Source organism: Gorilla gorilla, chromosome 14 (assembly GCF_029281585.2).
Source record: "Gorilla gorilla gorilla isolate KB3781 chromosome 14, NHGRI_mGorGor1-v2.1_pri, whole genome shotgun sequence".
In the NCBI taxonomy this organism is placed as follows: Eukaryota; Metazoa; Chordata; class Mammalia; order Primates; family Hominidae; genus Gorilla; species Gorilla gorilla.
The window spans coordinates 29,521,432-29,593,520 of record NC_073238.2 but is presented as its reverse complement, the minus strand read 5'-3'; the positions used below and the strand labels follow the sequence as shown (position 1 = coordinate 29,593,520).

The following is a 72,089-nucleotide window of genomic DNA, read 5'->3' as shown; positions in this document are numbered from 1 at the left end:
CCAGACCCAGATGGCTTCACTGGTGATTTCTATCAAATATTTAAAGAAAAGTTAATACAAATCCCTCACAAACTCTTTCAAAAAAAGAAGAGGAAGGAACCGTGAGGCCAGTATTACCCTGATACAAAAGCTAGAAAAAGATATCACAAGAAAACTTCAGACTAATATCCCTTGTGACTATAGAAACAAAAGTCCTCCACAAGCTACCAGCAAACCGGTTGGGTGTGATGACTCACACCTGTAATCCCAGCACTTTGGGAGGCCGAGGCAGGTGGATCACTTGTGGCCAGGAGTTGGAGACCAGCCTGGCCAACATAGCAAAACCCTATCTCTACTATTAATAAAAATACAAAAATTAGCTGGGTGTGGTGGCACACACCTGTAATCCCAGCTACCCTGGTGGCTAAGGCACAAGAATTGCCTGAACCCAGGAGGCGGAGGTTTCAGTGAACTGAGATCATGCCCCTGCACTCCAGTATGGAAGAGAGAGCAAGATTCTGTCTCAAAACAACAACAACAAAAAGATACCAGCAAAACAAATCAAGAAACGTATACAAAGGATTATACACCATGACCAAGTGGGATTTATCCCAGGAATACAAGGTTGGTTTAATATTTGAAAATCAATTGATGAAACACACAAAATTGAGAGAATAAAGAATAAAAATTACATGATCATCTCAATAGATGCGGAAAAAACAAGACAAACTTCAACACCCTTTTATGATTATAAAATTCAATAAACTAGGAATAGAAGGAAACTTCCTCAACCTGATAAACATACCTATGAAAAATCTGTAGCTAGGCCAGGCAGGGTGGCTCATGCTTATAATCCTGGCACTTTGGGAGGTTGAAGTGGGTGGCTTGCTTGAGCCCAGGAGTTTAAGACCAGCCTGGGCAACATGGTGAAAGCCCGTCTCTACAAAAAATACAAAAACTAGCTAGGCGTGGTGGTTCACACCTGTAGTCCCAGCTACTTGGGAGGCTGAAGTAGGAGGATTGCTTGAGCACAGGAGATTGAGGCTGCAGTGAGCCATGATTGAGCTACTGCACTCCAGCCAGGGTGACAGAGGGAGACACTGTCTTAAAAAAAAAAAAAAACTACAGCTAATATTGTATTTCATGCTATTAAATTAATAGACTGAGAGCTTTCCCTCTAAGATCAGGAAACAGACAAGATGTCCACTCTTACCACTTCTAGTCCATATTCTACTGGGAGTTTTAGCCCAGGCAATTAGGCAAGAAAAAGAAATAAAAGCCATCCACAAATAGAGATGTAAAACTGTCTCTATTTGCAGATGACATGAGATTGTATGCAGAAAATTCTTAGGAAACTCCAAGGGGCCTCAAATAGTGAAAACAAAATTTAAAACAAAGTAGCAGTACTTACATTTCCCAATATCAAAACTTACTACAAAGCTGCAGTAATCTAAACAGTGTGGTACTGGCATAAGGCTAGATAAACAGACCTATGGAAAAGAATTAAGAATCCAGAAATAAACCCAAACATTTATGGTCAACTGATACATACATTTTTTACATCCATGAAACACACTGGATGTCAATTTGATATTTGACAATGTTACCAAGACCATTCGATGGGGCAAATGATAATCTTTTCTAAAAAAATGATGTTGGAGGCCGGGTGCAGTGGCTCACACCTGTAATCCCAGCGTGCTGGGAGGCCGAGGTGGGTGGATCGCAAGGTCAGGAGATCGAGACCATCCTGGCTAACATGGTGAAACCCCGTCTCTACTAAAAATACAAAAAATTAGCCAGGCATGGTGGTGGGCACCTGTAGTCCCAGCTACTCGGGAGGCTGAGGCAGGAGAATGGTGTGAACCCGGGAGATGGAGGTTAGTGAGCTGAGATTGCACCACTGCACTCCAGCCTGGGTGATAGAGCAAGACTCCATCTCAAAAAAAAAAAAAATTGGTGCTGGGACAACTGGATAACCACACGCACAGGAATGAAATTGGACCACTATCTCACTCTGTCTACAAAAATTAACTCAAAATAGATCATAGACTCTAAAATAAAATCTAAAACTCTTAGAAAAAAACATAAGGTAAATCTTCATGGCCTTGAATGTGACAATGGATTCTTAGATTTGGTACCAAAAGCATGAACAATGGAAGAAAAAACAGAAAAATTTAAAACTTCTGTATGTCACGAGACATCATCAAGAATGTGAGAAAAGACCAGGCCAGTGGCTTACACCTGTAATCCCAGCACTTTGGGAGGCTGAGGTAGGCGGATCCCTTGAGCCCGGGAGTTCGAGACCAGCCTGGCCAACATGGTGAAACCCCATCTCTACTAAAAATACAAAAATTAGCCGGGTGTGGTGGCAGGTCCTGTAATCCCAGCACTTTTGGACGCCGAGTTCAAGACCACCCTGGGAAATATAACAGGACCTCCTGTCTACCAAAAAATTTTTTTTCTCTTTTTTTTTTTTTTTTTTTTTTTTAGAGATGGAGTCTCACCCTGTTGCCTAGGCTGGAGTGCAGTGGCACAATCTCAGTTCCTTGCAACCTTCACTTCCTGGGCTAGAGTGATTCTCCTGCCCCAGCCTCCCGAGTAGCTGGATTACAGGTGCCCACCACCACGCCTTGCTAATTTTTGTACTTTTAGTAGAGATGGGGTTTCACCATGTTGGCCAGGCTGGTCTCAATCTCCTGACCTCAAGTGGTCTGCCCACCTCAGCCTCCCAAAGTGCTAGGATTATAGGCATGAGCCACCATGCACAGGCACAAAAAAAATTTTAATTAGTGAGGTATGGTGGTGTATGCCTGTAGTCCCAGCTACTTGGGAGGCTGAGGTGTGAGGATCTTCTAGCTGCAACACCAAAAGCACAAGCTATAAAAGAAAAAAATTGATAGATTGGACTTCATAAAAATTAGAAACTGTGTGTGTCAAAGGATACTATTAGGAAAGTGAAAAGACAACCAATCATTGGATGGAAGAAAAAAAGTGTGTGTGTGTGTGTGTGTGTGTGTGTGTGTGTGTGTGTGTGTGTGTGTTTTCCTGAGCCAGGAACTCACTCTGTGGCTCCAGTTGGAATGCAGTGATATGATCATGGCTCACTGTAACCTCGACCTCCTGGGCTCAAGTGATCCTCCTGAGCTGGGATTATAGGCATGCACCACCACACCTGGTGGGAGAAAACATTTGCAAATCATACATTTGACAAGGGACTCATCTAGAATATATAAAGAACAACAAAAATTCAACAATAAAAAGACAACCCAATTTAAATAAAAATAAGAAAGGATCTGAAGACATTTATCAAAAGAAGATATGCCAATAGCTATTATATACATGAAAATATTTTTTTTTTTTTTGAGATGGAGTCTTGCTCTGTCACCCAGGCTGGAGTGCAGTGGTGCGATCTCGGTTCACTGCAAGCTCCACCTCCCGGGTTCATGCCATTCTCCTGCCTCAGCCTCCCGAGTAGCTGGGACTACAGGCACCTGCCACCATGCCCGGCTAATTTTTTTGTATTTTTGGTAGAGATGGGGTTTCATCGTTAGCCAGGATGGTCTTGATCTCCTGACCTCGTGATCCACCCACCTCAGCCTCCCAAAGTGCTGGGATTACAGGCATAAGCCACCGCTCCTGGCCAAGATTTTCAACATCAGTAGTCATCAGGGGAATACAAATCAAAACCATGAGCTACCTCTTCATACACATTAGGGTTGCTGCAGTAAAAAGACAGACAATAACAAGTGTTGACAAGAATGTGGAGAAATTAGAACGCTTATTACATGGCTGGTGGGGCAGCCACTTTGGAAAACAGTTTGGCAGTTCCTCAAAATGTTAAACCTAGAGTTATTGTAAAACCCAGCAATTCTATTCCTGAGGATATACTCAAGAGAGCTGAAACGTATGTCAACACACACAAAAAACTTGTACAAATGTTCATGTACTGACAACCTAAATATCCATCAACCGATGAATGGATAAGTAAAATATGATATATCCATACAAGAAAAAATTATTCAGTCTGGGCATGGTGACTCATGCCTGTAATCCCAGCACTTTGGAAGGCCAAAGTGGGTGGATCACTTGAGGTCAAAAGTTCAAGACCAGCCTGACCAACATGGTGAAACCCCTTCTCCACTAAAAATACAAAACTTAGCTGGGCATGCTGGCACACACTTGTAGTCCCAGCTACTTGGGAGGGTGAGATAGGAGACTCGCTTGAGCCTGGGAGGCAGAGGTTGCAGTGAGCCGAGATCACACCATTGCACTCCAGCCTAGGCAACAGAGAGAGACTCTTGTCTCAAAAAAAATAAAATAAAATAAGAAAAAAAAAATTGAAATACTGAGGTAGGAGGTGAGACTCGACTCCAGAGTCAGCTCTTGGACACTGCACCAAATTGAGAACTAGCTAAAACAAAGATGGAGTGGAAGCAGTTTTCCATAAGACATGCCTACCAGTGCAGCATTTCAGTTTATCATTGCCATGGCAACAGCCAGAAATTACCACCCCTTTCCATGGCAAAGACCCAATGACCCAAAAGTTACCAAAATTTTCCTACAAATTTCTGCATAATCTACCCCTTAATCTGCATACAATTAAAAGTGGGTATGAGTGCAGACCCGCCTCTGAGCTGCTACTCTGAGCACACGGCCTGTGGGGTAGCCCCGCTCCACAAGGAACAGCACCTCTGCTGCTGTGCACTGTCGCTTCAATAAAAGCTCTGTCTAACACCACCGGCTCACCCTTGAATTATTTCCCAGACAAAACCAAGAATCCTCCTCTGCTAAACCCCAATTTGGGGGCTTGCCTGCCCTGCATCAGTACTGATACATGCTACAACATAGATGAATTTTGGAAACATGTAGAAAGAAGATTGTCACAAAAGATGACATGTTGTATAATTCCATTTGTGGGAAGGGTCTGCAATGGGAAATCCATACAGATAGAAAGTAAATTACTAATTCCCTAGGGCTGTGGGTCGGGGTGAGGAGGTAGGTGGCAGAGAGGAGGGTGCAGGAATGGGGAATGACTGTCAAGTGGTCAGGGTTCGGGGAGTTGAAATAATCTAGATTGTGGTGATGGTCGCAAATATCTGTGAATATGCTAAACATCACTGAACTGTAGACTTTAAAAGGGTGCATTTTGTGGTATGTGAAATAAATCTCAATAAAGCCGTAACAGGCCAAGCATGGTGACTCACGTCTATAATCCCAGTACTTTGGAAGGTGGAAGTGGGAGGATCACTTGAGCCCAGAAGTTTGAGACCAGCCTGGGCAATATACTCAGACCTTGGCTGTACAAAAAACTAAAATTGACCAGGAATGGTTGCACATACCTGTAGTCCTAGCTACTCTGGAGGCTGAAGTGGGAGGTCTGCTTGAATCCAGGAGGTCGAGGCTGCAGTGAGCTGAGATAGTACCACTGCATTCTAACCCTGGTGACAGAACAAGACCCTGTCTTGAAAAAATAAATAAATAAATAAATAAATAATAAATACATAATTTTAAAAAGCCATAACAGGTCGGTCGTGGTAGCTCATGCCTGTAATCCCAGCACTTTGGGAGTCTGAGGTGGGCAGATCACTTGAGGTCAGAAGTTCAAGACCAGCCTGGCCCACATGGTGAAACCTCGTCTCTACTAAAAATACAAAAATTAGCTGGGCGTGGTGGTACATGTCTCTAGTGCCAGCTACTCAGGAGGCTAAGGCGGGAAAATCGCTTGAATCCAGGAGGCGGAGGTTGCAGTGAGCTGAGATTGTGCCACTGCACTCCAGCCTGGGCAACAGAGTGAGACTCTGTAAAAAAAAAAAAAAAAAGAAAAAGAAAAAAGAAAAAAAAAGCAGCCATACAAACAATAACAAACTATACTCTAAACTTGCTCTAGGCCAGGCTTGCTGGCTCACACCTGTAATCCTAACACTCTGCGAGACCAAGGCAGGAGGATCACTTGAGTCTAGGAGTTCAAAATAAGCCTTGGTAACTCTGCCTCTGCAAAAATTGAAAAATTAGCCAGGGGTTGTGACTTGCACCTGTAGTCCCAGCTACTCAAGAGGCTGAGGCCACAGGATCACTTGTGCCCAGGAGTTTGAGGTTGCAGTGAGTTATGATGGCGCCACTGCACTCCAGTGTGGGTGACAGAGCAAGACCTTGTCTCAAACAAATAAAGTAGGATAAATAAAATACAGTAAAACTTGCTCTGCCTATCCAGTGGGTTTTTTTTTTTTTGAGATGGAGTTTCGCTTTTGTTGCCCAGACTGGAGTGCAGTGGCACGATCTCAGCTCACTGCAACCTCCGCCTTCCAGTTTCAAGCGATTCTCCTGCCTCAGCCTCCCATGTAGCTGGTACTACAGGCATGCACCACCACACCCAGCTAATTTTTTGTATTTGTAGTAGAGACAGGGTTTCACCATGTTGGCCAGGATGGTCTCGATCTCTTGACTTCGTGATCCGCCTGCCTTGGCCTCCCGAAGTGCTGGGATTGCAGGCATGAGCCACTGCGCCCGGCCTCCAGTGGGGTTTGATATATTTCATAGGAAACATTTCTTTTTTTCAGACAGTCTTGCTCTGTCACCCAGGCTGGAGTGCAGTGGTGCCATCTCGGCTCACTGCAACCTCCGCCTCCCGGGTTCAAGCAATTCTCCTGCCTCAGCTTCCTGAGTAGCTGGGATTACAGACGACTGCCACCACACCCGGCTAATTTTTGTATTATTAGTAGAGACGGGGTTTCACCATGTTGGTCAGGCTGGTCTCGAACCCCTGACCTCGTGATCCACCCGCCTCGGCCTCCCAAAGTGCTGGGATTACAGGCGTGAGCCACTGCGCCCGGCAGGAAACATTTCTTTGGGAAAACTCCAAATCTATGAGGGCTTAGGTGAAAGGAATAGAGACTTTTTTCCTGCCCTTCTAGTATGGACATGGAGAGGCAGCATGATTGTCACCCTGAACTAAAGCACAGGCTGAGATTTTGAGTGAAGATTTCTGGAACGATGACAAAGGGGAGGGGATGGAGGGATCCCCCTGCCAGGTGTGCCATTATGAGTGGTATCAGCCAGTCAGCACCAGTGAGCTTCAAGGAAGCCTGTTCTCAATTAAGGGGCACAGATGCCACTAGCCCCAGGTCCCCATCCTGTGGATGGTGCTCTGTCACTCTGAGCTCAGGGACCACCTAACCCACTCAATGATCAAACAGTCAGAAAATGCCCAGGGGGGCCCAGAGAGGATGTGCAGACAGTGAAGGAGAGAAGCCGAGGGCTTCCCCGACCACTACACGTCAAGTAGCACCTGCCTCCTCTCCATCAGGAACCTGAGCTCTGAAGGCAGTCAGATCGCGCTCAAATCTTGGCCAGAGTCAGCCTTCCCCACTGATAGCACAGAGGTAATAATATCTATTGTCTGGGTTATTAGAAGATTAATGGACTCTTCATAAATGGTAGCAATTAGTATTATAAAACATTAATAAAGCATGGCTATTGGGAGGGATAAGTTCCAGTTTTTCTTTTTTTTTTTTTTGAGACGGAGTCTCTGTCACCCAGGCTGGAGTGCAGTGGCACGATCTCGGCTCACTGCAAGCTCCGCCTCCCGGGTTCACACGGTTCTCCTGCCTCAGCCTCTCAAGTAGCTGGGACTACAGGCGCCCGCCACCACGCCCAGCTAATCTTTTTGTATTTTCAGTAGAGACAGGGTTTCACTGTGTTAGCCAGGATGGTCTCGATCTCCTGACCTCGTGATCCACCCGCCTCTGCCTCCCAAAGTGCTGGGATTACAGGCGTGAGCCACCCTGCCAGGCCTACTTTTCATTTTTGACACAGGGCTGGGGACTAGCTTTCTGTAAGTCTCAAGGGTTGCTGGGCTTTGGTGGGTGGGTGACTCATGGAGGGGCATTCCCTGCAGACAGTAGGCAGTATTGTATTTGAGACAGGGTGTCCCTCAGTCACCCACACTGGAGTGCAGTGATGCCATCGTAGCTCACTGAAACTTCGAACTCCTGGCCTCAAGCAATCCTCCCACCTCAGCCTTCCCAGTAGCTGGAACTGCAGGTGCATGCCACTCTGATTAACTTCTTTTTTTTTTTTTTTGAGACAGAGTCTCATTCTTGTCACCCAGGCTGCAGTGCAATGCCATGATCTTGGCTCACTGCAACCTCTGCCTCCCGGGTTCAAGTGATTCTCCTGCCTCAGCCTCCCCAGTAGCTGAGATTACAGATGCCTGCCACCATGCCCAGCTAATTTTTGTATTTTTAGTAGAGACCGGGTTTCACCATGTTGGCCAGGCTGGTCTCGAACTCCTGACCTTGTGATCTGCCCACCTCGGCCTCCCTAAGTGCTGGGATTACAGGCGTGAGCCACCACGCCCAGCCCACTCTGAGATGACTTCTGAAACAACATGTCCGTTCATGACACTTTCTTACTTTAAACCCTCCTATTGTTTTCCATGGCACCTTCCTTACCACAGCCCATAAGGCCTCACATGAGGGGTCTTCTGCCCACCACGCTGCACTTTCCCCTCCTCACTCTTCTTGGATTTCCTTCATTTTCCAGAACCCACTGGTTACGTCCCACCCAGGGCCTTGTGCCTGGGACCTTCAGCCACCAGCGCCCCCAAAGCCCACTCCTCACCCACCCACAAGGCCTCCTCTCAAATGTGACCAAGCCTGCTGCTCCCTGCCACGCCTGTCACTGGCCTCTTTCCTGTGTGCTCCCAGCACCTGCCTTGGTTGAGCTCGGGTGTCTGTGTTCTGTCTGCTGGCTGTCCTGGAAGCTCCCCTGCCAGACAGAGCCCCAGCCCCAAGGAGTGGACGAGCAGCGCCTCACAGGGAGTGCATCCTGGATAGGCACCTGGCGGGCGAATGAGTGCCGGCCTCCTTCCAGGTGTGCAGCGGATGGTTCCATTTGTTACTTGATCTTGAACTGTCATGAGTGCAGTGATTCTGGGAGAGGGGTTTTTTTGGCTCCTCTCCCAGTTTTTGGGGAATAGGATGGCAGAGAGAAGGCAAGATCTGCTGACATTCTAAAAAGGACATAGGGATGGGCTACGGGCAGGCTGGGGACTGGCTTTCTGTGAGTCTCAAGGGTTGCTGGGCTTTGGCGGGTGGGTGACTCATGGAGGGGCATTCCCTGCAGACAATAGGCAGGTTGCTGCCCTCTGTCTCCAAAGAGGTCTTTAGGAGAAGAAAGCACAACTGGGGCCCCTGTGATGACTGGAAGATTGTGGCTCCAGGACACAGTCACTACCTTCAGGGATGGAAGTGAAGTGATGCTGAGGGGGGAGAAGAGATTCGGTAACATGCCAGCCCTCAGTCACGCAGAACAGCTGGAAGGCAGCCTCGGGGACTCTTAGAACATGCTGGAACAGTGGCACAGCCTTCAGAATTCCAGGAAAGCCTGTAAAACCCAATCAGGACCCGTGGCATACACCATGGTGTTCTGTGTAGCAGGTGCTGCTTTGCTGTGGCTATTTGTGCATATGTAGTACATACCTAAAGCATAGAGGTGTCAAATGCATTTTGTATTGTTACCAATTTACGGGTTTGAAAGCTGCTGCATGTAGAAAAGATGGGTGTGGCCGGGCTTGGTGGTTCACGCCTGTAATCCCAGCACTTGGAAGGCCGAGGTGGGCAGACCACTTGAGCTCAGGAGTTCGAGACCAGCCTGGGCAACGTGGCGAAACCTCATCTCTACAAAAAATACAAAAAATGTAGCCAGGTGTGGTGGCAGGCACCTGTAGTCCCAGCTACTTGGGAGGATGAGATGGGACGATTACCTGAGCCCAGGGAAGTTGAGGCTATAGTGAGCTGTAATCATGCACTCCAGCCTGGGTGACTGAGGGAGACCCCATCTAAAAAAAAAGAAAAAAACGAAAAGAAAGAAAAGATGGGTGGACCCCCACCAAGGGTCATCTCACTCAAAGGGCAGGAGGCTGAGACCCAATTCAGGGGACTGCTGGAGGTCATCAGCCCTGCTTGGTTTTAGGGCTTTGGTGTCAGGCAGAGCTGGATTTAAACTTACTGGTTTGTCTACAACCTACCAATTGTATGACTCTGGGTAAGATGCCCAACATCTCTGAGCTTTGTCACTTGCCTGAGTAGGTAGTGCTGGTAGCTACCTCACCGATGGTTGTGAGGGTTAGGCAGGACACCTCCTGGAATGCCAAGCTGAGAACTGTTTTTTTTTGTTTTGTTTTGTTTTTTTGAGACAGGGTCTCGCTCTGTCACCCAGGCTGGAGCACAGTGGTGCAATCTCGGCTCACTGTAACCTCCACCTCCTGGGTTCAAGCGATTCTCATGCCTCAGCCACCCGAGTAGCTGGGATTACTGGTGTTACACAACCTCACCTGGCTAATCCCAGGGACCCTGTTCTATCCTCCCCCTCATGCTCTGCCAGCTGAAGGCCAGTGGCTGCCAGGGATTCCCCACCTGCCACCCCACCCATCCCAGCACCTTCCAGATCCTCCAGAGTGAAGCAGAGAAATAATGAGACATCAGCCTATAGGAAGGAGATCCAGGAGAGGAAAAAGAAACAAGTTTTATTAAAGCCCCAAACACTTGGCTAGAAAAACTGAAAAGGAAAGAGAGCAGGGAGGTGGGGAGAAGAAAAAAGGACATTAAAAAAGAGAGACAGAGAAAACACAGCAACACTTTTCCATTTAGAAATTGTCAAGTTACACCGACAGAGGTCACAGAATATCCACAGAAGCCATCACCGCTACACCAACATGGGCCCTACAGGGTGGATGGGGCAGGTTGTGGAGCCGGGGCTCACCCCGGGGGGGCCCCTGGGGACCCACTCAGAGCCTCAGGCCTGAGGCTCCTGGGGAAACAGCATATTGTGGAAGGGGCAGGAAATCCCCCATGCGAGTAACACAGCACAGTGGGCGGGGGCTGAGAGGACCAGGTACATGGGTCCCCCGAGACGTCTTAGTTTTCTCTTGGTCAAGCACACACTGATGGACAGAGCAGCGAGGCGCATGCAGCTGGGGGCACTGATGTGCTGCAGGCTGTGAGAGGGCCAGTGGGGACAGGGGCTCAGGAAGGGATCTGGAGCCAGTGGTGCAGGGATGATGGAACACACGCACACAGAGGCACACCCACACACCTGGGTCTGCACCAGCACACACGTGCACACACACACTCGGAGACACAGATTACATGCACCTCCATGTATGCATCTCTGTCCACATGTACGTGGCCCACACACAAGTCTCTGGCGCTCGGCATGTCTGCACACACATTACACATGTTCTCACACACAAAGCTCCTCTCACGCTAACATGCAGGTAGGCACGTGCCAATGCCCAAACAGGTTACATGCACCTATGTGCCCACGCCTTCTCCCACACATGTGCTCGGCCATGCCTGTGGGTGCAGGCCCCATGCGTCTGCACACACAGTGCATGGGCTTGTGCCAGCACACACACAGGCTGCACGCAATTCCACACGGATGCCTCCCAGCCCATAAATGTGCAGGAACCAAAGGGAAAGAAAGATGCAAATCCCACTGGGCTTCACCCGAGCGGGTGGGGCGGGGCACGTGGCTCCCTCCTTCTGCCCCTTCGTGGATGGACACTGCCCCCCCACCTCCCCCACAAAGGGACATTCAACTCAGGACAATGACGGTGGGGCACACATTCCTGTCACAGGGCTGAGGGTGGGAGCTGGGGGCAAGCAAAGTAGCAAGCAGAGAGTAATGGAGTGGAGGGAGGAGGGGGCACCACTCCCCCCCTCCCCTCCCAAGTCAGGGGGTCTCTGTACTGCCGAATCAAACCAGATCATTTCACTGGGACCACAGAAGCCAGGCCGACGTGCCCGTCCCCCAGCCCCCCTCCCCCACCAAAACAGCGGCCAGGGAGAGTGCCGTGGTTTTCTTTTTTTTTCTTTTTTAAATATTTATATATATTTATATTACGTATATTATATATATAATATGTAAATATATTTTTAAAACAATATAAAATGTTAAGACACTTCACTTAAATGTAAAGAGTTGCCTGCAATTAAAAATAATTGCATCACTTATGAGGTCCATTTTTTTTTCTATTTTCCAGGTGTTTTTTTTTTTTTTTTTCCAGGAGGGATTTTTTTTTCCTCTTTTGTTATTTTTCAAAAAGGCTTGCTCGCCTTGGTACAAAAATGATCCAAAGCTAGAAAACAAGGATGAACCAACAAAGGCAAAAACAAAGAAATGAAGAAACAACCCGTTTCCCCTCCCCCCAAACCTTCAACAGCTCCCAGCTCTCCCCACGTGCGGACCTTCCCCAGCCAGGCCCCAGGGGCTGGGGGGCTCTGCCTTCTGCCTTCTGCGCAGCTCCTCCTTTCTGTGCTTGCTGTGGGGGACTGATTCTAGTCCCCCTCCCCTGTGCTTGCTTCACTTTGTGCTCCAAGTGGGAATCCTGCTGCAGGGGACCCCGCTCCTCCTCCTCCTCTTCTCCTATCCTCTCCCTACTGGCTCCCCACTGTGCCCTCTGCGGGGCCAGGAGTGAGAACCAAAATTGGCCTCTCTCTGCCTCCTCAGGACCCGGCCAAAAGCCAGGTGGCACTGTCAACTGCCTCTGCAGGGCAGGCAGGGCGTCCACAGGCCAGGGGCGCTGGCTGGATGGTCAGGCCTCGGGGACCTTCAGACATCTCACCAGGGTCACCAGAGCCCCATTGAAAAACTACGTCTCCTCCTTTCCTGGGAAAACCCTCAAATCACCAGGAGGATGACTGAAGGTCAAGTCACCCCACCTGCGGGTCCCAGGTGTCTTCAGTGTGTTCGTTAATTTTTTTATTTTCAGATGTTACGTTTATCTTTCTTATTTCTGTGATTTTATTCTAGTAGATATAGCTGAATGCACATTAATAATTATTGTAACAATCACATTCTCATTTTGTATTTGAATTTTCATATTTATTTTATTAAGATTTTAATTTTAATATAAAATATTTTTCTACAATTGTCTATTTTCCATTTTTGTGACATAAAATTAGCATATACAAAATGCACAGATTTTCCAGGTACAGTTAGACGGTTTCAGGCAAATGTGCACATACTTGTCTACAGCAGCTAAGTGAGGGTGAGGAACAGGTCCATCTCCCCACAAAGTGTCCTCTTAGTGCTTCCAGTTAGTTCTCACATAAGGATTTTTTAATTTCAACTTTGTAATTTAGATACAGAGGGTTCATGTGTGGATTTGTTACATGGGATTATTGGGTGATGTTGAGGTCTGGAGTAAAGATTTCATCACCCCCTCCCTCCACTGTCTAGCAGTCCACAGTGTCTGTTTCTCCCATATTTATCCATGTGTGCTCAATGCTGAGGTCCCACTTAGGAGAATATATGGTGTTCAGTTTTCTTTTCCTGAATTAATTTGTTTAGGATTAAGAACTCCAGCTCCATTTGTTTTGCTGCAAAGGACATGATTTCATTCTTTTTCATGGCTGTGTAGTATTATACATTTTACATATACCACATTTTATATATCCACTCTACCATTGTTGTGCATCTGGGCTGATCTTTGTCTTTGCCACTGTGAATAACACGGCAATAAACATACACACGCATGTGTCTCTTTGGTAGAATTATTTGTTTACCTTGTAGTGTATACCCTGCAGTAGGATAGCTGGTTCATATAATATCTCTGTTTTAAGTTCTTTGAGAAATCTCCAGTCTGCTTTCCAAAGTGGGTGGACTAATTTATATTCCCATTAACAGTGTGTAAGTGTTTTCTTTCCACCACAGCCCCATCAGTATCCATTGGTTTTTGACTTTTTAGTGATAAAAATTTGAGTGGTGTGAGGCTGCACACCTACAACCATATGATCTTTGATAAGGCTGACAAAAAAACAAGAAATGAGAAAGGAATTCCCTGCTCCATAAATGGTACTGGGACAACTAGCTAGCCATATGACAAAGATTCAAACTGGATGTCTGCTTTCAACATATATAAAAATTAATCCAAATTTGATAAAAGATTTAAATGTAAGACATCCAACTACAAAAATCCTTGAAGACAACATGAAAATACTCTTCTCGACACCAGCTTTGACACATACTTTTTGGCTAAGTATCCAAAAGCAATTGCAACAAAAAAATAGATAAGGAGAGACTAATTTGCTAAAGAGTTACTATGCAGCAAACCAACCAGCTAACCAAACAAACAAACAAACAAACAAAACTATCAGCATAGTAAGCAGACAACCTACAGAATGTGGGAAGTTATTCACAAACGTTGCATCCAACAATGCCCTAATATCCAGAATTGTATTAGTTGGTTTTCATGCTGCTAATAAAGACGTACCCGATATTAGGCAATGTATCAAAAAAGAAGAAGAAGAAGAGGTTTGATCCACAGTTCCACAAGGCTGGAGAGGCCTCGCAGTCATGGTGGAATGTGAAAGGCACGTCTCATATGGCAGCAGACAAGAAAAGAGAACTTGTGCAGGAAAATCCCCCTTTATAAAACTATCAGATATTATGAGACATTCACTCTCAAGAGAATAGCATGGGAAAGACCCGCCCCCATGATTTAATTATCTCACAGGGGGTTTATTCCACAACATTAGGAAATTATTGAAGTTCCAGTTAAGATGAGAATTGGGTGGGGACACAGTCAAATCATATCATCCTGTCCCTGGCTCCTCCTAAATCTCACGTACTCACATTTCAAAATGGATCATGCCTTCCCAACAGTCCCAAATCCTTAACTTACTTCAGCATTAACTGAAATGTCCACATTCCAAGGCCTCATCTGAGACAAGGCAAGTCCCTTCTGCCTATGAGCCTGTAAAATCAAAAGTAAGTTAGTTACTTCCTAGACACAATGGGAGTACAGGTATTGGGTAAAGCAATTCCAAATGGCAGAAACTGGCCAAAGCAAAGGGGCTAAAGGCCCTGTACAAGTCCAAAATCCAGTGGGACAGTCAAATCTTAAAACTCAAAAAAGATCTATTTTGACTCCATGTCTCACATCCAGGTCATGCCAATGTAAGTGTTGCGTTCCCATGGTCTTGGGCAGCTATGTGCCTCTGGATTTGCAGGGTACAGTCTTTCACCCAGCTGCTTTCACTGGCTTGCTCTGAGTGTCCATGGCTTTTCTAGGTGCATGGAGCAAGCTGTTGGTAGATCTACTATTCTGGGGTCTGAATAACTGCGGCCTTCTAATCATAGCTTCACTAGGCAATGCACCAGTGGGGACTCTGTGTGAAAGCACACATCTCACATTTTCTTCCCTCACTGCCCCTAACAGAGGTTCCCATGTGGGCCCCTCCCTGCAGCCACCTTCTGTCTGGACATCCAGGCATTTACATACATCCTCCGAAATCTGGGCAGAGGTGATTTAACGTCAATTCTTGACTTCTGTGCACCTGCAGGCTCAACACCAAATGGAAGATGCTAAGGCTTGGGGCTTTCACCCCCTGAAGCCACAGCCTGAGTTGTATGTACCTTGGCCCCTTTTAATCATGGCTGGAGCAGCTCCGATGCAAGGACCCAAGTCCCTAGACTGCACACAGCAGAGGGACCCTGAGCCCAGCCCATGAAACCATTTTTTCCTCCTAGGTCTCTGGCTTACAATGGGAGAACCTTCCACAAAGGTCTCTGACATGCCCTGGAACATTTTCTGCATTGTCTTGGTGACCAACATTTGGGTCTTCGTTACTTATGTAGTTGTATGTGGCTGGCTTGTATTTATCCTAAGAAAATGGGATTTTATTTTCTATTGCATTGTTGGGCTGCAAATTTTCTGAACTTTTATGTTCTACCTCCTTTTTAAAACTGAATGTGTTTAACAGCACCCAAGTCACACCTTGAATACTTTGTTGCTTAGAATTTTTTACTGCCAGATACCTGGTATCATCTCTCTCAAGCTCAAAGTTCCACAAGTCTCTAAGGCAGAGGCAAAATGCCACCAGTATCTTTGCTAAAGCCTAACTAGAGTCAACTTTGCTCCAGTTCCCAACAAGTTCCTCGTCTCCATCTGAGGCCACCTCAGCCTGGATTTTATTGTTCACATCATTATCAGCATTTTGGCCAAAGCCATTCAACAAATCTCTAGAGAGTTTCAAACTTTCACACTTTTTTTCTGTCTTCTTCTGAGCCCTCCAAACTGTTTCATCCTCAGCGTGTTTTCCAGTTCCAAATTCACTTTTATGTTTCTGAGTATCTTATCAGTATCACTTCACTCAACTGATACTAATTTACTGTATTAGTTGTTTTTCATGCTGCTGATAAAGACATACCTGAGACTAGGCATTTACAAGAGAAAGAGGTTTAATAGACTCACACTTCCACGTTGCTGGGGAGGCCTCAAAATCATGGTAGAATGTGAAAGGCACATATCACATGGTGGCATACAAGAGAAGAGAGGCATGCAGGGAAACTCCCCTTTATCAAATCACCAGATCTCATGAGACTAACTCACTATCATGAGAATAGCATGGGAAAGACCCCCCCCACCATGATTCAATTATCTCCCATGGGGCCCCTCCCACAACACATGGTAATTATGGGAGCAACAATTCATGATAAGATTTGTGTGGGGACACAATCAAACCATATCAAGAATGTACAGGAAACTTAAACAAATCAAGAATCAAAAGATAAATAACCCCATTAATAAATGGGCAAATAACAAGAACAGACACTTCTGAAAAGAAGACTTACAGGTGGCCAGCAATATTTTAAAAGATTCTCATCATCACTAACCATCAGAAAAATGCAAATAGAAAAATGTTCTAATTTTTGTCACTACAGATTAATTTTTTCTGTTTTGAACTTATTTTTGCTATTTTTTAGGTTTATTTATGTAATTTCATGTCTCAAGGTTTTGTCATCATATATATACATATGTACATACTAATACACACATGAATATTTCATATCTGAATCAATCCATAACATCAGTAAATGACAGTTTATTAAGTAAATAAATCAGTTTATTATGTGAAATAATGACAATATGTATATTTGTTTTCCTGTTGATGAAATTTAAATTTGTTTCCAACATAAATATTATAAACAAACTGTTATAACTATTTTTGTACAAGTTTTTCTGTTTATATTCTCACATATTGATAAAATACGTAGAAATATAAGTATGCATTTTTTATTATAAGACTGAGTTACATTTTCAGCTTTATGGAGCTAAAGTTGACAAATAAAAGTGTACGTATTTAAGGTACACCAGTTGATGTATTGATATACATGGGAAAATGCTGGATGATAGATAAGTAAACAATGCTAAACAGCACTAATTATCAGGGAGAGGCAAATTAAAACTGCAATGATATTTCTTAAACCAGTCAGAATGGCTACTATTAAAGAGCCAAAAATAACAGGTATTGGTGAGGACTGAAGGCAAAACGAACGCTCGGACACTTGTGGTGAGGATGTAGATTAGCACAGCCTCTACGGAAAACAGTATGGAGATTTTTCAAAGAAGTAAAAGTAGAACTACTTTGATTCAATAACCACAAATAACTACCTGAAGGAAAAATAAATCATTATATCAGAATGATAAGCAGACTTTTGTTTTCCTGTGGAACTATTCATAATAGCACAGTCATCAAACTTAGGAATTAACCTATGCCTAACAACAGATAATTTTATAAAGAAAATGTTACATATATATACATTTAAATGCTATCCAGCCATATTAAGGAATGCAATCATATCTTTTGCAGCCACATGGATGGAATTCATCATTATTTTAAGTATAATAATTGAGAAACAGAACATCGCACACCACATGTTCTCACTTATAAATGAGAGCTAACTCTTATGTGCACAGGGACATAGAGAAAGGAATGATGGACACTGGAGACTCAGAAAGATGGGAGAGCAGAAGGTGGGAGAATGGTGAGAAATTACTTAATGAGTACAATGTACATTATTTGGATCATGGATACATTAAAGCCAAGACTACTATGCAATATATATATGTAACAAAATTGCAGTCACTCCCCACAAATTTATACATATAAAATAAAAACAAATACAGTTAAAATATGATTAACAGTTGATCAACAATACTGAAAATTAAAATTTGTGATCAATAAATGAAAATAATGTTAGTTGAACTTCAAATTTTAAAACATTTTCTACTCAAGTGACTATCAAGAAAATTAAGGACAAGCTGCAAAAGAGAAAATATTTGCAAGTCATATATCTACCAATGTAATTATAATATGAACCGGCAAACCTCGAAGATGTACAGATGACACATCAGCATATGAATGTGATTTTCCACTAGAGAACTGCAAATCAAGACCAAAAGGAGACACTACCATAGACTTTCTAGAAAGACAAAAAATAAAGAAGAAATACTGACAATATCAGCGTCGGTGAAGAAGTCAGGCACCCTAGAGACTAATATACTGCTAGTGGGAATGCAAAATGAAACAGTTTCTGGGAAAATCGTTTACAGTTTCCTATAAAATTAAACATGTCCTTAATCCATGACCTACAACTCTCACTCCTAAGTATGTCCTACAAAGGATTAAAATCATATGTTCACACACATGTATTCAGATGTTTAACACTGTGTGTGTGTGTGGTGTGTATATGTTAGAAACTTAAAACAACATGAACATCTTTGAAAATTTGACATAAAGCATTACAGGTGAACTCCAGACTTTCTTCTGAGTGACAGAAGGCCTGCCTGAAAGATCCCCAGAGACACAGTCGTGGATTTCACTGGCACCCTCGCATGTCACTGGTTTGGGCTGGGCTCTCTCTGTCTCTTCCCTGACCAGGACCAGATGTTGAGCTCCACTACTTGCAGTTCGAAGTTTATATTTTCAACAATGCCCTGAGGTCTAAGTTGCTCTACAGATGGAACCAAACAAACATGGGCGCCTTTGAACAAACAGTGCCTGACATTTGTACTGATCCCAGGAGAACTCTTCCCAGCTCTCTTTCTTCTTGGTTCTCTCCTGCAGGCCAGCAGCCCTGCAGTTTAGCCTGGATCTCCCATGCATCCACCCATCTCCTTCCAAGTGCATTTTACCACAGCCTCCACTGTTTTTGAAGCAACTCTTGGGCTTTCTAATTCTCCACACTCTGTTGTAAATGAAGTCAGGTCCTTCAAGACCAGATTCGGGACTCTATTTTATGACCAAATTTCAGCCTCACCCCCGCTCCTGAGACAGAGCTCCAAGATAAGATTCTGCAGGTGGAGATTAGGAGTGTTTTTCTTCTTCAATGTAGGAGCTGAGCGCTCAGTGCAGGGTTGGGGAGAAACTTTCCACTTTATCAGCATGCAGCTCCTGCTGGGGTAGACCTTCTTCCATAGAAGCAGGGTTGGGAACCAGGGGGCCAATGTCTTCAGTGCTGCTGCACCCAGGGCAGAGCCTTCATCCATCAGTGAGGCTGTGTGGAAGAAGTGAGTCTCTGGTTCTCAGTAGCTCTTGTCCAGAACTGAGCCTCAGCAGCATGTTCTGTCAGCCCCAGTGTCCTGGCCCCTAGGGAGCAGCATCCTAAAATGGGAGCTAGCATATTTGAGAATAACAACACCTACACATTCAGAAGCTCTTTGGTTTTCTTTCCAGCTAATATATTTTCCTCTTTTTTGTGTAGCAACCTGTACACATGCATATTGATGCATAGAGACCTATGACACTTTTTTCTCGATAAGTAAAAAATTGTTGGTCACTGTGATCTTTTCTCCAAGTTCACCATTTCCCTGAAGGTGAGCACAGGTCCTTCTGCATGTGTTCAAACAAAAGGCCCAGAGACTACCTGGTAAGTGAGGTGCTCACCTGGTTCTAGATGTTTGGTCTGTCTCCTCCCCTCTGTTGCCCCACACAAGGTCAGCCCACTCTTTCCAGGTCCGAAGAAGAGAGCACAGGTTTGTCCTGATTATATGACTCCCCCAGCTTCTGATGACTGTCCTGTTGCCAGCGTCCATGGAGGCAGATTATTTATTATGTAATTCACTAAATGAATATCAAATAACAAAGTTGCAATGCCCCACACCCAAAGGTATGTTCATGCAATTCAGTGGAGGAGAGGGCCTTTCAGAGATAGAAGGATCGAGCTAGATTGGTCAATATATGAATGAGGACACTAGACTTGCTTGTCGTTGTCCTGCCCCGTGTCACAGGTGTGATCTGTCAGGGCAGGAGCAGAGTTCCTTGTGTGCTCAGATGAGAGGGGTCACGGAGGTTCTCTCTGGTTCCCAGGAAAGGTAATTGCAGTAATCTTGGTGATGAGACTATTCTCCAGTGCTGACCTATTATAGAGTTTGCATATGAAATTGTCACTGCAATGTTCAAGTCACAGAGTTGAACATTCCGTTTCAAAGAGCAGGTTTGAAACACTGATTTTGTAGTCTCTGGAACTGGATATTTGGAGCGTTTTGTGGCCTATGGTGAAAAAGGTTATATCTTCCCATAAAAACTAGACAGAACCATTCTCAGAAACCAGTTTGTGATGTGTGTACTCAACTAACACAGTTGAACCTTTCTTTTGATAGAGCAGTTTTGAAACACTCTTTTTGTAGAATCTGCAAGTGGATATTTGGATAGCTTTGAGGGTTTCGTTGGAAATGTAAATATATTCATATGAAATGTAGACAGAAGCATTCTCAGAAACATCTATGAGATGTTTGCATTCAAGTCTCAGAGTGGAACATTCCCTTTCATAGAGCAGGTTTGAAATGCTCTTTTTGTAGTATCTGGAAGTGAACATCTGGATCGCTTTGAGGCCTATGGTGAAAAAGGAAATATCTTCCCATAAAAACTACACAGAAGCATTCTCATAAACTTGTTTGTGATATGTGTACTCAATTAAGAGAGTTGAACGTTTCTTTTGTTAGAGCAGTTTTGAAACACTCTTTTTGTAGAATCCGCATGTGGATATTTGGATAGCTTTGAGGATTTCGTTGGAAACGGGAACATCTTTATATAAAATCAAGACAGAAGCATTCTCAGAAACAGCTTTCGGATGTTAGCATTCAACTCAGAGTTGAACATTCCCTTTCATAGAGGAGGTTTGAAACACTCTTTTTGTAGAATCTGGAAGTGGACATTTTGATCGCTTTGAGGCCTATGGTGAAAAAGGAAATATCTTCGCATAAAAACTAGACAGAAGCATTCTCATAAACTTGTTTGTGATGTGTGAAGTCAACTAACAGAGGTGAAACTTTCTTTTGATACAGCAGTTTTGAAATACTCTTTTTGTAGAATCTGCAAGTGGATATTTGGATAGCTTTGAGGATTTCGTTGGAAACGGGAATATCTTCATATAAAATCTACAGAGAAGCATTCTCAGAAACAACTCTGTGATCTTTGCATTCAAGTCACAGAGTTGAACATTCCCTTTCATATAGCAGATTTGAAACAATGATTTCGTAGTATGTGGAACTAGACATTTGGAGGGCTTTGTGGCCTATGGTGAAAACGGAAATATCTTCCCATAAAAACTAGGCAGAAGCATTCTCAGAAACCAGTTTGTGATGTTTGTACTCAACTAACAGAGTTGAACATTTCTTTTGATAGGGAAGTTTTGAAACACTCTTTTTGTGGAATCTGGAAGTGCACATTTGGATCGCTTTGAGGCCTATGGTGAATAAGGGAATATCTTCGCATAAAAAATAGAAGTATTCTCATAAACTAGTTTGTGATGTGTGAACTCAACTAACAGAGGTGAAACTTTCTTTTGGGACAGCAGTTTTGAAACACTCTTTTTGAAGAATCTGCAAGTGGATATCTGGATAGCTTGGGGATTTCATTGGAAACGGGAATATCTTCATATAAAATCTAGACAGAAGCATTCTCAGAAACATCTCTGTGATGTTTGCATTCAAGTCACAGAGTTGAACATTCCCTTTCACAGAGCAGGTTTGAAACACTCTTTTTGTAGTATCTGGAAGTGCACATTTGGAGCGCATTGAGGTGTATGGTGAAAAAGGAAATATCTTCCCGTAAAAACGAGACAGAAGCATTCTCAGAAACTTGTTTAGGATGTGTGTACTCAACTAACAGAGTTGAAACTTTCCTTTGATAGAGGAGAACACTAAATTGAAGTTTAAAATAATTGTAACAATTGCATCTTATATATCAGGTGAGATTTCATAGTTTGGTTCAAGTAGTTTTCAAGTGACAAATTTTCAAGGTTTTTAGTTTTCAAGAGTTGTGCAACTTCATCAACCAGAAATCAAGCAAAAGGCTAGATAAGTAGCAGCAGGTGCGGGATTCTTGATATTGAAACTTTTAGGACTTTTCTCCTTAGGGATTCCAATGTTGTACATTTTATTTCCAGTATAACCCCTATGCATAGGATAAAGTAGTTTCACATGTTTAATTTTTCTAATTAGTTATTTGGGTCTCAAAATGTCCAGTTTATCAAAAAATCTTGTGCTGTGTACTGGGGACCATCTACTATAGCCTGATCATCGAATTTTTCAAGAACTTAGAGGGTTCCCTAAGTCCAAGGAAGACAATCAGTGTCTACAAGTCAGGAGGAGAAGGGGAAAGGGCATTCTAATCATTGCTTTGTTTTCATTGATTCTGTTGCTGCTTTCTTGCCATTGAAAGTACTCTTGCAGTCTGGTAATGATTATCCTTTGCCACCAGGATGCCCTTTCTATTGGAGATCCCTCAATCTTCATGTTGATCCATAAAAAGGCTTCAAAGTTACAACTATTTTTTTTAGTTCCCAGACTAACAAAAATAATCTAGCTTTTTGTCTTGACTACCAACCACTCTGGATTTTTTTTTTTTTTTTTTTTTGAGATGGAGTCTCGCCCTGTCGCCCAGGCTAGAGTGCAGTGGCGCGATCTTGGCTCACACAACCTCCACCTCCCAGGTTCAAGCAATTCTCCTATCTCAGCCTTCCAAGTATCTGGCACTATAGCCACACACCACCACGCCTGGCTAATTTTTGTATTTTCAGTAGAGATGGGGTTTCACCATGTTGGTCATGCTGCTCTTGAACTCCTGACCTCAGGTGATCCACCTGCCTTGGCCTCCCAAAGTGCTAGGATTACAGGCATGAGCCACCATGCCCGGCCCACTCTGGATTTAAGGACAGTTCTTCCTTCAATCAGCAGCCAAAGAGTCCTGATTCCTGATTCTAATTAAGAAGTTTAACTTGGTATTCTATTTCTGATGGAAGGATGGCTGAAAGAAGGGAGACTCAAACAACAGATGAAGGCAAAATACTCTGTACTGAATTTTCAATGTAATCTTAAATTCTATGTTTAATTGAGATGACCCAAATTCTTTTTTTTTTTTTTTGATACGGAGTCTTGCTCTGTTGTCCAGGCTAAAGTGCAGTGGCATGATCTCGGCTCACTGCAACCTCCGCCTCCCGGGTTCACACCATTCTCCTGCCTCAGCCTCCCAAGTAGCAGGGACTACAGGCGCCCGCTGCCACACTTGGCTAATTTTTTTGTATTTTTAGTGGAGACGGAGATGACCCAAATTCTTAACTGCCTCATAAATACTGTTAATATATTGAAAGTTTTGCCCTAGGCTTTTATTAAAGTCAACTATATAGAAAAAGTTTCTCCTATCTTGAAATGTATTATTAAAGACATCGTCCCCAATAATATTCCATATTCTCTGTTTAGGAAGCCCAATTGTTTTCAAATTCAAGAATTCAGAGAAATCTACTTGTTACAAAAGAGTAGAATGGATAATGGGCACCACATCCTGAAGTGTATTTTAATAAAAATTCATGTAAGATGGTTCAAAATTTCATTAACTACTTTATATAAAAAAAAATGCCTGGGAGAATTCTGTTTCTAGCAGAGTGGCAGACTGATGCCTTGAACAACCCTCTTATTACAAAACTGAATACTCCACATGAAAACAAATCTTTTCAAATGCACTGTTAAGCTGTGAAGAGAATAACGAAAGTTCTAAGAAACCAAAATCTAAATGAAAACACAAGTCCAGGCAGGCACTGAAAACCTAAAAAAAAAAAAAACTGAAGAGGCCAATTGTTGGCAAGCACGTGGAACAGCAGGAACTCTTTAAGCTGCTGCTGGTGGTGGAGGCCAAGCCACTGTGCTCCCAGAACACAACACAGAAGCCTCCACACTGAAGCAGAGCACAGGTGCCCTGGAGTCTCCACCCCACCCAGGGATCCTCCAGCAGAAGTGTGTGTGCCCCTGCATACCTGCAAGTCCCATATCCAGACCTAGTGTTCAGGGCCGTGGGATAACAGCCAAAAATAGGAAATCATTTTACTCATCAATGGAAAAATGGTGACACAGTCATATAATGGAACTCAACAATGACGATAAATCAATGTCTGCCATAGACAAGAACATGGATGTGTTCTGTAATATTGAACCAAAGAAGCCAGGCTAAATAGAATGTGCTGTATTTCATAGAAGTCAAAACCAGGCAGAACAAATCTACATCAGGAACTGGGAAAGTAGCTATTTTGTGGGTTGGGGCAGCAGTGCCTGGGAGAGGCCACAGGTCAAGGCTACCGCTTGGTCCAGGGCGTGGCAGCCTGGTGTGCTACAGTTCATCTAGATGCACACTTATGATTCGGGCACTCTTCTGTATGTACATTAACATTTCAATAAAAAGCTTATTAAAACATTAAAACTTTCAGAAAAATCCACATTGCTTCAGTAGAAATTAGCACATAAATGTTTAAAAAATACATGTATATGGTGGGGGAAAAAATAGTTCAAAAGAGTATCCAGTGAAAAGTTTAAGAGGGAGTGATGCCAGCAAGGGGCTGATCAATAGCCCCTTGCACTCATCCCCTGACAAAGACAGCCAAAGCAGCAAACAGCTATATTTTGATGAAAGTCACTAAAGGAGAGCCCCAGAGTGCATCAAGGAGTAGCAGAAATCCAGTAGAGCCCGGAAAACAGAACAGCCACATAAAGCAGGGAAGGAAACATCTGGCCCCCACCACCCATTCCCCCAGAGGGATCAGCCTGAAGCAGAGCGGATGTCTCCCTGCAGGGATAAGGAAGCAAGAGGGGCCCAGTAGCCCCAGCACTCCCCTCAGAGAAGGAACTGACATTGTGCCCCAACCCCATGGACCAGCTGCTGCTGCAACGTGCCCTCCAGGACCTGGACCACTTCGGGAGCATGTCCCACCCAGGGTGAGCACCCACCGCACCCTTCTTCCATCCTCAGGCTTTGTTGCTCTATATCACACCCACCTAGTGGCCCACCACCCCCGAGCCGCTGTTACACTGTCTTAGGCCATTTAGTGTGGCTGTAACAGAATACTTGAGACTCGGGCTAACTTATTTTATAAAAAAGGTTTATTTGGCTCACCCTGCTTGTGTCTGAAAAGTCCGAGATCGGGCAGCACAACTGGTGAGGGTCTTGTGCTGCTTCATCTCATGGGGAAAGTGGAAGGTGAAACAGGTGTATGCAAGGGGCTCACAGGGCAAAAGAGGAAACACGAGAGTCTAGGAAGCTGAACTCACTCTGATAACTATCCACTCCTGGTAACTAATCCAGTCCCATGAAAAGGCATTAATCTATTCATAAAGGATCTGCCCTGTGACCCAAATAACTCCCACTAGGCCCCACCTCCCACACCACCACATTTGGAATCAAATTTCAAATGGATGAAATTTCAAATGGCTGGTGGGAACAAATGATGTCCACATCACAGCATACACCCCACCTGCGGGGCCACGCTGCTGTGCCCCTCCCCTCCCAGCTGCCGTTGCGCCCTGCCCCTTGGAGCCTGAGCTGACTTGGTGCCCTGCTTTCCAGGGAGTCAGTGCCTTGGCCAGTCTGAGCAGTCACACCCCCCACTGCACGAGAGCTGAAGCACTGCCCTGCTTCACAGGGAATCAGTGACTTGGCTGAACTGAGCAGCCACACCTGCCAGGGATGAGCCAACATGGCACCCCTATATCCCAGGAAAACGGCATTAGCTGAACTGGGGTACCTTGCCCTTCAGGACAAACAACTGTAGAACCCTGCTTCCTTGGAACTGGACTAGCCCTGGAGAATGTGAGTTGCCCAGGCACCTGCCTCCCCAGGGAGAGAAGTAGTTGCTGCACTGGTCCCTGCCCCCGAGGGCCCAAGCCACAGTAGTGCTCCACCATTCTGGGGTCCTTGCTGATGCTGCACCTGGCCTTACAGAGACTGAGATGCTGCTGTGTCCCACCACTGCAGGGTCCAGAGTCACTATCATGTCACTCCCACGTCCAGAGTCACTCCCATCCCCCGGGAGTTTACTTCTTAAACTCTTCGCAAAAACAGAGTGAGAGGAAGTAATTCCAAACACATTTTACCAGGCCAGTATCACCTTAATACCTAAGCCAAACCAAAACACACACACACACACACACACACACACACACACACACACACCCCAAACAAACAAAAACTACAGGTCAACTTCTCCAATAAATTAAATACTGATGCAAACATCCTAAAAAAATTTTAGCAAATAGAATTCAACAACACATCAAAAACATTATACATCGTGCTTAAGTGGGATTTATCCCTGGCATGCAAGGCTGGCTTAAAATATGTAAATCAATCAATGTGATATATCACATTAACAAAATGAAAGATAAAACGACATGGTCACCTCAATTGATGCAGTAAAAGCATTTAACAAAGTTTAGCAATCTTTCTTGATAAAACCTCTTAATAGTTTATGTATAGAAAGAAAGTTCCTCAACATAATAAAGACCATTTATGAAAAACCCACAGTCTAATCATAGTTAGTGGGAACAACTAAAGCTTTTCCACTAAGATTGAGTACAAGATAGGGATGGCCAGCCTCATCACTTTTATTCAGTAGAGTACTTGCAAGAGCAATCAGATGAGAAAAAAAAGGCAACTAAATTAAAGAAGTAAAATTATCTCCATTTGCAGATGACAAGATCCTTTACGTAAAAAACTCCAAAGATTCCACAAAAAACTGTGAGAACTACTAAATCAATTCAGTTAAGCTGCAAGGTATAAACTCAACATATAAAAATCAGTTGCATTTCTATGTACAAATAACCTAGCTGATGAAGCAATCAAGAAAATAATCTCATTTACGATAGCATCAAAGAAAAACAAAAACTTAGGAATACATTTAACCAAGAAGGTGAGAGATGTGTACACTTGAAAACCATAAAACATTGATGAAAGAAATTTAGACATGAACAAATGAAAACACATCCTATGTTTATGGATCAGAAGAATTAATATTGTTAAAATGTTCACACTACCCAAAGCAAATATACAGATTTAACACAATCCTCATCAAAGTTCTGATGACATTCTTCACAGAACAGAATAAAACAATCCTGGCCAGGCACAGTGGCTCACGCCTGTAATTCCAGCACTTTGGGAGACCGCAGCGGGCGGATCACGAGGTCAGGAGTTGGAGACCAGCCCAGCCAACATAGTGAAACCCTGTCTCTACTAAAACTACAAAAATTGGCCGGGCATAGTGGCATGTGCCTGTAGTCCCAGCTACCTGGGAGGCTGAGGCAGAAGAATTGCTTGAATCCAGGAGGCAGAGGTTTTAGTGAGCTGAGATTATGCCACTGCACTCCAGCTTGGGTGACAGAGTGAGACTTCGCCTCAAAAAAAAAAAAAAAAAGAAAAGAAAAAACAATCCTGAAACTCATATGGAACCACAAAAAACCCCAAACAGCCAACAGATAACTGTGAAAGAAAAAGTTGGAGGCATCACACCTCTTGATTTAAAATTGTATTACAAAGCTATAGTAATCAAAACAGTATGGTGCTGGCATAAAAACAAAAAAATAGACCAATGGAACAGAACAGAGACCTTTGAAATAAATCCAAACATATACTGTCAACTAATTTTTGACAAGGGCAAACAAGACAACACAATGGTAAAAAAGATAGTTTCTTCAATAATACGATTTTCACATGCAAAAGAATAAAATTGGACCCTGATCATACACCATACACAAAAATCAACTCAAAACAGATACAAGACCAAAGACCCAAATAAGACCTGAAACCATAAAACTCCTAGAAGAAAACATAGGGGGAAAGCCTCTTGACATTGGCCTTAGCAATAATTTTTTGGATATCGCACCACAAGCCAGGCTACAAATGTAAACATAAACAAGGAGGACTGCATCAAACTAAAAAGCTTCTGCACAGCAAAGGAACAACCAACAAAATGAAAGGGGAACCTACAGACTGGAAGAAATATTTGCAAACCACATATCTGATAAAGTGTTAATATCCAAAAATCAGTAAAGAACTCTTACAACTTAATAGCAGAAAAACAACCCAGTTGAAAAATGGGCCAAATAGGAAATGACCAATAGGAAATGGGGAGATGTACATTAAAATAATACAAAGTAGCAGACATGTAGGATGAACAAGTTAGAGATCTAGTGTACATCATGAGGGCTATAGTTAATAAAAATATATTGTCTTTGGGATTTTTGTTAAATAAGTAGATTTTAGCTGTTCCTGTCACACAAACAAAAATCTAACTATGTGAGATGGTAGCTATGTTAATTTGCTTCACTATAGTAACCAGTTTACTATCTATATGTATCCTTTAAGATCATGTTGTCAACCTCAAATACATAAAATAAAATTTATTTTAAAAAAGAAAAGTTTGTCTTCAATCCAGAAAGAACCACTATTACCATTTTTTGGTGTTCCATTCCAAAATATCCCACAAATATACAATTGTTCAATCAAATTTAACATTAGACTTTATACCTGAACATTCAAAGTACGTAAGAAATTATAGAAAAGTGTCTGTGTGACTCCCTGTCTGTAGAGCACAGGCTTCATCTCCACTAACACACACACGACCAGTACCTTATACAGAGAGTCCTTGTTTGTCTTTAGTCTGACACCATGGGTGAGCCCGAGGTGGCCCGTGGTCCACAATCCTGACCAGGTGTCTTTCTCACCCACTGGTTTCAACAAAGATGTTACTGGGTTATAGAAGGCTGGGATGGAAACAGGATACCAAATTCGCATGAAGACAATATCTGAAAAGAGGTAATTTACTTTAACATTTTCAAAAGAAGATTCATATCCATATTGCGAAGAAACAAAGAACAAAACCTTCACTCCAAACTTCTCTACCTGGCTGCAAAGTATTTGAAGGGAAAGCTCGCTAAGGAAACTATTCTCATAGATCACAGAACTGTTACTGGGTGTGGCCAGGGGACTGCAGACACCAGGCGAATGGGCACACCGCATAAGACTGGGAGATCTAAGGCTGGAGCTGCTCAACTCTCTGGAGACCTGACTCCAGCCTCTCGTCACACTGGCTAGAAGTCAAGCATGAATGGTAACACCCTGCCCAGAACACTACTGAAGACACTCACCGCTCATCCGCAGCTTATCCTCAAAGCTAGCCTGGAAAGCTCCTTCTGGAGCTCAGAGTGCTCTCTTGATCTGCCCCCTTATCCCACTGACAGTTCGAATCACAGCATCTTCAAATTTGGCCACTTCCAAGGCAGAATTAAACATTCCCTACAGGTATAGCAAGATAAAAACACACACACACACAAAATCATATACTTTATGCTTTACTTCTTACTTCAAACATACATCCTTGATTAAAGAACAGAAACAACTCACTGAAGGGTGATAAAATAATCAAAATGTATTTGCCTCTGAAAGTGGAATTACTACCTCAAAAAGAATACAACTCTTTCATTTTCCCCAAAATAATCATGTGAGTTCATGGGCATGCTCATCACCGCTGTCTGTGTGGAAGAAAAGATCAAAGAGGGATTTACTGGACTGAATTGGCCTAGGAAGCCTTTGCTGGCACCTCTCAGACTGGACTGCAGCCCAGATCCTTTTACTCGGATGCATGCACTTAGAACATGAAAACATAAGATAAACGCCGGTGGTATTATTACCTTATATTGTAAGAACATTTTATGACTTCCTAATTCTGTGTTTTCAATAGAAACATCCCTACTAATGAAATTGTCAATAAATGCTGCTCAAACCACCCTCCCCAAATACTGTAAAACAGTACATCCATTTCTCTGTACCCTTGCCAAGTTATCTGCAAATGCTTTGTCGATTTTTCTACTGAGTTAGACAAACTTGTGATTTTTTTCCCTTTCTTAACACCAATTTAAAAAGTAGGAAACAAAAACCTAGTGGATAAAATGACATGTTTTCAATATGAGTTCTGTGGCAGTCTCACATGGAAGTCAGGAGGAACAGCCTCAATTCCTAAATAGCTGTTTACCACTGCTTTTTTGAGCATATTTAAGTAATACAGAATATAAAGGAGCAAACAAAATATGAAGTTTATAAAAGATTCCAAACACTTTTCTAAAAATATGAGGCCCACATTTTAGAGGTATTTCATTCCTTTTCTCAAACAATATGGACATTTATAAATATGAGAATATATAGATATACAGACCTTAATAAATGAAGTGTTCTTGAAAATTTCATATGGAAAAACAGTTAGCTTTAATTTCTTCACAATTTTTATGGATTTATCCAGATCAAGGACAACTCCTGTGGCAGCTATCCGAAAATCAGGCTAACAGGAGCCCCAAAATTTGAAAATAGGAATAATATTAGCAAGAGAAAAACTTCAATTCTATGTGACACAATAAATTACCAAAGTGAATTTTACTTACAATTAGCTAAGAAAAACAAGAGAGACCATCTGAACTTGCAACCCAGTGGTTTGACAAAAGCAATCCAAAACCTTAAAGTTGGTAAGCCAAACTAACAAGGGTGACTTCAGGCCAGGCACAGTGGCTCATACCTGTAATCCCAGCACTTTGGGAGGCCAAGGCAGGTGGATCACCTGAGGTCAGAAGTTTGAAACCAGTCTGGCCAACATGGCGAAATTCCGTCTCTACTAAAAATACAAAAATTAGCTCGGCATGATGGTGCACACCTGTAATCCCAGCTACTCGGGAGGCTGAGGCAGGAGAACCGCTTAAACCCAGGAGGCAGAGGTTGCAGCGAGCCAAGATCGTGCCACTGCACTCCAGCCTGGATGACAGAGTGCGACTCTGTCTCAAAAAAAAAAAAAAGAAAAAAAAAAGGCTACTTGAGTACTTTCCTGAGAGTGATTTCAGAGGAATGTAATTTTACTATAATGATTTATTTGGAACGAAATGGAAAAGAAAAATACAGTTGCAATGTTTAGGAAATTAAAATTTGGACTTCCAGGGAAGATTCCATCTGCTCATTATTCTGCTTTCTTCTCTGTTAAATGGGACCAGTAAACCCTGCCCTGCCTGACTGACTGGTCAAATGAAAATGGAGTGAACAGACTGCTACCCCAGCAGAGCTGCAGGGAGTCTTGTGTCTGGGTGGTCTCTGATGTCTCCTCATAACCTCATATAGTGCTTAGCACATGGTGAGCACTGCTTAAATAAATGCAAAAGATGCACAAAAATAGGAAATGTACCATTATAATTCTTCCACCTCCCCTCCTCTAATCCCACACCCTACTGAAAAGGATGTACGAAGATTAAAAGCAAAGGGAAATTTACTTTATAATAATAAAAATGAGTAATTTTCAACTTAAAGTCTCATGTACATAATAACCCACATTCAGGATATATTTCTCAAACCAATCTGTAAAAGAAATCGTCCAAGATAGTTACCATTATGCCACTGACAGACTGTATTGCCAAGAAACCAGTTCCCTGTGGAGTGATAGGGTCTTAAAGGAAAAGGAAAAAGAGAAATATAGCAAACCAGAAATTTTAGATTCTAGTTTAACATACTGGATATGGACATTTAGATTTGGATATAGATTTACATATATACTCCAAACCACCTCCCCGCTCCCAGAAAACAGAAACATCTTAGGAGTGGAATTTTATGAAAGGAAAAGCACAAAGCTAAAATAACGCAGCCTGTAAAGTTTAATCTCGGCAATAGGCAAGTTATTGTAATCATATTTTACCCCAAAAGGCTGCTCCACAATGCATGTGCTGTGGGGTATACTTTAGAAGCCTTTGTCTTCCATTGTGGTCTTCAATATAATAGAGCAGGATGGTCTGAAACCTCCTCCACCCTACAGAAAATATGATTGGATCTTGGGACTTGAGGATTTTCTTATACCAGCGATGTTTCTTCAGACGCATCTGAGGGGGATGAGAGGGTAAGATGATTGATGGAGGGGAAATCCACAGAGCCTCAGGCACCAAATATGCAGCAAAGGGACCCACCTGCACGTGTCCAACATTTCCCTCGCTGTTGCCCAAGCCACCCAGGATAATGGGGTAATGGGGGTCAAAGTTCTGCACAAATTCACAGGGAAGATTTTCAATCTCAATGCGGACGTACATCCCAGGTCAAAAACCATCATACTGAACTCTGGCTTCATCATCTTGATCTTCAAATTCTACGTGATTCAGCTGTACGTGACGGGGGGGGGGGAACCTGTATGCTGTTATTTGTAATAAACATAGGATTAACATGAACAAATAAGCAATTTCTAAGTAAAGGAACTGTGGACAGAATTATGTAGGCTTTATCCTATTAAAAATACTACACATTTGCCGGGTACAGTGGCTCATGCCTGTAATCCCAGCACTTTGGGAGGCTGAGGCGGGCAGATCACGTGAGGTCAGGAGTTTGAAACCAGCCTCGCCAACATGGTGAAACCCCGTCTCTACTAAAAATACCAAAATCAGCTGGGCGTGGTGGTGCGCGCCTGTAGTCCCAACTACTCAGGAGGCAGAGGTGAGAGAATCGCTTGAACCTGGGAGATGGAGGTTGCAGTGAGTCAAGATCCTGCCACTGCACTCCAGCCTGGGCAATAGAGCGAGATTCCATCTCAAAAAACAAAAAAACAAAAAAAACCCTACACATTTTACCTCTACAGTCTGTTCAGAATATGTCCCAACCATTTTCTTCTCTCCTGCTCCAAGGGACAGCAAATGTAGATAACTGTGGAGCCCTGCGTGCTCGAACATTGGAAACATCCCCAGTCCACACTTTCTTTCCTTCCTTTCCAAATAATTCTTTCACACTTTTCTCTTGTCTTCAAACACCCACCACCACCCTCACCTTCACTCAGCTGATGGCTGTTTCCTGATTCACTCCAAAACCAAAAGAACCTCTACGGTCAACCCTCTACCAGGGTTTCCTCCCATATCCAGCCTTATCAGAGCTCTGACCTGGCCCATAGAGGAGCTATGTGTGGCTATTTCAATGAAAATTAATTACAATTACATAATATTTAAAATGCAGTTCCTCAATCACACTAGTCACACTGGAAGTGGTCCATATCAACTTGCAGCCAGTGTTACAATATTGGGAAGCACAGATGTGCATCTCCATGATCACAGAAAGTTCTACGGGCAGCTCAGGCACAGATGATTTGTCCATGCCTCTACTCAGGGCCACACATCACTTGCTCACTAGACACCATCCACTCTTCCTGGACTTTATTCCAACAGCTCTTCCCTCTGTTCTCTCTCTTATCTCAAAACCTTTTGATTCCACTTCTTCCACCAAAAACTGCTTCATTTCTCTGCTTCTCTCTGCAGCAAAACCCCACAAAAGTTTTCCACAGTTGCAGCCTCCAGTTCCTCTGCTCCCATTCTCCTACATCCATGAAAATTGGTGCTTGCCAAGATCGCTGAAGGCCTCCAGGCTGAAGGACTCCTCCAGTGGTCAACTCTGCCTTTACTGTAGTTAACACTGCAGCGGGATCTGAACAGTGCTTCGCCTCTGTGTACAACTGGACTCCTGCGTGCCTGCATGCTCACACTGCTTCTCCCTCTCCCTCCTAGGCACTGCTCAGGCCTCACGGCCGCAATCGCCCCATCTCGCCCATGCCAGTCTTGCTCCTCCCAGTCACTCTGCACTCACTCCCCGGCCACCTCACAGAGTTAAGTGGCATCTACGTGCTGAGGGCTGTACATCTAAGTCCCTGGCCAGACCTGGCTCTCCAGACTTGACACTCCATTTGTCTGCATGATACCCAGCCGAACCAAACATCATCTTCCCAAAACTGCATCTGCAGACAGTTTCCTATTTAACCTGCAATAACCCATCCTTCCAGGAACTTCCAGTCGCCATCCTCATTTCCTCTCACACACCCCACATTCAGTCCACCAGGAAATCCTACTGACCCAGCTTCCAAATAAACTCTATCCGGGTTTGACTCTTTGTCTCATCTCCACTGCCAGCCCTCTGGTTTGTGCCACCGGACTGATCTCTACCAGACTGATGTCTTGGCAGAGTGATCTGATTACCTGAATGTCTCTCCTCTGCTCAAAACCCTCCAAGGACTCCCATTTCAGAGTGAAACATTCAGTCTTTTCCAATGGCCCACAAGGCTCTAGGTAATTTTAAATTGTAAATGGTGTGAAGCAAAAACTTCAGTTAGCCTAGTCATGCCTTTCAAAGGTCAACACAGACTAGCAACCACTGAGCTAATGCCTAATCAGGAAACAGTCCTTTGACTAGATGAAGATCTAGGATGAAACTCTGTTTCACAAATCATATACCTAATCTGTTCCAGCTTACACAGGCACTCCTGGCCTCACTAACAAGACGCAACTCGGATGCTCACCATCAACTGTACACACGTTTCTGTGTCTGTCTCCTTCAGAGTGACATCACCGCCTCCAGCAACCTGCTCAGCACCCCCAGGCAGGCGGGCCACACCATGTCCCTTTATCTCCGCATCTGACCTTATACTCCACATGTCCTTCTGAACTCTGACCAGGATGAGTTTTCAGAGCACTTCCCCTGGGAGCTCTGGTGTGTCCATAAGCCACACGGGCCACTGATCACCTGCCATTCAAATCAGGGTGCAGCAATCGGAATAGGCAGCATTGGCTTGCGCTGAAATGAACACACTGTCTCAGATCACTACATTGTAAAAGTCTCAAAAGTAGAGACCATGTCTCAGTCATTTCGGTTTCCTAATTCTTGTTACAAAATAGGTATGGATCTTTTTCTGGTGATCTTCTGACTGTAGAAACAATGAGCTCACTGCATGAATAAACACACTCACATGCATCTACCCAGGAGTCCAAATGAAAGGCACAGAAGCAGGATAGGAAGCAGGGACCGAAAGAAAGTCAGGGATTCCTGCACTATGTGATAGTCTTGACAAGGGGCTGAGAGGAACTGAGGTTTCTCACCTGTGCTTCTTTCTGCATTTCTCCTTTAAGATCATCAAAATATGTGCTTTCTCCTTCATCATATTCCGCATCAAACATCTCCTTCAATTTTCTCTTCTTATCCAAATGCTTTTTCTTGGCACTTTCTTCTTCGTCGGGGTCAATTTCTTCCTTGTTTCTCTATATCTTCATTCTTAAATTTCCAGAAGAAAAAATTTTGTGTATGTTTATGACGGTCTTTTCTTTAAACATTACATTTTTTAAAGTTTTATTTAAACAAAAATCTTAGCAAAAATCTGTTATCATTATCAATAAAACAAAACAAAACACAACATAACCTTTGTCTCTGAATAACATGGTACTGCTACAGGAAATTGTTACATCTGCATTACAATTAGCTGCTATTCCTTAAGCTGGCTGGGAACACAAGCTAGAATAAAAATAACAGACATGTCCCTCACCCAGATGCTCCCAGACCCTGTTCTAAAGAAATATTAGGGAGAACAGGGACTTCATTCTTTTAAATGACACTTAAATTTAAAAAGAGGAGAATGATGGCAATGGTTGAATGTAAGTCTGAGAAGCTAAGACTTCTGTGATTGAAAAATCACAGTGGTCTTGGCAAATGACTATGGCAAGAAACGGTAGTAACTGTCGTCCAAAACTTAAGTAAACAAGAAAGCTTCTCTTTGGTCCCCACATCCCCACCCTTTAGGAAGGAATCTATCCATCCAGTCTGCAATCTTCACACATCACAAGTAAGGTTTGCATTTCTCAATGTGGGCCTCTCTCAGAACACAATGACCAAGAACAGCCAGCTACGACAAAGTCATACCTGAGTGTCGGGGCCCGATTTTCCCTTGTGCACGTCCCGTTTCCAAGTCTTCAAAGTCACCGTAGAGCTCCTCTGGGAAAAGAACACCCAAAGGCTGCTCTGTGAGCCAGGCATGCATGTGCTGCTGGCCCCACCCATGACAGGCCCACAATGCGCTCCGCGTTCCAAGCCTCATTCTTACTGTTCCCGTCACTAGACACACAGGCAAAACTTTGCACTAGGGAATGCTTCATAAAACAGTTAGTATTTCATCATCTGATTAGGTAAACTAAATTGACCCAATCCACATTTCCGCACTTCATGTCAAAAATCCCAATCTCAATTTTTCCAGTATAGATAATGGACACTCTTTCGTCTTTTTTTTTTTTTTTTTTTTTTTGGAGACGGAGTCTCACTCTGTCACTCAAGCTGGAGTGCAGTGGCACGATCTCAGCTCACTGCAACCTCTGCCTCCCAGGTTCAAGCAATTCTACCGCCTCAGTCTCCCGAGTAGCTGGGATTATAGGCACCCGCCACCAGGCCTGGCTAATTTTTGTATTTTTAGTAGAGATGGGATTTCACCATATTGGCCAGGCTGGTCTCGAACTCCTGACCTCGTGATCTGCCCTCCTCAGCCTCCCAAAGTCCTGGGATTACAGGCATGAGACACTGCAACCGGCCAATGGACACTCTTTATGAAAGACACAGAGGTCTATCCGTGTCCCCCAAATGAATAATTCAAAGAGTGAATGGAAAAGTCCCACGCTGATAACCAGCACATGTGAAAAGGAGTCTCAATGTAAGTTCAACACAACACAATCGTGTAACACACCTAGGGGAAATTTTAGATCATATAAAACATAGCATTTAGATTAAGAGTAGAGCCCCAAACCACACCAAACCCATGGGAAGAGCTTATTCACTCATTCATTCCTTCATTTGTTTTTGGAGCTCTGGGTTCAATTATAGTTCCCACTCTTAAAAGAAATAGACAAGTAAGGCTGGGTGCAGTGGCTCACACCTGTAAACCCAGCACTTTGGGGGCCTGGGAGGCAGAGGTTGCAGTGAGCCATAATTGCGTCACTGAACTCCAGCCTGGGTGACAAAGTGAGACCCTGTCTCAAAAAAAGGAAAACAAAAGAAAGAGGCAAGTTAAAACTCATTTGGGAGAGCAATGTTTAGAAGGCTATTAAAACATTTTCACATAAGGGCCAAAGAACCAGGTAGATGTTATAAAAGATAGGAAGCTCCTATTTGTAATAAAAGCAAAAAAGGATAAAATAGGAATAAACCTAACAAGAAGTGCACCAGAACTTTATTTATTTAAAAAAGAAGAAAAGCTTTAATATGCTACCAAAGGACAAAAGGAATAGCATCACTACCAACACTCGTTAAGTGCTCTCCACACCAGGCACTGTGTTAAGTACTTTCCTTGCCTTAACCACATTCTTCAACCCAAGGAAGTAGATGTTGTAAGTATTATATACTAAATAATGGTATGTCCTCATTTGAAAAGGAAGACCCGACATCACAAATACGCCAATTCTCCCTTTAGCACAGTTACAACCCGAAACCACCACTAAGGATTTCTGGTCTACAGAAGATAACACATTATACCCTCCTAAGAAATGTAACCCAAACTCTAGAAATAATAGACAGGAGATGATCAATGGAGAATTCCGAAACGTGGACAGAAAAAGGCTGCCGAGGGACTCTAGGACTAGGGAATGCATAGTGGCCAGGTGTCTCCCTGGACCTCATCCAATAGGACGGTGACCCAGGCCCAGAGTTTCCCAACTCCCAATGTAGCAATAGAAGGCAACCCAGGCAGACTCAGTCCCCGCAGATCAAAGGAGATCTTCCCCACAACAAGAAAACCAGCTCCACACACCAAGACAACCACCATTCCCCACCCACCTAGCTGCAGCAGGTGGCCCAGCCTGGGGAAGCTCCCCTGTTCCCTCAGGTGGGCAACAGCAGGGACTGGTGGGAGAATCCCAGCGATACATATTAGCCAAACAGACCAAAATAACACCATGAAGGCTCTGAAATTAAATTTCCATTGGAATCACAGCCCACAAAGTAGACCAAGACCTACAGACTAAACCTAAACAGGAGGACTGCCTGCAAAAGTAAAAAAATTACATAGGCAGATGTTGGAACCACCTGACTCATCACTTATAACGGTCAGTATAAAAATGCTTCAACAAGCAACTACAAATCCTATGGCAACAATCAAAGAACTGAAAACATCAGCAAAGAAACTGAAGAAGAATCAAATGGAAATTACAGAAATATAAAACACAGTAACAGAAATTTTAAAAAAAAATCTAACTGGATGGGCTCTATTGAGTAAAAGTGGAGACGACAGAGGAGAGAATCAGAGAAGCTGAAACCTGATCAACAGAATTCACCCAGTCTAAACAATAGAGAGAAAATAACCTGAAAACAAATGAACAGAGCTGCACGGACCTGTGGGATGATAACAAAAGACCCCGCATTTATGTTGTCTGAGTCCCACAGGAGACCAGAGCTGTGAAAGCATGCAAATAACTAATTCCTGAGGCTTCCCACATTTGGTGAAAGATATAAACTTACAGATTCAAGAAGCTGAGCAAACCTCAAAGTATACCAAAAGAAAGCAACACTGATTAAACTTTCAAAACGAAAAACAAAGAGCAAAAATGGCAGAATGCCTGTAGGGACACGCCAACTCAAATGCCATGGAGGCCAGAAGGAAGTGGCACAACATTTTCAAGTGCTTAAAAAAACCAACCAAACAAAAAAACCAACCAAACAAAAAAAACTATTGGCTGCAAATTCTATATCCCATGAAACTACCCTTCAGAAATGAAGAAAGAAATAAAGACATTCTCAGAGGAAGAGAATATAGGAATTTGTCACTGATCAATTTAGAAATGCTAAAAAGTGGCTACAGAAATATGTTCTGTCATTTCCACAATACAAAAAATTAAAACACGAAATCAAAATAAAAAATGGCTACAGAAAGTTCTTATGCAGAAGGGATAAATATGGGACTATGGGAGGAGGGACAAAGGAAAGACCAGAAATGTGGATACATACACGAGACAATCCACAGTTCTTAAAATCACATTTGACGACTGAAACAAAAACTATACCACCACGTACTACTCAAGCCAGTGATTTATACAAGTGGAAAAGGTAAAGTGACATAAATGCAAGGCAGGTTTCCACACTTTGAAGTGGTAAATACTGGTACCAGTAGACTACTATATTACAATACACATATTGTAACATCCAGAGCAAACACTTTAAGACTATACAAAGAGATACACGCAACAACATTATACAGAAATAGATCAAGATGGAGGAAAAGAAAAAGGAAACAAAAAAGCAAATAATAAAAACATCAGACATAAGCAATTATGTAACAATAAGCACCTTAAATGTAAATGGTCTAAATAAACCAAAAGACAGATTGATGGAGAACCTATAATAAACACATGGTCCAACTAAATACTGTTCATAAGAAACTTCAAACTCACTTAAGGACCTAAGTAGGTTGAAAGTAAAAGAATGGAGAAAGATATCCTGTGAAATCATTAATTTTTTAAGGAAGCAGGAGTGAATATATTAATATCTCATGAAGTAGACTTCAAGCAAAATAATTTCCCAGAGCTGGAGAGGGTCTTCACTGAATTTTAAGATCTAAAATTTCCTATGCTGCCTTGACATCTTTGAGCCTCACAGGGCCCCAAAGGCCTAGCCGTGGGTTTTCCTGTTTCTACCAGACACCCCCTACCCCGCCACCCAACAGGAAAGGCTCCCCACCTGGCTAGTTCTTTCATCAGCCAGAACAGTTGCACCTCAGCCTAACAAGTTTCACTTCACCTGTCTGCCAGCCCATGAATTTATTCAAACAAGCCAATTGCACTCCCCCTCGGGAACCATCGGTCATTGTGTGCTCTTGTTACTACCAAGCCTGCCTGCTTCCTCAGCCCCCCAGCCCTCACTCCGCTACAGAGTGCGGTGCCCATCTGACCCTGTGTGGCATGCAGTGTCCTCCTCTGAGCTGTGGGTATATGTGACTAAAACACTGCTGTCAATCTCATCCATCCACGCCAGGTGTCGTGTTCAGCCATCTCCTACACTTTAGGGCAGGGACCCCTCCTTCACCAATGGGGTGAAAAGGAAGTGACCATAACAACTGCTTAATGACAAAAGGATTAACCCACCAAGAAGACATCTACTTCAACATCCTCCTCTTAGCAACTGTTAAAACTAGGCAGAGGCCGGGCACAGTGGCTCATGCCTGTAATCCCAGAACTCTGGGAGGCAAAGACAAAGGATAGCTTGAGGCCAGGAGTTCGAGCCTGGGCAACATAGCAAGGCCTCATCTCTCCGAAAAATTTTAAATTTAGCCAGGTGTGCCGGCACACACCTATAGCACCAGCTACTCAGGAGGTTAAGCCAGGGGAAGTACTTGACCCTAGGAAGTCAAGGCTGCAGTGAGTCATGTTCGTGCCACCACACTCCAGTGTAAGTGACAGAGTGAAACTAGGCAGAAAAGGAGCAAGGATTTACAAAAGATCTGAACAGTCAACCAGCAAAATTTGACATCCGTATAACACCCCACTCCCCAACAGCAAAACACACACATTTTTAAAGCCAATAGAAATCTACCAAGATGAAGTACACTTGGGGCAATAAAAGAAATCACAGCAAATCTTGCTGTGCGCCCCTCTGCGCCGGCGCCGTGCCCCTCTCTGCGCCTTCTTTTCTCACCATGGGGAAGCATTTGGGGGCCTCTTGAGGGACCCCCTAGATGCTTCTACTCAAGAGCCCCCAAAGCAGGGGAGCCGCCACAACTCTGTCTGCAGCCTCCCCTGTCGGTTCTCGCTACCCAGGGTTCAGTGGCCTGGGGGCTGATGGAGGTGGTCGCCTCTGCCAAGGCCCCTCCAGGCACCTCCCTGGCTCATCCAGCTCACCTTCCTCCCACGCTGGCTCACGCAAAGTGCTCTGGTCACCAGGAGCCCTTCCTGACCAGCCCCGGCCCCTACTTGGCCTTCGCCCACCTGGCCTCCCCTGGAGCCCTGACCTGGGTGCCGGGCCTGCTGGGTCCAGAGCCCACCCCGCCCTGAACAACTCCCAGTCTCAGCCACCCTCAGCTCTTACCCTTTCACAGCTGGGGAGTGGAGCCTGGGCCTGCGCCTCTCCGCGCCTGCGCCGCCGCTGTGCGCCTCTCCACCACTGTGCGCCTCTCCACCACTGTCCGCCTCACCACCGCTGTCCGCCTCTCCGCCGCGCCGCCGCCGTCCGCCTCTCCGCCGCGCCGCCGCAGTCCGCCTCTCCGCCGCGCCGCCGCCGACCGCCTCTCCGCCGCGCCGCCGCCGACCGGCTCTCCGCCACGCCGCCTATGACCGCCTCTCCGCCGCTGTCCGCCTCTCCGCCGCGCCGCCGCTGTCCGCCTCTCCGCCGCTGACCGGCTCTCCGCCGCGCCGCCGCTGTCCGCCTCTCCGCCGCGCCGCCGCTGTCCGCCTCTCCGCCGCGCCGCCGCTGACCGCCTCTCCGCCGCGCCGCCGCTGTCCGCCTCTCCGCCGCGCCGCCGCTGTCCGCCTCTCCGCCGCGCCGCCGCTGACCGCCTCTCCGCCGCGCCGCCTATGACCGCCTCTCCGCCGCTGTCCGCCTCTCCGCCGCTGACCGGCTCTCTGCCGCGCCGCCTCTGTCCGCCTCTCCGCCGCGCCGCGGCCGACCGCCTCTCCGCCGCGCCGCCGCCGACCGCCTCTCCGCCGCTGTCCGCCTCTCCGCCGCTGACCGGCTCTCCGCCGCGCCGCCTCTGTCCGCCTCTCCGCCGCGCCGCCGCCGACCGCCTCTCCGCCGCGCCGCCGCCGACCGCCTCTCCGCCGCGCCGCCGCCGACCGCCTCTCCGCCGCGCCGCCGCCGACCGCCTCTCCGCCGCGCCGCCGCCGACCGCCTCTCCGCCGCGCCGCCGCCGACCGCCTCTCCGCCGCGCCGCCGCCGACCGCCTCTCCGCCGCGCCGCCGCCGACCGCCTCTCCGCCGCGCCGCCGCCGACCGCCTCTCCGCCGCGCCGCCGCCGTCCGCCTCTCCGCCGCGCCGCCGCTGACCGGCTCTCCGCCACGCCGCCTATGACCGCCTCTCCGCCGCTGTCCGCCTCTCCGCCGCGCCGCCGCTGTCCGCCTCTCCGCCGCTGACCGGCTCTCCGCCGCGCCGCCGCTGTCCGCCTCTCCGCCGCGCCGCCGCTGACCGCCTCTCCGCCGCGCCGCCGCTGACCGCCTCTCCGCCGCGCCGCCGCTGTCCGCCTCTCCGCCGCTGACCGGCTCTCTGCCGCGCCGCCTCTGTCCGCCTCTCCGCCGCGCCACCGCTGACCGGCTCTGCGCCGCGCCGCCTATGACCGCTTCTCCGCCGCTGTCCGCCTCTCCGCCGCTGTCCGCCTCTCCGCCTCTCCGCCGCTGTCCGCCTCTCCGCCGCGCCGCCGCTGTCCGCCTCTCCGCCGCTGACCGGCTCTCCGCCGCGCCGCCTCTGTACGCCTCTCCGCCGCGCCACCGCTGACCGCCTCTCCGACGCGTCGCCGCTGTCCGCCTCTCCGCCGCGCCGCAGCTGACCGCCTCTCCGCCGCGCCGCCGCTGACCGCCTCTCCGCCGCTGTCCGCCTCTCCGCCGCGCCAACGCTGGCCGCCTCTCCGCCGCTGTCCGCCTCTCCGCCGCTGTCCGCCTCTCCGCCACGCTGGCACTGGCGCTGTGTGCCTTTGCAAGGACGGAGCTGCGTTCTCCTCGGCACAGACCCGGAGAGCATTGCGAGGGCGGAGTTGCGTTCTGCTCTGCACAGACCTTAGGGCACTGCCTCGCTTTGGGACAACTCGGGGCCGCATCGACGGTGAGTAAAATCCTTCCTGTTTGCAGCCATGTTTGTGGTTGGTGGCAGCGATGAACACTGCAGCCAGCCAGAGTGTAGAAAGGCATCGGGGTAAGTGCGCTATCCAGGCTGCACTGCTGGTGGCCTGGGACGGGTTGGGAGCCCTATCTCAGGCGTCACTGCCCGTCTTGGGTGGCTGGTTGGGTGTGCTATCTGGAGCTGTGCTGCCTGCACCGGGGGGGCGGTTTGGGGGCTCAAACCGGGGCTGCACTGCCTTTGGCGGGGAGCCGGTTGGGGGCACTATCCCAGACTGTATTGCTGGCAACAGTGAGGTGGGTTAAGTGTGCTATCTGGGGCTGCACTGTGCGCCTGTGGGGGGGGGGGGTGGCGGTTTTGAGTTGAGGGCGCTATGGGGTGCTGTAATGCCCCTGGTGTGGGGAGGCGGGGCAGTTAGGGTATGTTGGGTGTGCTATTGGGGGGGGCGACACTGCTGGTGGTAGGGGGCAGGGTGGGTTGGGGGCCATATCAGGGGCTGCACTGATTGCTTTAGCTAGGATTTCTGATACTATGTTAAACAACAGTGGTGACAGGGGGCATCCTTATCATGTTCCAGATCTTAGAGGAAAAGCTTTCCATTTTTCCCCATTCCATATGATTCTAGCTGTGGGTGTCTTTTCTGTAGCTTTTATTATGTTGCGGTATGTTTCTTCTGTGCCCGTTTCTTTGAGGATTTATAGCATGAAGGGATGTTGAATTTCATCAAATGCTTTTTCGGTTTCAGTTGACATGATCATACTGTTTTTGTCGTTTATTTGGTTGATATGATGTATCACATTGTATGTTGAGTGACTCTTGCATTCCAGGGATACATCCCACTTGATCATGATGAATTATCTTTTTAATGTATTACTGAATTTGATTCACTGGTATTTTGTTGAGGATTTTTGCATCAATATTAGAGATCCTGGCCTGTAGTTTTCTTCTTTGATGCTTTTATCTGATTTTCGTATCACAGTAATAATGGTCTCATAGAATAAGTTTGGAAGTATTCCCTCCTGTTTTTCAAAATAGTTTGAGCAGGATTCGTACTAGGTCTTTAAATTGTTTGGTGTGAAGCCATCAGCAGTGAAGACATCAGTTCCTGGGCTTTTCTTTATTGGGAGACTTTTTCTGATGGCTTCAATCTCATTACTTGTTACCAATCTGTTCTGGTCTTGGATGTTTTCATTGTTTAACCTAAGTAGGTTGTATGCATCTAGGAATTTGCCAATTTCTACTAGGCTTTCCAAATTATTGGCATACAATAGCCAGTTATGATCGTTTGAATTTCTGAAGTATTAGTTGTAATGTCTCCTTTTTTTAATCTGTTGATTTTATTTATTTGAATCTTGTCTCTTTTCTTAGGCTGGTTAAAAGTTTGTCAATTTTGTTTAGCTTTCCAGAAAACCAACTTTTCATTTAATCTTGTGTGTTTTTTCTTTCAATTTTGTTTGTGCTACGATCTTATTTATTTTCTTATTTTCGGTTTAATTTGTTCTTACTTTACTAGTTTTTTAAGATGTATTGTTTATTTGAAGTTTTTCTTTTGTTTGGATGGTAGGCACTTATAGCTGTAAATCTCTGCCTTTGTACTGCTTTCTGCGTAACAAGTTTTGGTATACTGTGATTTCATTACCCTTTGTTTCATGAAATTTTTGAATTTCTGTCTTAGTATCTTCATGGACCCGCTAGTCATTTATTCAGGAGGGTAGTGTTTAACTTCCATGTGATTGTATTGTTTCCAAAATTGCTTTTCTTATTGATACCTAGTTTTATTCCTTTGTAGTGAAAGAAGATGGCCACGGAGACAGACAGCAGCGTGGTCAGAGTGGTAGGAGCCGGCCATCAGCGAGAGCTGCTCCATGCCTGGCTGCTGGGAGCTAGAGCCTGCGGCCCACTGGCTTGCCTCACTGTAGTTGGTGGTGGCGGTGACAGAGAGTGCAGCATGACCAGAGCGGTAGGACAGGGGCTATCCAGGGCTGCACCTTTCGCAGTGTGGGGTGGGTTGGGGGCACTATCCAGGGTGTCATTGCCTGCATTAGGGGTACTGGTTGGTAGCACTGCACAGGGCTGCACTGCCCACGGCAGGGAGGGTGGGTTATGGGTGCTTTCTGGGGCTGCAATGCCCATGGAGGAGGACAGGTTAGGGCATATCGGGTATACGCTACTGGCGGCATTGGGGGACGGAGGTGAGGGGCGCTATTGAGGGCAGCACTAGCCGTGGAGCGGGAGCGAGTTCAGTGCTGTCAGGGGCTGCACTGCTGGTGGCAGTCAACAGAGTTGGCATCCAAGGAAGGAGTGGTTCTCCTCTCCCTGACTCCACACTCCAGAGGGTGAACCACTCTTGGTCATACTGGAGTGCGGCAGGGCACGCAGCGTTTGCATGGGAATCCTGAGCATGGCAGAGCCCCCACACCCACCGTGGTTCCTGGGCCTGTGCACTCTGGGTCTGTGCCTCAGAGGCTGCCAGGCACCCCTGGGGACACCATGGGGGACAGGGCCCTGTGTGTGGAGGCGTCCGGAACAGGAGTTGGCACCTGGGTGCGGAGGGCTGGCTGGGTCTGAATTTTTCTGCTTCTCCTGTTCCCCGAGGAGTGCAGCCCCGGTGGGCCCAATGGTTCCTGTGGAGTGGGGAGCTGGGTGCTGTGGTGTCTCCAGCACCCACCCCAGACCCCAGTTCCCGGCCAGCTTGGGCCAAAAGGAGAGGCTGGACTTTGGAGGGTGGGTGTGAGTGCCTTTGCTGAAACTGGCCCCTGCCACCCAGTGGCCAGCATGACGAGTTGAGGCTCTAACGTTTCCACTCCTCACAACTTCCTCTAGGCTTTTCTGGCTTTGCCCGCCCAGCTGCTCCGTGCCAGGAGGAGGAGGAGACACCTAGAGCCTGCAACACCACGGCTCACCTCGCTGCGGGTGGGTGGCAGTGACGCCAGAACGGTAGGAGAGCGGCCGCGTTAGGAGGGCAGGAGGCTGCAGGCAGGGTTGGGAGTCAGGCTTACAGCGATGGACGGGCTGCAGCAGTGGCCAGGTGGTAGGAGCCTTGTAGGGAGAGCTGGTGCATTGGCAATGGGCCTGGCTTTGCCCTGTGCCTGCCGTGGATCTGGCCCTGTACTGCCCTGCCTTGCCCTGTACCTGCCCTACTGTTACCTGGACTCTCGGCCCTGTCCTGCTCTGGTCCCATCCTGACCCTGTCTTGGCCCCGTGCTACCCTGTCCCTGCCCTGGTCTTGCCCTGGCACTGGCCCTGCCCCGAACCTGCACTGGCCTGACCTTGGCTCTGGCCCTGGCTCTGGCCCTGCCCCTTGTCCTGACCCTGGTCCTGTCATGGCACTGGCCCTGCCAGTGGTCATGGTCCTGCTCCTGTTCTGGCCCTGACCTGGCCTTGGAAATGTCCTGGCCCTGCTTTGGCCCATCCCTGCCCTGGCCCCACCATGGGCCTGCCTGTTCTGCCCTCTCCTGGCACTGACCTTGCCCTGTGGTCAATGCCCAGTGGTGCCATTGCCCTGCCTTACCCTGCGCTGGTTGTGCCTTGGCCCCGCTTGGTGCTGGCTGCTCCCTGGACCTGCCCTGGACCTGCCCTGACCCTGCCTTGGCTTTTGCCCTGCCCTCACTATGGCCTGGCCCTGGCCCTAGCCCTGGTCCTGCCATATCCCTGGCCCTGCCCTTATCCAGGCCCTGCCCCTGCGGCTGCCCTGGCCCTGGTCTGGAACCTGGTCCTGTCAAGGACCTGCCCTGACTCTGCCATGGCCTTGGCCCTGCTCTGCCTTGTTCCTGGCCCTGACCCAGACCCAGACCCTTTCCTGGCTCTGCACTGGCCTTTCCCTAGCCCTGAGCTGGCAGTGGTCTGCCCCTGGTCTTGCCATCACCCTGCCCTGCTGTGCTCTGGATGTGTCATCACCTTGCCCTGGCCCTACTCTGCCTTTGACCCTGCCCTGGCCTTACCTTGGCCCTCACCCTAGTCTTCGCTAGGCCCAGCACAGACCTGGCTCTGACCCTGGCCCTGGTCTTTGTCCTGCCATAGCCTTGGCCCTGAAGTGGACTTGGAGGTGTCCTGGCCCCGGTGTAACATGGCTCTGCATTGGTCTGTCTCTGCCCTGCCCCTACCATCGCCTTGCCCTGCTCTGCCCTGTCCCAGTACTGACCCGGCCACGCTATTTCCCTGCCCTACCCTGCCTTGGCTGTGCCCTGGCTCGGTTCTGGCCCTGGCCCCGGCCCTGCCCTGGACATGCTCTGACACTGCCTCAGCCTTGGCACTAGCCTGGCTCTTTCTTGGCATCAGCCCTGCTCTCTCTGTGGACCGGCTCTTGTCCTGTCCTGCACTGGCCATACCATGCCCTGCCCTGACTCAGCCCTGACGCAGCCTTGGCCTTGGCATTGCCCCTGGTCCTGCCATATTTCTTGCCCTGTCCCTACCCTAGCCTTGGCCCTGACCCTTACCTTGCTCTGGCCCTGCCCTTGCCCTAATGCAGCCCCTGGCCCTGTCATGGCCCTGCCCTGGACCTGTCCTGGCCCTGGCCCTTCCCTGCTTGAGACCTTGCCCTGGTTCTCCCGTGGCCCTGACCCTGAAATGCCTGGCCCTAGCCTTGCCTTGTACTTCTCTGGCCCTTGCCCTGACTCTGGTCCTGTCACTGACCTAGCCCCAGCCCTGTTGCTGGTCTTACCATAGCCCAGACCCTGCCTTGGCCCTGCCCTGTCACTGTCCTGGACCCTGGCTGTGCCAAGAACCTGCACTGTCCTTGCCGTTGTTTTGCTCCTGCCCCAAACCTGGTCCTGCCCAGGCCGTTTCTATGGCCCTGGCCCTGGCCCTGGCCCTGCCCAGGTCTTGGCACTGGCCTGGCCCTGCCCTGCCCTGTCCCTATGCTTTCCTGGCCCTGCCTTGCCTGCCCTGGCCCTGCCTTGGCCCTAGCCTGGCTTTGACTCTGCCCTGGCCCTACCTTGGCCTTCACCCTAGCCTTACCTGGGCACTGTGTTGGACCTGGCCATAGCACAGACCTGGTTGTGGCCCTGGCCCTGCCGTGGCTCTGGCCCAGACCCTAGCCCTGCCAGGTACCTGTCCTGGCCCAGCTCTGGGCCTGGCTTTGTCCCTAATTCTTAGATGACCCTGGCCCTGCCCCTGCCGTTGCCCTTGCCCTGGCACTGGCCTTGGACATGTCTGTGGTCCTAACCCTGGCCCTGCCCTGGAGCTGCCACTGTCTTGGCCCTACCCTGGCTCTGGCCCTGCCCCTGCCCCGGCCCTGGCCTTGCCCCGGCCCCAGCCATAGACCTGCCCTGGTTGGTCATGCCCTACCTTAACCCTGTGCTACCCTGGGCCTGCTCCACCCTGCCCTGGCCCTGCCCTCCCTTTAGCCCTGCCCTGACCCCACCTTGGCCCTCATACTGGCCCTAGCACAGACCTGGTCCTATCTGTGGCCTTGGCCTGGCATTGACCCCTGCTCCTGACCCTGGTCCTGCCATGTCCCTGGCCCTGCCAATGACCCTGGCAGCCCTTACCCTGGCCCTGTCTTGGCCCTGGCCCTGAACTGGCCCTGCCCTGACCCTGGCCCTGAAGTGGATTTGCAGGTGTCTTGTCCATGGTTTAACCTGGTCTTACCATGGCCCCTTCCCTCCCCTGGCTCTGTCGTGGTCTTGTGCTGACCCTGACCCAGACCTTGGCCCTGCCCCAGCCTTGTCCTAGACCTGGCCATGGCCCTGCATCTGCCCTGGACCGGCGCTGGCACTGGCATGGACCCTGGCCCTGGCCCTTTGCTACTTAAGGCCATACCCTGGCCCAGCCCTGGTCCTGACCCTGTCCTGGCCCTAATTTGGCCTGGCTGTACCCTGGCATGCTATTCTGGCCCAGCCCTGACCCTGTCCCTGTCCCTGTCCTGGTCCTAGCCCCGTTGCTGGTCCTGCCATGGCCCTTGTCCTGACATTGCCCTTTCTTGGTTCTGGCCCTGGCCCTGGCCCAGCCCTGCTCTGGCCCTGGTCTGAACCCTGGCCCTGCAATAGACCTGCCTTGGTCCTTCCCAGAGCCTGGCTCTGGCCCTACCTCTGCCCTGGCCATACCCTTGCCCTGGCCTGGACCCCGGTCCTGGTCCTTGTCCTGCCCCAGCCGTGGCCCTGGCCCTGCCCTGCCTGTGCCCTGTTCTATTCTGGGCTGGCCCTGCCATGGCCTGGTCTTGCCATTGCCCTGCCCTAGCCTGCCCTGCTTGTGCCCTAGATCTGCCTCGCTTGTGCCCTAGATCTGCCCCAGCCTTTGCCCCTGTCTTGGTTCTAGCCTTGACTCAGCCCTGGACCTTCCCTGACCTTGCCTCAGCCCTGGCACTACCCTGGCATTGCCTTGGCATTTGCCCTACTCTCTCTATGGTCTGGCTGTGGTCCTGCCCTGCTCTGCTCTTGTTCTGTCCTGGCACAGCCCTGGCCCTGGCCCTGGCCCTGCCGTATCACTGGCTCTGGTCCTGCCCTTATGCAGACCTGACCCTGCCACTGCCTTGGCTTTGGCCTGGACCTTGGCCATACAGTGACCATGCCATGACCCTTTCCTGGTCCTGGCCTGGAACCTGGCCCTGCCAAGGACTCGCCCTGGCTCTGTCATGGCCCTGGCCCTTTCCTGGATTTGGATGTGTCCTGTCCCTTATTTGCCCCGGCCCTTCCCTGGCTCTGCCATACCCCTTCTCTGGGGTAGGGCCAGGGTCAGGACCAGACCAGGGCAGGTTCAGGACCAGGGTAGGGCCATGGTAAGGCCTGAAGATGGGAAGGGCCAGGGCAGCGGCTGGACCAGGGAAGGGTCAGGGCCAGGGATGTAGTAGGACTAGGGGCAGAGCCGGCACTAGGGCTGAGCCAGGGCAGAGCAGGAGAGATTACTTTAGGCTATTATGTAAAATTTTTATTTTAGATTTTTAAGATAACTATAGTAGTAGTAATGTCTATACTATGTTGTTTGTAGTAGTAATAGTATTTGCAGTAATCACTAAATTTTAACTAATACTATCTTTGCTTCCAGTAGTGTTCTATGAGTATACTTTTATCAACATGTAAATATGTGAGGCATTGATTCTCATAATAATTCTATATGCTAGGTACTGAAAGCATCCCCATTTTCCAAATGTAGGAAACAGGCATAAATAAGGTAAATACTTGGCCAGATTACTCCTGTAATCCCAGCATTTTGGGAGGCCAAGGCAGGCAGATGGCTTGAGCTCAGGAGTTTGGAATCAGCCTGGGCAACATTGTGAAACCCCATCTCTACTAAAAATGCACGAAAAGAACTAATTTAAGTTTCTTGTAGGATTCTGGTTATAAAACACTGGTCAAACACACAGGGCATGGATAGGGCAGGGCCAGGGACAAGGTCAGGCCAGGAAGGGGCCAGGGCCAAGGCAGGGCCAGAGCTGGACTTGGAGGTGTCCTGGTCTGATTTGCCCTGCCCCAACATTGGCCCAGCCCTGCTCTGGCACGTCCTGTCATGCCCTGTCCCTGGCCTGAGCATTGGCCCTGGCCCTGTCCTGCTTCTGGCCCTGCCCCGGAGTTGACCAGGCACTGCCATGGCCCAGTCCTGCATTGCCCTGCCCTCCTCTGCCCTGGTGCTACCATGGCCCTGCTTGGGCCCTAGCTCTGCCTCGACTCTGGACCTGCCCTGACTCTGCTCAGCCCTGGATCTACCCTGACTCTGCCTTGGTGTTGCCCTCCCATCTCTATGGCCTGGCTCTGGCCATGTGTTGCACAGGCCATGCTCTGCCCTGCGTGCCCCAGCCTGGGCCCAGCCCTCATCCTACCATATTCCTGACCCCAGCCATACCCTTGTTCTGGCCATGACCCTGCCGTGGCCCTCTCCTGGCCCTTCCTTGGTCCTGCCCTGCCATTCCATGCCCTGGCCTTGCCCTCACCCTGCATTGGCCCTGCACTGGTCCTACCCTGCCCTGGCACTGCCTTGGCCGCAGCCCTGCCTTCTCCCTGGCCTTGCCTTTGCCCTGCCCTGGCCTGACCCCAGGCCTACTGAGTCCGTGAAATGGCCCTGGACCTGCCTTGCCATCCTCTGTCCTCGCCCTGTATTGTCCCCACCATGCTCTGGTCCAGCGCTTGCCCTAGCCCTGTTGCTAGTCCTGCCACTGCTATGGCCCTGCTCTGTTTTTGGCCATGCCCTGTGCTACCCTAGCCCTGCCCTGCCTTGGCCTTGGCCCTACCCTGGCCTTTTCTATCCTGGCCTTGCCCTTCCCTGATCTTGCCCTGCCTTGGCCTTGCCCTGCCCTGGCCTTCGCTTTGCCTTATCCTGGTCCTGGTTCTGCCCTGACCCTGGCCTTGCTCTGGATCCTCTATGGTTCTGCTTTCTCCTTGGCCCTGCCCTTGCTCTGGCCCTGTTCCCCTGGCCCAGCCTTGACCCTGACCCTGGCCCTGACAATCCCCAGGTCTGACACTGGCCATGCTTGGCCCTGGCCCCTCCTTTTGGCCCTGCCCTGGCCCTGCCTTAGCCCTGTGCTATCTTAGTCTTGCCCTGGCCCTGAACTCGCCCTGGCCCTACCCTCACTCTACACTGGCCCCGCCCTACCCTGGCCTTGCCCTGCCCTGGCCCTGCCTTTGGCCTACTCTGGCTCTGGTTCTGCCCTGGCCTTGCCCTTGCCCTGGACCCTCCCTGGCCATGTTTTGTCCATGGTCCTTCTCTGGCCTTGCCCTTGCCCTGTCCCCTTTCTGGTCCTGCCATGTTTCTGGCCCTGCCCTGTCCATGTCCTGGACCTGACTCTGGCCCTGGACCTCCCTGTCCCTGCCCTGCCATACCCTGGCCCATTCCTTGCTCTACACTGACCCTGCCCTGCCTTGGCCCTGTGCTACCCTAGCCCTGCCCTGGCCTTCTGCTGACCCTGATCCTGCCATGGCCCTGGCCCTGCCATGTCCCTGCCCTGGCCCTGGTTCTTCCCTGCTTCTGGCCCTGGCCTTGGTCCTCTCATGTCCCTGGCTGTGACCCTGCCCGTGGTTTTTCTCTGGCCATGACCCTGCCCCAGTTCTGTGCTATCTCTGGCCCTGTCTCAGTTCTGTCCTAGCCCTGGCCTTTCACAGTACTTTATGCTTAGTAAGGGCTCCATGGTGTCTGTGAGTTGAATGTTGTGTTCATAGTATCTGCCAAAACAGAAAGAAAAAAACAAAATATTTTGATAAGAAGTTAAAGCTTTGTATATAATATGCCTTGAATTGTAAGTGCCTGTTATTAGTTGTATTACTTACGGGTCATGGTTTTGTACACATAACTCCAAACCATTGATACTGTTAAAAGGATATATGAATATATGAAAGAATGTATAAACGTAAGAATGTATCAGTATCTAATGACCTTTCCAAATTAATTTTTAATTTTAGCTCTATTAGATTTTTCTCAGTGTAACAAATGTTTATTCCTATGTAATTAAGGGCATATTTCCTGTACAGAATATTCATATTACCTAATTGAAAATTATATGATACAAAAATATAATACTATTTTTAGGCCAGGCATGGTGGCTCACACCTGTAATCCCAACATTTTGAGAGGCCAAGTTTGGAGAATGATTTGAGTCCAGGAGTTGACCAGCCTGGGCAACATAGTGAGACCTTGTCTTTATTAAATAAATAAATAAATAGGTTGGGCACTGTGGCTCATATCTGTCATCCCAGCATTTTGGGTTGCCAGTGCAGGAGGATTGCTTGAGCCCAGGAGTTTGAGACCAGCCTGGGCAGAATAGCAAGACTCCATCTCTGCAAAATAATAAAATATTAACCAGGTGTGGTGGTGCGCACCTGGGGTCCCAGCTACCTGGGAGGCTAAGGTGGGAGGTTTGCTCAAGGCTGCAGTGAACTGTGAATGCACCACTGCATTCCAGCCTAGGCCACAGAACAGGACCTTGTCTATAAATAAAGAAATAAGTAAAAATATAAATAAAAATAAGTAAAAATAAATATAAGTAAATATAAATATAAATACATATAAATATAAAAATGCATACATGAAAAGAAACAATTTTTAAATTTAACATCACTGAGGGCATCCTATCCATTTCATTTCATGATTCCATTACATCATTTCACTTAGATGAAATAAGATGACTTGAGATGAGATGAAATGATGAGATGAAATGATGAAATGATGAGATGAAATGGTGAGTAGAAATGATGAGATGAAATGATGAGACGAAATGACAAAATTGAAAAATTGAAAGGAGATGAGATAAAATGAGATGAAATGAGATGATGGATGAAATGAGATGAAACGAGATGAAATGATGAGATGAAATGAAATAATGAAATGATATGAAATAATGAAATTGAAGTGAGATGAGATGAGATGAAATAATGAGATAAAATGATGAGATGAAATGAGATGAACGATGAGACGAAATGACGAGATGAAATGAGATGAAAAATGAGATGAAAAATAAGATGAAATGAAATAATGAAATGAAATGAAATGAAATAAGGAAAGGAAATTATGAAATTTAATGATGAAATTGAAATTGAAATGAGTTGAAATGATGAGATGTAATGATGAAATGAAATGATGAAATGAAATGAGATGAAATGATATGAAATAATGAGATGAAATGAGATAATGAGATGAGATGAGATGAAATTATGAGATGAAATGAAATGAAATGATATGATGGATGAAATGATGAGATGAAATGAAATGACATAATGAAATGAAATAATGAAATGAGATGAAACATAATGAAATGATGAAATAATGAAATGAAAATGAAATGGAAATGATGAGAAGAAATGATGAGATGAAATGATGAAATGATGAGATAAAATGAGATGAAATGATGAGATGAAATGATGAGATGAAGTATGAGATGAAATGACATAATGAATGAAATGATGAAATGGAATAATGAAACGGAAATGATGAGATGAGATGCAATGAGTTGAAATGAGATGAAATGATGAAATGATATGAAACGATGAGATGAGATGTGATGGAATGATGACATGAAATGATGACATAAAATGAGATGAAATGAGATGTAATGATGGAATGAGATGAGATGAAATGAGATGAAATGAGATGAAATGATGAGATAAAATGATGATATGAAATGATGAGATGAATGATGAAATGATGAGATGAATGATGAAATGATGAGATGAGATGATGAAATGAAATGCTGAGATGAACTGATGAGATGAAATGAAATAATGAAATTGAAATAAAATTGAAATGAGATGAGATGAAATGATGAGATGATGAAATAAAATGATGAAATGAGATGTGATGAGATGAAATGATGAGATGAAATGATGAGATGACATGACATGAAATAAAATGAAATAATGAAATGAAATTGAAATGAGATGAGAAGATACGAGATGAGATGAAATGATGAGATGAAATGATGAAATGATGAGATAAGATGAAAAGAGTTGATGAGATGATGAGATGAAATGAGATGAAAAGATGAAATGATGAGATGAAATGATGAGATGAAACGAGGTGAAATGAAATTAGACGAAATGTAATGAGATGAAATGACATAATGAAATGAAAAACGAAATGAAATAATGAAAGGTGAAATTAAATGAGATGATGAAATTAAATGATGAAATGAAATAATGAAATGGAAATGAAATAGAAATGAGTTGAAATGAGATGAATGATGAGATGAAATGATGAGATGCAATGATGAGATGAAATGATGAGATGAGATGTAATGATGAGAGGAAATGATGAGATGTAATGAAATGAGATGAAATGAATGAGATGAAATGAAATAATGAAATGAAATTGAATTGAGATATGAGATGAAATGAGATAAAATGAGATGAAATAAATGATGAGATGAAATGATGAAATGCTGAGGTGAGATGAGATGAAAGGAGATGAAACGATGAGATGAAATGAAAGAAAGATGAAATGAGATGAAATGATGAGATGAGGTGAGATGAAATGAGATGAAACGAGATGAAATGATGAAATGAGATAAGAAGAAATGATTTGATGAAATGAGATGAGATAAAATGATGAGATGAAATGAAGTGAAATGAAATGAAATAATGAAATGAAATTGAAATGAGATGAAATGAGATAAAATGAGATGAAATGAGAAGAAATGAGATGAAATGAAATGATATGATGAGATGAAAAATGAGATGAAATGATGGGATGAAATGAAATAAGGAAATGAAATGATGAACTGATGATATTGAAATGAAATTGAAAGATGAGATGAAATGATGAGATGAAATGAAATGTTGAAATGAAATGAAGAGATGTGACATGAAATGAGCTGAAATGATGAGATGAAATGAGATTAAATGATGAGATGAAAAATGATGAGATGAAAAATGATGAGATGAAAAATGATGAGATGAAATGAGATGAGACGAATTGAGATGAGATGAGATGAAATAATGAAATTAGGTGAAATAATGAAATGAGATGAAATAATGAAATAAAATTGAAATGAGATGAGAAGAAATGAGATGAAATGTTGACAAAAAAGGAGGAAATGATGAGATGAGATGAAATGATGAGGTGAAATGAATTGAGATGATGAGGGAAAATGATATGAAAAATGATATCAAAAACATGACATGACATGAAATATATGAAATGACATAATGAAATAAATGAAATTAGATGAAATGAAATGAAATAGTGAAATGAAATGATGAAATGAAATAATGAAAATGAAATGGAAATGAGATGAGATGAGATTTGATGAAATGATGAGATGAAATGATGAGATGATGTGAAATGATGAGATGAGATGGGATAAGATGAAATGATGAGATAAAATGATGAGATGAAATGAAATGATGAGGTGAAGTGATGCACTGTCACGTGTGTGTCTTTTTCCCAACCAACAAAAATTATAATTCATTAATTTTAATTTTATTTAAGAATAGTCTTAAGAGTTGAAGGAAAAATAATATCTGTACATTATGGGTTACAATTAAGTATAAATAATACATAAATATATTAAAACTTACAAAGAATATGTTTCGGAATCGAATATACCATGATTCTGTGATGACAGTTATTTCATGCTGGTTGTCACAATTTTACATGAAAAACTAATGAAAAAATGTTTCTAACTGTTTCTGAAAATAAGTTTCCAAAACAGTTTTACATTCAAACTATGAAAAAGATGTCCTTGTGTTCCTTAATCTGATGAGATTTTCACAGTCTGCACATGATAATTGTTAGATTTTTATTGTGTTGATAAATTGTATATCAAATAAAAAATGTTATTACCTCTTAAATTAGGATTTTTAGGTGATATAGGCAGAAAGGAAGGCAAGTTTTTATAACTTTGTCTAAATGAACTTTCTAAATGTCTGAGTATTAGAAGATAGCATGTCTATAAATCACAATGTATATATTACTGTATGACCTAGGACCAATCAAAACCGTTACCTCTGATAACATTATATTGTGCCCAGTATAAAATAGATATAATAATACCTCAAACTTAAATCCAGGCATTGTCATTGAATATCTTAAGAATATGCAGCAAAGGTGCTTTTAAAAATACAAGCTAGTGATTGTTCTAAATTCGTAAATCACATAGGATAGTGGGTCATTTTAAGAATATTATTTCAATCTATAAACGTGGATGTCTTTCCTTTTTTATGTTTTCTTTAATTTCTTTAATTAATATTTGTCATTTTTGTTGTCGAAATCTTTTACTTCCTTGGTTAAATGTATTTCTAAGTACATTTTTGTAGCTATTGTAAAAGGAATTGCTTTCTTAATTTCTTGTTTCAGCTAGTTTACTATCAATATATAGAAATGCTACTGATTTTTCTATGTTGATTTATATCCTGCAACTTTATTAATTTCATGTATCACCCTAAGAAGCTTTTGGTAGAGTCTTATTTTTTTCCATGTATAAGATCACATTGTCTTTAAACAGGGACAGTTTGACTGTCTCCTTTCCAATTCAGATGTCCTTTATTTCTTTCTCTCACCTAATTGTCCTGGCTAAGACTTTCTGTGAAATATGATTGGTGAGAATAGGCATCCTTTTCTTGTTCCAGTAAAATCTTTTTCTTGTTCACAGTAAAATCTTTCACCTTTACACACTCAGTATGATCTTAGCTGTAGATTTGTCCTTTATGTCCTTTGTGTTAAGGCATATATTTTCTATACTAAATTGTTGAGAAGTTTTTGGTCATGTAAGAATATTTAATTTTGCCAAACGCTTTTATTGTGTTTATTAATTTAATCATATGGTTTTCAGTATATATCCAAAGGAAAGAAAATCAGTATATCAAAGAGTTATCTGCACCCCCATGTTTATTACAGCACTATTCACAATAGCCAAGATATGGAATCAACAAAAGTGTCCATCAACAGATGAATGGATAAAGAAATGTGACATACATATATAATGGAATATTATTTAGTCATAATAAAGAACAAAATCCTGTTATTTGTGGCAACAAGAATGCAAGTGGGGGGCATTATGTTAGGTGAAATAAGCCTGGCATAGAAATATAAACACCACATAACTACGTGTTCTCACTTATGTATGGAAGCTAAAATTTTTAATCTCGTAGAAGTAGATAGTAGGGTTTTGGTTACCATATCCTGGAAAGAGTAGGAGAAAGAAGAGTATAAGAAAAATGTGGTTAATACATACAAAATTACAGGTGGAGAGAAGGAAGAAGTTCTAGTTCTCTACAGCACTGTTGGGTGACTGTAGTTAATGGGACTTTATTGTGTGTTTTCAAATAACTAAAATAAAAGATTTTGAATATTCTCACTGCAAAGAAATAATACATGATTTAGGTAATGGATATGATAATAACTCTGACTTGATCTTTACGCATTGCATAAATATATCAAAATATCACTCTGTACCCCATAAGATGTACATTTATTATATGTCAGTTAAAGTAAATTTAAAAGAGAAAAAATGAGGTAAAGGTAAATGTACAGAATTTAATTACTTTTTCTTCTATAAAACCCGAGTCAGTACCAAGAAGAGTCAATTTATTAGTTTTCTAAAATAAAAAAAATCAAAATCACCAAAAAAGAGCAATATCCAAGAAAACATTGAAAATGAAACACAACATTTAGTAAGAATAGAAAACTTGGGCACTGTATCACCCTGTTCCTAAATACCGATTTACTGATGGCCATTTAAATAGAATTTTACTCTATCTAATTCATTTATACTCCCAGAGTTTGAAATTACATTTTACCTACAATAAATGAGATAACAGTTGTAAATTATATGGTACTCTGCCTAACACACGTTAATAGCTCAATACATGTTAGCAATAAACTTTTAGTATAGTAGTCAAAGTATTAATTTCTCACATTGCAGTTTCCTTCAAAGACATAAATAGAACCTTTCTAATGACTCCTTGTTCATCAAGATACCTCTTCAAATTATTCTATTTGTTTCATTCAGTATATTATCTGTGTATACAGATATTACACTCTTTTCTTTTTTTGAGATGGAATCTCATTCTGTTACTGATGCTGGAGTGAGGTGGCATGATCTCGGTTCACTGCAACCTCCACCTCCCAGGTTCAAGCGATTCTCCTGTCTCAGCCCCCCAAGTAGCTAGGACTACAGGTGCACACCACCATGCCTGGCTAATTTTTGTATTTTTAGTACAGTCAGAGTTTCACCCTGTTGTCCAGGCTGGACTCGAACTCCTGACCTCAGGTGATCCACCCACCATGGCCTCCCAAAGTGCTGGGATTACAGGCATAAGCCACCGCACCCAGCATGATATTGCACTCTTGGATTTTGAACACTGAATATCTTTTTGAAAGATTACACCTCTTTACCTCTTCGTGCTTCAGAAATTATTTTCCTTCAAGTGTTCTAAGTGTCTAATGAAGAATGAAGTCATGTTTTATCACTTTTGTCCTTAAAGATTTCAGACATGCTGAAACTGATTGAAGTATCATTTGCTACCAGATAGATTAGTTATCTGTAGTTGTAGGAGTGGGTACATCTTTAATGGTATATTTTGGGTTATTGTCTTATTTTTGATGTAGTATTCTATCAATAATTTATTAAACCTGGCATCCTTGGGTGAGCATGTATTTTTCAACTTTGGTGTTATATTGTGTTTGCTTTTAAAAACTGCTTTTGAGGCCAGGTATGGTGGCTCTTGCCCATACCCAGCACTTTGGGAGGCCAAGGTGGGCGGATTACCTCAGGTCAGGAGTTCAAGACCAGCCTGGTCAACATGGCAAAACCGTGTCTCTACTAAAAACACAAAATTAGCCAGGCATGGTGGTGCATGCTTGTAGTCCTAACCACTCGAGAGGCTGAGGCAAGAGAATCACCTGAACCTGGGAGGCAAAAGTTGCTAGGTTGCTGTGAGCCAAATTCGCACCATTGCACTCCAGCCTGGGTGAAAAGAGCAAAACTCTGTCTCAAAAAAAAAAAAAAAAAAAACAAAAAAAGACCAAAAACTGCTTTTGAATGGAGTTGTACATACAATTTTGATGAAAAAAATTATCAAATGCATAAGTTCATAATAGAAAAACCAATAATACTCCAGGCACAAGTTAGTACTAAAAAAATTATGTTGAATATGCTCTAATACAACATGCTTTTTCCCTTCTTGAACAATTTGTGTTTTACTGAGAAGAGTCATTGTTTATGGTAGACATTAGACTACAGATGAATATGCACTTTAAACACTCTTAGTTGCTTTCTTAATTTTATATCTGCTGCTTTATGCTTCTGTTTATTTTCATTCTTTCCAATGTCCACATTCTAGTAAATTTGAATATTTTAATCCAAGTTTATATACTATTTAATATTGCTTGCATAGTTTAGTATTGTTAAGACTCAAAAAGGTTTACAGAAAGAAGAAAAAGATCAACATGTTATTAATCATTTAAAGATCATTTTGAAATCTTTGACCTTTATATTTTAATGAATAAAATATTAGTAGTTATTAGTATAAAATAATTTATGTCTTTTGGACTTAGCATCCAGTATTTCTTTTTTAATAAAGAAAATAATTATTCTCTTGCAATATACTATGTTTACCTGGGTTTTGAAAAGTGATGTTTCCTAATATGAGAAAGCCATTTACATTTTTAAATCTACAAAGGCAAATGGAATGGTACTAAATTATTTACATAATAATGTTTAGATGGTGGCCCTTATAACATTCTTTCTATACTTCCTACAGAGTTGGGGATAGGCAATCCTAGAATACTTCTGGAAGCTAATCCTTTAGCTTGATGAATGAAACAAGACTTTTAAATAAAATTAAACTTTCAAATTATCCAGGTAATGGGCCTGTCTTTTCATTCAATGGATATGGAGCATAATGAATTATCCCCTGTTCATCGGGTAATAAGTTCTCATTCTTAATTTATAATACTCAAAATGTCCTTTAATTTTTAATTTTTGATAGTCATATCATTATCCCTAGGTATTTTAGCTTCTATCTTAAATTCTAAAATAATTTTGAAACAGGAGAAAGTATTCTTTATTACTATATGTATTAAACATCATGGTTTTCAAATTTAACTGCAAATGTAACTTTTCATTGCTTCTTGGTGACGCCCTTCACCCTATCCATATTGTCACTACCAAGTGGTGATTACTTTTCAGGTTCACATACTTATTCTTTCGAAAAATCTTCCCTGTGCCTTATAAAGAGTATGATTGTTGGCATTCAAAAGCCAGCAAAATATACATTATTAGTCTGTTGCCTAACTCATTTCGTTAAGAAACTACACTAATTACCCACATACTTATGTTTTTATTTCCTCATTATTTGTGGAGAAAACAAATACTGCTAACATGATATTTGTAAGAGAGAAAAAAGTCTTTTCTTGAAAAGTGCTGTCATTGTAGTACTAACTTATAGTATCAACTTCTTTATCAACTCCTTATACACTTTTTATTGTGAGAGAAATAAAAAAGCTAAAAGTGAAATGACTTTTTTAACTCTCCATATTATAAGCACCCATCTTGGCAATTTAGGGTCTTTATAGTTAGGGTAAGTTGTGTCATACCGAGGTTACAAAATAAAAAGTATTTTGTCTCTTTGGGCCTTTCCTTATTCAGTAATACTGTCAGTTTGGCTTTTTTTTTTGTAAGTCAACTTATTGAACTCAGTATTCTGAAATAATGTGTTTACTATCTTTTGATAAGCATTTAAAATATTAGATTTATTGTTACTCTTCTGCCTTCATTGGGCTGGAAGAATAATTGTTTCACTCCACAAAAGCCAAGTTGCAGAGAAAAACACATAGACATTCAACTGCAAAGCAGAGAAACTTGACTATTTTCTGCAATTTTAAAGTGTATATTGAATAGAACCATCTTTTTATTTTCTTTTTTGCTCACTGGCAAATATTAACAACATCAAGTGCGTTATAATGTTATCTAGTTAAAAATCTCAAAAAGTTTTCATAATTACCATTTAAAAATATATAAATAAGTGACCTAATGTTAATTTTTATTGTCTGAGACCATGTCTGTTATCTCACTCTTTAAAATCAGTTAGTAATGCAGAACCTAGCACTTAGTAGATACTCAAAAATTATTTGCTGAATAAAAAAAGGTTAAACATGTAATATACACAAAATGTACTGGAAAAAATGCACCAAACAATTTTGTTATACCAGTTTAATGTAAATATTGCCTTTAAAAGATAATATAGTTTTCAGGTGTCTACAGTGATTTTGTAATATTTGTGCACATATAAAATAATATTTCCAAAAATGTAATCCAGTGGGGAAATATACTTTCTAACTTCTAGATTTATAATTTAGGGTTTAAATTATAAAATCATTAAATAAGACACAAGTGAAATATAGTCAAATATCCCCTTGGAAAAAAATTAAGTGGCCTCTAAAGTGAGGTATTCATATATGTAATTTTACAATCCTCTAGTGATAGAATTAAATATGCCACCAAATTGATTAATTCCTACAGTGTTAAAAGAGAAGCACTAACAATTCCAGTGACCATGTAACATGGATTTAAGCTACAAGTCATAGAAATGTGATGAGAAGCCTCAGCGCTGTAAAACCGAGGGTAGAGGAAAGCTTTTCCTCTCTCAAATGAGCCTTGCGAGGTATACTTCTTGAAGGATAGGAAGTTGAAGTGTTCAGGACTTTTGTGTCTATTCTACTTTGGCTTAGTTTACATGATTCTTAGTTTATTAGCCTAGAAATGGCCAAGAAAACTTAAGGCTCAATAATTAGTTACAAATATGAAATATCCCCAATTTTTAAGATAAAAACAACTTCTAAATGTATTTGTCTGTAAAAATTGTGTATATTTTTACAGGACATCTATTTCTTTCTTTTTTTATTTTTTTATATATATTTTTTATACTTTAAATTCTAGGGTACACTTGAACAATGTGCAGGTTTGTTGCATATGTATACATGTGCCATGTTGGTGTGCTGTGCCCATTAACTCATCATTTATATTAGGCATATCTCCTAATGCTATCTCTCCCTCCTCCCCCCACCCCACAACAGGCCCTAGTGTGTGATGTTCCCCTTCCTGTGTCCAAGTGTTCTCATTGTTCAATTCCCACCTATGAGTGAGAACATGCGGTGTTTGATTTTTTGTCCTTGCGATAGTTTGCTGAGAATGATGGTTTCCAGCTTCATCCATGTCCCTAGAAAGGACATGAACTCATCATTTTTTATGGACGCATAGTATTCCATGGTGTATATGTGCTAGGTTTTCTTGATCCAGTCTATCATTTTTGAACATTTGGGTTGGTTCCAAGTCTTTGCTACTGTGAATAGTGCCGCAATAAACATACGTGTGCATGTGTCTTTATAGCAGCATGATTTATAATCCTTTGGGTATATACCCAGTAGTGGATGGCTGGGTCAAATGGTATTTCTAGTTCTAGATCCCTGAGGAATGGCCACACTGACTTCCACCATGGTTGAACTAGTTTACACTCCCACCAACAGTGTGAAAGGGTTCCTATTTCTCCACATCCTCTCCAGCACCTGTTGTTTCCTGACTTTTTAATGATCACCATTCTAACTGGTGTGAGATGGTATCTCATTGTGGTTTTGATTTGCATTTCTCTGATGGGTCTATTTCTTTAAAACAAAGGGAGGGGAGTCTCTCATTTACATTAGTTTTTTTCATAGCCTTTTGGACTTTGCAATTTCTATGTTTTGGAACCTATTTCTTACAGTTTTTCTATGCTAAACTCTGTCGTGGTCAGTTCCAGAGTGTATGAAGAACCAAATCATGTAATTGTATGTGACCTGGCTGTAGTGGAACAAATTTGACTCTTAAGTATGCAGGCTCTAATTTTCCTATCTGGTTTTGGTAAGTATTCCTTACATAGGTTTTTTCTTTGAAAATCTGGGATTGAGAGGTTGATGAATGAAAATCCTTTCACTTTGTTGTATATAGGTTTGCAATATTTAGGTCAGAGTGGAGTTTTAAGGTCATGAAGGGGGCTGATGACTTACAAATAATGGGCTCTGATTGGGCAACTACTCATCTGAGTTCCTTCCATTTGACCTAATTAAGCTTGTGAAATTTACACTAAGCCATGAGCTCATCTTTAAAAAGTTTTATTAAAAGATTTTCAGCTGTTCCAAATGGGACTTATTAGTGGAATGTGTTTTAAAGGATCATATCAGATGAATGAAAGGTATGTGATCCTTTCTTTCCTTAATAATAAAATGATGGTTTGGAAAAATAGGCTACAGTCTAACCACAGTGCTATTATTAGGCTTTCTTGTTAATCATCGGTCTAAGCCTAAGTATGTCAATACAACAAATACTTACTGTTTCATTTCTAGTAATAAAAAAAAAGTATTTCTGGCATAAGGATGATTTTCATCTGGTTATTTTGAAACATTTTTGTAAAATAAATTTACATCTGTAAAGAACATTTTTATTTGTAAGGAGGGGTATGTCTCTGTGCACTGGAAGAGAGGGAGGACTAAATCACTGGGAAGTCTTATGATAAAGAAGCCATTGGCTTAAATCAGCAAAGCAAGCCATCCCTTGGTTTAAGGTGTTTTTCCTGGCCATCCTGTCTTGACTAGAACTTTACCTACACCTTCCTTTTTGGTTTAGGCAAATTATAGTATCTAAACCTGAAGTCTCAGCTCTGTGTCTTTGAGATATAAATGTTCTACCACGTGTTCTCTGGAACCTGATAACTATCTATCTCTTTAAAATGCAAGTCTAGGGAGATGACTCATCAGAAAAAGAAGAAAAAGAGGTATTTGGAAATTGTGCAAATTAAAGCAGCCCCTGATGCCAAAGTCTACACATTCCTGAGTGAGTCAGTTCTGGCCAGTTTTAGCTGGGTCAAGAGAGCTCTGCTGGTCAGGCCTGAAGAGCAGCTGGATGGCAGACACCTGAGGAGCCAGGTGCCTGAAACTTCCTCCACCTGCTTGAGGAGCACCAAAGCCCAGGTGCTGGCTGGACAACCCCTTCTGGCTGCCTAAGCCGGTGGCAGAGGAAGGAAAAAAGGTCAGAGGCAGAGTGTTGAACCCTGCCTCCCAGGTGGGTGGAAGATGCCTGTTGCCAAACTAGGGCCCAGCTTGCCGGGTGAGGTGGGTGAACTGGTGATCCCCCGAGAGAGCGGACGTCAGAGCTACATGGTCCCAGACTTCACCTCGGCCAGTGAAGGAGAGAGAGGGTTAATGTTAACTGCAGGAGGCCCACTCTAGCCTTAAATTCTGTAATTCAAACCCTTCCCTTGGAGACAAAACAAACATAACAAGGAATTCTGAGGTCAGGGGACAAGAATCACAAGTTCCCTAGTGGGAGACTGAGGAGGCAGTGTCCTTTCTGCCCTTGGTCTACTGGCTAAGAACCTTCCTCAGCCTGACCTTTCCACATTGCACTTTCAGCTCTGTTTGCAATTTTCCTCCTTTAGTGCTGAGGGAATCCCAGTGTTCGATCCTGAAATCTATACGTTCCTAATGGGTGGTTAAAAAAAACCTCAGCAAGAGAAGCAGAAAATGTTTCCTCTTCCTGAAAAACTGTAGAAAGGCAGGCAACATTCTGGGTGGGACATGATCCTTGCAAAAGTCTTTATGTTTTGTTTTTTTTTTATTATTTTGAGATGAAGTTTTGCTCTTGTTGCCCCGGCTGGAGTGCAGTGGTGTGATCTCTGCTCACTGCAAGCTCTGCCTCCTGGGTTCAAGAAATTCTCCTACCTCAGCCTCCCGAGTAGCTGGAATTACAGGCACCTGCCACCATACCTGGCTAATTTTTTGTATTTTTAGTAGAGATGGAGTTTTGCCATGTTGGCCATGTTGGTCTCGAGCTTCTGACCTCAAGTGAGCCACCCGCTTCTGCCTTCCAAAGTACTGGGATTACAGGCGTGAGTCACTGTGCCCGGCCAAGATTCTGTTTTGATAGAACACTTGTGTCTCTCTCACCTTGTATTTAGAAAGGTTAGAAAGTAAAGGATAATGTATATAGAAAGCTTTTTGAAGACTCTTAAGAAGTTCATAAATATGGGGCACTATGACTATGCATATGAAAATATTTCCTATCAGTTGGCAGTTACCACCTCTTATAGTGGCATGGAACCTCTTGAGTTAAACCAAGGCTCAGTGAGATTTGGTGATTTAGGTAGTGTCATTTTATGAACAAGGGGGACCCTATTCAGGTCTTTTATTTTATTATACTTCTCTTTGACATTCACTCCAGTTAAAGAACTCTTTCAAAAGACCTCATGCCTGGTCTCATGGAGATTCAAAGGTGTTTGAGTCCTTCCTTATTATGCCCTTGGAAGATGCTTTGAGGACCCCAGTGATGAATCCCAAGAACTCTGTCTCCATTATCCCTGGTATAGGGCACCTCATCACTCTGGTGTTATCCCTGAAGGGCCTTCATAATAATGTGCTTAAAGAGTCCCCTGTTATGTCCTTCAGGATGGAGCTTGACTTGCCCAAATTGCTATGTACATGTTAAAGAGAGGCTGGAACTGAAGTTGGTCATTTCTCACTGGATCAGTCAACAAGATTTGAGTACTTTCTGTGTACTCTGCATCATTCTGAGTACTCTGGGGGACAGAATAAGGCATGGCTCCTGCCTTCAAGGAGTATGGAATTTAATAGAAGATGACAACATACATGATTGTAAATCTATCTACATGAGAGTGCCTAATTGTGAGATTCCTAATAAACGGCAAGATATGTTCTGAAAATCTGAAACATAAATGAGGTTGAAGAAATTGTGAAAAGTTTAGCAGAGGAGGAATAATTCGTCAGGTTCTTTAAACACAAGTAAAGGAGAAAGGAAGGACCATTTTTAAGTTTAGATATTCCAAGCGTTAGTGGTGAGGTTGATTATGGTATGTCTTCTCGTTGATGAGGGAGGAGACTGGTGAATAGTGGAAAATAAAGTTAAATAGCTAGGGTGGGGCCAAATTCTGGGTTTTAATAAAAGCCAGGCATAGAAATTTAGATTGGGGTGGTAGAAAAAGGAAGGCTTTAAAAGTTTTTGAGCCAATGAATGACATCATACAAGTTCTATATAAAGAGCAGTGATTTCAGGATGGGAGAGAAAGGCATCAGGAAGACCCACTTGAATGCTGGTAAGTAATGTTACTAACAGTGCCATTAGTAACATTAATGTTACTTACTAGGGCCTGGACTGATATGCTGATGGAAGTGAGAATGAAGAATAAGGTGGGATTTTGACAAGAGTTTTTTAATGAACCTGAAACGGGAAAGGGCGAGATTAACTAAGCCTGTTTGCCATGGACAGCAATGGGGTTGCTAGAAGATTAGCTGTGCGGAAAAATTATGCATTTACCTTTGGGCATAATAAAATGCGATTGACTCTCCATATTCATGGGTTCTGTATCCACTGATTCAAACAACTGTGGAACAAAATTGTCAGAAAAAACAATACAATGATAAAAAATGATACAAATAAAAAACAACATGGTATACCAACTATTTACATAGCATTTACATCGTATTGTTATTAAGTAATCTAGAGATGATTTAAAGTATATAGGAGGATGTGTGTTGGTTATATGCAAATACTACACTATTTTATACCAGTAACTTGAGCATCCATGGATTTTGGTATACAAGGGGGATCCTGGAACCAATTCCCCATGCATATCAAAGGATGACTGTATGAGTTATCTGTAAAATGGTTTGGTTGAAATGTTTAGAAAACAGCTAGAAATACAAGACTGGCTGTTGGATGAAAAAAACATAGGACTAGGAAATTCAGGTATGCTAGTCTTTTTGAGTATTGCTTAAAGCCATGGGAAAAGAGCTCTCTGTGAGTTCCAAGACAGATGCAAGGACTGGCATTCATGCACAGCTTCTAACAGATAAATCTGAAGAGTTCTTAGTATGCATGTTGACTGAAATTACTTTAGAAGTAATATTTCTCCTGGTGATAAAAGGCATGTAAGGCTATTTTAGGAAATTGAAAAATGCCAAAGGGTATAAAGAAAAAGAAAAGATAATCATTAATAGTACATTAGTAAACAAGATTTGACTAAAGATATAACTTTCCTCCCGCTTGTTTTCTTATGCATATAAAGGGATAGGAAATATGTATGTATGTATGTGTGTGTATAGGATCATGCACTATATATAGCTTGCTTCTTTTTCCATTATGATAATTTTCCCATGTCATGAATTACGGCTTGCAAGTGCTTATTCTTAAAGGGCTGCATTATTTTTCATTATTTGGATTTATTATTTAATTGGAGCTCTATTATTGAACATTTAGATTGCTTCCAAAATTTTTTGCTCTTGTTAATATATTGTAATAAACTTCTGTGAAACACATACTCTTCACCTGCTACTTACATATGACTTCTGTAAGCAGAGACCTCTGTATCCCCAGGACCTAGAAGGTTACCTGGACGTAGTAGTTGCTTAATTAAAAAAAAGTATTGATTGAATGAAAGAAGACTATTAAATGCTCAGTTCTTCTTTTTTTTATTCTGATTCCCTGTGTATCCAGGGGCCTCTTAGTTGGCTGCATGTATGAGTTTGGCTGTAATGAAAGTATTGGCCGTATATGACTGTAAACAGGCATTCCTATTTCTGTCACAGTTATATTTGTCATTCTGTATTAATACATCTGTATCCTGATTTCTATGGAAGCATGGTTAATTTTGTTTGCTTCTAAGCAATGTAGCTACCCTACTGATGCTGATAAAAATAAATTTCTGAACCTACAAGACTGAGGATTGGGCCTAGGTTGTGGTAAATTGGCAAGATAATGAATGCTACCCTGTCAAGAGCCCTCTGAAGAGAAAAGTCTGCCACCCTTCACCAGGTAGAAACTCCTGGCAGTGCCACATTTTCCAGTTTGACGCCCTGTGATACCCTGAAAAGACAGATGTTTGACTCTTTTCAAATAATATTTTAACATATTTTAAGACGCAAAGGCATTGTGTCGGACTTTTTTCTTAAGAATATATTTCATTACCACTCAGAAGTTAGCTTCCAAAAGAAATAAGTGTGTGCAAAGGTTTATGATAGTGGTGTAGAGAAGTTTTTAAAATAAATGTGCATCTTTTATGGTAATAAAAGCACATTATGAAGAATTTTTTAGGTCCAGTTCACAGATTCCTTGTGCCTGGGGAAAACTTTATTAGAAAATTAGATAATTTCTAATTTGATTAGGGGAAGTCTAATGGGAAAACTTTTTAACTGAGCGGTCCAATTCGAAACATGAATATCTGTGCTGGAAGCTTCTATTGAACTTTACTTAAGTCACATCTAAGACCCTCTGGCTGTCAGTCCACCATTACCCTAACTGTGGTAGAAATTCCTTATATGACACCTAGATCTTTTTTTGTTGCACTTTTAAGCTGTGTAGGAAACACACTGCCCACATGTTCATACAACACAGAGTGATTATCCACTTAGTTCCTAAAAAGTTGTATTTGGTTATGGGGTTTGATCCCACTTGTCCAGGGTTTAGGTCAGCTACTGAAGATTAGGATATCTGGGTACCTCTTACTGGAGAATCCATTCCTGTTTTCATTTCATTCCTGGGGGCAATATTCAATCTGGTGTGGCCCTCTGTATTATAAAATATTTCCCAGATTGTGTTTATCTGAAATACAAATCCAAGGAGAAGCATGGTGTTAATTGCCGTGTAAAAAAGATTCCAGAGTCAAGAGCTTGAGAAGTTCTATTCCTTCCTTCATAGGTTCAGTTGTTTAACCCAGCATTTTTCAAACATATTTTACTCCTAGAACCTGCTTTTCCTCAGACATATTTAAGAAAAAAGCATTTTGTAGAACACATTTGGACAAATGATACTTTATATCATTGCTTTGTTTTTTAAATTTTAGTTTGACTCAATTTTACAGTTTCAGGATTTTGTTTCTGTTTCAGGTTTTAAGCTTTTCTTTTATAAATAGTTACTTTCCTAGTCTGAAATCTATACATTGTTTCAGTAACGAATTCATTATGTAAATTTGCCCATCATTCATCTAAAGGGAATAAACGTTAAATTGTTTTTTTTTTAAATTTTGACTTGTGTCACATATGAGAATATAAAGTATATCTGTACAATAAAGGAAAATGGAACATCAAAGTATCTACCTCAGGTTAAGAAGCAGAACTTGGCTGGGCATGGTGGCTCACACCTGTAATCCCAGCACTTTGGGAGGCAGAAGTGGGAAGATCACTTGAAGCCAGGATTTGGAGACCAGCTTGTTCAATAAAGGAAGACCTCATCTCTAACAACAACCACAACAGCAAAAAATTAGCCAGGCACGGTGACACATGCTTATAGTCCCAGCTACTGGTGCAGCCTCGAACTCCTGGTCTCAAGCCATCTTCCCACCTCAGCCTCATGTTGTAGTGAACTTTGTTATGCAGTGTCTCCTATTCTACATGTGCAGGAGTATTTTTACAGTATGTACCTGGAGTGGAATTGCTTGGTCATTGGGCATGTGTGTGTTCAGCTCTATTGAGTGGCATCATACTGTTCTCCAAAGCAGTTGTACCAATCTACACCCTCACCAGCAGTGAATAGTCTTCCCATTGTTCTTCCTCAATGAAACTAGATATTCACAGCCTTGTAGGTTTTTCCTAGAGTATGAAGTGGTATCTCTTTGGGGTTTTAATGTTTATTTCCCTGATTAGAATTGTAGTTGAGCATCTTTTATTATGTTTATGGGCCATTTATGTTTTCTCTTCTGTGAAATTCCTATTGGAGTTTTTTGCTCATTTTAAATGTTGTTGTTTGTGTTTTTCTTATATAGGAATTCTTCACGCAATCAAGATGCACGTATGTTGTTCAGAATAGTACCTGAGACACAGAAACAACTTTGTAAGAATAGCTATCATTACATTACCATTGTATTTAATCCTTTGTTTTTATGTGTTACAATTATCTTCTGCTAATTTGTGGCTTATTTTTCATTCTGTGATGCTAATTTTTTAACCTAGTATTCTATTATTTTAAAAATACACAATCTTGAGTAGTCTACATGTTCATAACCATGACATATTCATGTTGCATATGTTCTGTGTCATAACCCAGAACTTTCTTTTTTTTTTTTTTGAGATGCAGTTTTGCTTTTGTCACCCAGGCTGCAGTGCAATGGCGTGATCTTGGCTCACTGCAACCTCTGCCTCCTGGGTTCAAGAGATTCTCCTGCGTCAGCCTCCCGAGTAGCTGGGATTACAGGCACCTGCCACCATGCCCAGCTAATTTTTGTATTTTTAGTAATGACGTTGTTTCGCCATGTTGGCCAGGCTGGTCTCGAAATCCTGACCTCAGGTTATCCGCCCACCTTGGCCTCCCAAAGTTTTGAGATTACAGGCCTGAGCAGCTGCACCCAGCCAACTTTCAATCTAAAGTACCATTTTTTGCTGCTGTTTCTTTTTTTGAACCCCAGGAAAAAATTAACTCATTTAATCCCCTATTCAAACTGCTACAATTTTATTTTCAGTGTTGTCGCCTGGTTGTAGATGCATTTGTCTCTCCAAATGCACTGTGATTATTTCGAAGACAAAACATTTTTGGCATTGTGATATATATATATATATATATATGTATATATATGTATATAATATATATATGTATATATGTATATAATATATATTGTATAAATATTAATTTATGTTTTATATATCATATAAAAATTATATATAAAAATTATATATATATATATAAATGCCACTTATCCCTAATATAGGGACTCGATTAGTTTCTGCTAGTGTGGAGACAAGTCATATCATGGCTAGGGGCCATGATGGTAGGAGCAGTCAGAGGATTTCTTGCATTGTGATGAGTGCATATAAGTTAAATGAGCCACTTATCAGTAGATTTGATAGCAGGATAATAGTTATATCACTGATACCTAGGCAGTACATGACACTCGGTAAAGAATAGAGTAATCCTCATGCTCTTCATCTTCCTCCTAATCTCTTTACCTGTGCTGCCCTCCAGCTTTCAAAGTGCTCTGAGTCATCACTTACACAGTGTTCCTTAGCTGCCCCTTCAGTGGGCCAGTGTTTCTGTGCCCCAGTGTTCCTGAGAGTTAGGACACAGAAAACAGAGCAGGCTCTTGCCCACATCACAGAACATCTTTGTCTCTCTGTGGATCCCACACATTTGTTCATTAGAGCTCAGGAATTGCCAGAGACTGGCTTTTCTGGCAATGGACACTAGATTCTTCAGAAGAATATTGGTTGAAATCTTCCTGCTGTGACAGTTCCCTGCATGCAGGGCAGGAGTGTGTGCTTCTTCCCAGCAAAGGCAGAGGCAGGGCCTACAGAAACTGTGCCCGCAGCCTATAGTGATGGGGTCTATGAGGTAATTCAGGCAGATGAGGCAGGTGAGTTCTTTCTGGAAGGCTTGGGGGAAGTCTAAGTCCATTTTTCTGAGGGAAGAAAACCAGAAGAATTTATTCTTATGCCATAGAGAGACAAAGATCTACACAAAGTTTGAATCAGGTTTTGAGTAGGATCTGCTCACAGGTTTAAATCTATAGCAGGATACGATTTTATTTTGCACATAACAAAAATGAAAAACTGAGGCATAGAGTTCAAGCTTTGCAGAAAAATGTGTTGGCTCCCTAACCAACACACACACACACACATACACCTACTTTCCCAAATTCTTTCCTCCTGTATGAAAAAAACTTAAGTCTGGGCACAGTGGCTCATGCTTGTAATCCAGCAATTTGGGAGGCTGAGGCAGCAGGATTGTTTGATCCAAGGAGTCCAAGAGCAGCCTGGGCAACATGATGAGACCCTGTCTCTACAAAAAGAAAAGGAGGAAAAAATTAGCTGAGCATGCCAATAGCTGAGCATGCCAATAGTCCCAGCTACTAAATTCCCAATTTCCAAATGAAAATATTTAGTTATCTTGTCTTGCTGAGATGAGAGGATTGCTTGAGCCCAGGAGGTCAAGGCGGCAGTGAGCCATAATCCAGCCACTACACTCTAGCCTGAATGACAGAGCAAGACTCTGTCTCAAAAATGAACAAAG

At 43.8% G+C, this 72,089-nt stretch overlaps 2 pseudogenes; one reads left to right on the top strand and one right to left on the bottom strand.

The window, feature by feature from the left end:
* Nucleotides 1–23,198: 23,198 nt before the first annotated feature.
* Nucleotides 23,199–41,095, bottom strand: LOC129526479 (ribosome biogenesis protein BMS1 homolog; annotated as a pseudogene).
* An 8,749-nt stretch (nt 41,096–49,844) lies between these two features.
* Nucleotides 49,845–51,153, top strand: LOC134757080 (uncharacterized; annotated as a pseudogene).
* Nucleotides 51,154–72,089: the final 20,936 nt, after the last annotated feature.